The sequence below is a fragment of the Salvia splendens genome, chromosome 15, assembly GCF_004379255.2.
Source record: "Salvia splendens isolate huo1 chromosome 15, SspV2, whole genome shotgun sequence".
Lineage (NCBI taxonomy): Eukaryota > Viridiplantae > Streptophyta > Magnoliopsida > Lamiales > Lamiaceae > Salvia > Salvia splendens.
Window position 1 is genome coordinate 22,664,436 of NC_056046.1, and position 72,089 is coordinate 22,736,524.

Genomic DNA, 72,089 nt, shown 5'->3' on the forward strand with positions numbered 1-72,089 from the left:
TATTATTTTCCCTTCCGCATTATTTGCTCGTATTATTGCCGTTATTATCAACGCAATTTATTTATATTATCATACTCTACTATTAGAAATTGAATTTTAAGAGTTGGAAATTTGCTGCAGATGATTTTTAATCGATGATTATACTGTCGAATAAGAGCAGCTTGGCAACAATGACAAGTAAATTTGTTTTCATAATTTTGAAATAATTCAAGATTGAATTCATATTGTCATTTACTGAGGCTAGTGGAATTCATCGATCTTTAATTAGTCAAATTCTGGGGGGTCAAGTTAGGTGGCTGAAGCTTACATTTTCTTTTCCATTTTATGATTTTTCTACCTTCTAAAAAGTGCCTTTATAGTTCACTCCAACTACCATCTTCTGAACTTCGAGATTTTGCCACTGCACCACCTAATATACAAAATTTGAAATTTAATACCATTGTATATTTGAAATATTTTCAACAAATTAACAACTTTATGATACAAATCATCCAATTGATTTTTATGGTCTAGATTCTAGTAGCTAGTAGCATTAATTATACTATGATTCTTCTTGCGATCAACAAATTTATTAGTGGCATAAATTTTTTAGTGTGACATAAATTATACCTGATCTTTTACTTTCGCACATAAATGGTACCTAATCTTTATTTTATATAGTTTTTGGTACCACATGACAAAAATAACCCTAGGTACTAAACATGTGATTTTTTGTTATGAAGTATATTTTTGGAAATTTCAATTAAATAGAACCAAATAAGTGATTTTTTTCTTCCTTTCTTATTTCTTTTATTCTTCTTTTGTTTATTCTTCTTTCTTTTTTCTTCATTTTCTTCTTTCTTTTTAGTATTTTATCTTCCTTTCTTCTTTCTTTTTTCTCCTTAGTTTATGTTTCCTCTTTTTTTCTTTTCTCTTCTTTTTCTTCTTTCTTTTTAGTGTTTTATACATACATCTAATTGCATTCATAATATAAATCAATAACAAAACACCTAATTAAATTAATTATTTAAAGTAATTAAATCAATTGAATATTTTTAATCAAATTATTTATACTCATTTTAGAGTTGAAACACCTAACTAAAAATATTCAACTCTTTATCATTATGAATACAATTCACAATTTTAAATTTTGATTAAGACTATATTGATTAGTTATTAATTTAATATAAAATAATAATAATTATTTATTAATTACTACTAGTTTTTACTATTATAACAATAATATTATTGTAATAATTAAATATAATTATAACTATAATTATGATTAAGTATATTTAAATGATATTAAAAATAAATTAATTAATAATTTATAACATCAAAATAATAATATTAATATTAATTAATAATAATAGTATAAAGAGTGAGGAGAATGAGAAAAGATATTATAATATCACTTTTGGAACTAGTTTTGTCGATGCCCAAAATATTCTTTATGACACAAATGGAAAAATGAATTTGTTTAGACGGTATTTTGGGGTGAAAATTGTATCAGGTACCAAAAATGTGATTTATATGTAAAAAACGATATAAAATAAAAATCAGGTACCATTTATGTGCGAAAATGAAAGATCATGTATCATTTATATAGTTCACTCAATTTTTTATTGTATGATTTGAATTGGAAAAAAGGAAAAAAGAATTAAAAATAAAATCCGAATGAGGGAAATATTTTAATTTCAAAGTTATAAATTAAAATTTAACTTAAGATTCCCAATATTTGTTTTAATAGACTACAAAATGGCGTACGCATAAGTATACACTCAATTTCATTGCTTCACATTATTGACTAATATTGCTCTACACTTAGATTGCCACGCATAGCATTTATGTAGTTGAAATCTCCACCAAAAAGTGTGAATTTGGTGCTATACAATTTCAAATTTCAACAGAACTGCGTTTTATATAGCAACTAGTTTTACCACCCATGCTATGCACGGACCATAAAACTTGTAATAAATTCTAAGATAAATGAACTTAAAAAAAAGTAGATGATAAACTTTCTATAATTATGCTTGCAAACAGAGAATTCGTTGTTTGTAAAAAAGCACATCGTAAATATCCACACAAATACATAAGTGTCTATTTATACATAACAAAAAATGTTATGAATTTGAAACGCAGATATGAGGGGAACAAATAAAATATAATACAGAATAAAGATGAGATAATGATACTTATATACATACATTATACGTAAGACAATAGTAAAATAAGTTCATTAAAAAATGCAATATTCATAAATAGGAACTTACGCAAACATCAAAAATCCAAAAGTTCATAAGTTTTGAAGAACTTCTTTATAAACAATGTTAACAGTAGAATCACCATTGCCTTCACCTTGTTCATCTTTACACACCAAAATCTTCAAACCTTCACGACTTGTGACTCTTGATATAGCAACATACAGCTGTTGTCCATGATTGAAACAGGTTTTCTCAAAAACAATCCAACATGAGAGAGTGATTGACCCTGACTCTTGCTAATGGTCATTGCGTACGACACAGTCAAAGGAAACTGTCTTCTTTGGAACTTGAAAGGCAATCTCGGATCAGATGGTATTAAGGACATTCGAGGAATCAACACTTTATGGCCAATATTATGGCCACCCAATACCCGTCCCTCTAACACATAATCACCTAATCGTGTAATTATCAATCTTGTGCCATTAGGTCTATGTTCCTCAACAACATCACATGTGTACCAACTTTCAGCAACAATGCATGGTTAGGTGTACCAGAACACTTCAAACTGTTAAAAAACTCAACAGAATGTATCTCAGCGAGACCATTTGATGTGGAATCAGATTTTGAAATACTATCAGAACTAAAGTAAACTCGGCCTTGAGACTGATCCAAAGAAATCATGAATTGGTTAACCTCATCAACTACCTCTAACGTAGGAGCAAGTATAGCACGGCCATGCAAACAACTAATCAATTCTTCAGGATTCATGTAAGAAGGATAGACGTTTGAAACAATGGTTCTAAGAGGGTCACCAGAATTTGACAAAACAATGTCAGTAGGAAGTTGAATACCCACTTCCCCATCATTTGGAACACCAACAACACCATCGCCAATAGAAGCAACCCAAGAGGAAAATTTCTTCAATTTAGAGGCTTCATCAACATTTTCCACATTCAAAAGCCTCATATTTTTTGTCAGCCTTAAAACTGTGCAACTCTTCCGAAGATAAGATGAGTTAATGGTAGCATTCACAATATCTTGACGACACCCTTTAGGAACAACAGGCAAGATCTGTCTAAAGTCACCACCAAAAACAACCGTTTTTCCACCAAACGACTTGTTCCTATTTAATTCATCACATACACGCATAATATCTCTTAAAGTTCTATCCACGGCTTCTATGCAATGTTTATGAATCATTGGAGCTTCATCCCATATAATAAGCTTAGCTCTCACAATCAACTCAGCAAGTGCACTACCTGGTTTAATATTGCACATAGAATCTTCATTCACAATAATGGGAATTTTAAACCGAGAATGAGCTGTCCTACCACCAGGAAATAATAAAGTTGCTATGCCACTTGACGCCACATTTAAAACAATATCGCCCTTTGAACGAATCCCTGCAGACAATGCTCTCCAAATGAAAGTCTTCCCAGTACCTCCATATCTGTAAACAAAAAATATTCCTCCATCATTAGAATACACATACGACATTATAGTGTCATGCACATAAAGTTGCTCATCAGTGAATTTGGAAATAAATTCCAAATATTCACTTGCTAAACCATCGCGATCATAACACAACTCATCAGTAATCAGTCTATTTTCACCTGATTCAAAATACTGATTATCAGGATACAGCAAACCATGGAAATCACGCAAAGTTTTGCCAATATTCTGCAGCAATTTCTCAATTTCTGCCAATGCAAACTTCTGAATTTCATCCTCACTCAATATACAACCTATAATAATTAAAAATACGTTACCATAATTAAACTCAAATTATCAATTGAAATTAATAACAAATAACATAATAAACATGCAAGCCAAAATAATTAAAAAAATAACTTACCAGGAAAATTTGTTAATTTTCGACGGTTATAAAGAACATCTTCGGACAAATATTTCCAACAACTTTGCCAAACAAAATTCGGGCCTGAAATAGATTCCGATATTAACAAACTCACATAGAGCAATCTCAAAGAGTGAGCTGAAGCCCAAAAAGAAGCCTCCACAATTCCATGAACATATTCCTTATCATCATCCAACAACCCTAAAGCAAAGCAAGCATCTCTAAATGTAGCATACTGAACGCCATTAACACATCTGATGTCTTCATAGGAAGAAGCTCCTTTAACAATATTTAACAAACATATGAGATAATACATATCACCAGAACCAGGAGCAACATAAAACAACCTTCCAATCGAATATCTTTGTTTCCTAGGTTCCCAGTGATTATTCTTCCATACAAATTTCGTCGAAAATTCACCATAAGTGAGGTCCCTACCTTGAGAATATATCTTATTTGCTTCCATCCAAGCCAAGAACTTACTTTCATGAATTGTCTTACGATTCAAAACAGTATCCAAGTCAGCAGCTTCATCAAATATGACATGTTGTTGATCTGGAAGATGAAAACTCAATCTTTCAACAGGAGGATCTTTGTATTGAATTTCAAATCCAAAAATTCTCCAAGCAGCTTCACAAGACGATATATACCTACAATCGCAGTACAAACTTACTTCATCAGTACATCGTTCAGCACCATCCGCACCAGATTGGAAAAAAGAAGTTGTCACACGATCATAACCCTTATTTATATACTTAAACAAATACTTAATAGATTGCGAATAATTGCACCACTCAACGTTGACATGACTGCCATACTTCATAAGAAGAAAACGATTGTGGGGAACAACATATCTATTATCTAAGGGCACACCATCCTTCATAACAACACGACCATTATCTCTACGTCTGTAAGCAGGATAGCCATCTTCATCAATGTTTGTGGCCGCGAGATATTTTTTGGGAAAATATTTGGAACAACGTCCATTGAGCATGCAAGGAGATGATTTTCGAACAACACCACACGGCCCATGCATCATGAATTCTTTCACATACTCATAATAGTGAGGATCAGTTACTTGGTCGGGAAGTTCAGCTGAAATAATCTCATCAATGCATTGAGACTTAGGCTGTTTGTCCTCATTGCTTAAAAACAACAAAATATGAGCATGGGGCAATCCACGTTTCTGAAACTCAACCGTGTACACAACTGCACAAAATAATTTAACAAAATTACTTTTTCGAAAACAACTTAAAAAATATTTTGAAAGAAAAGGTCTTTAAAAATACCTGCTTTCACAGCTCCAAATATTTTTTTACTCTTAAGATCTCTTATCAAATTATCCAACTTGACTTTAAAGATCCTACAAATAATATCAGGACGATCATCTAATTTCAAACCCTTAGATGCAAGATATCGACATATCTCTGGCCACTTGGGATTGCACGTAAAGGTAATAAACAAATTTGGGTACCCAATCCACCTATAGATCGCCATCGCATCTTGATAATTCTGAACCATATATCGAGCTCCACCAACTAAACTGGAAGGCAAGATAATTCGTTTCCCATGCCTTGAACCATCTGTCTCACCACGAAGAACAGCTTCCGCCAGACCACTATACAATTCAGCCCGCAACCTTTTTTGATTGGTTCGTACAAAAGTAAGACGTCCAGTCTCAATCATCGTATAGGCATCAACAACAAACTGTTGAAACAACAGCCTTCCAATTAAAAGAATAGAATACTCAGAAATTCTTTCATGTACGCGAAAGGCAAAAAATTCTTTAGGACTAATATTTTTTCTATGGGTCGATGAAGAAGAAGAATTTTTAGAAAATCCAATATCTTTTCTATAACCATCCTCCCCATACGGAAACAAAAGTGGATACTGAAGTGGAAGATAAGAAGGATGCAGTTCACTAATGCGCTGCAATTGCCCTGACTTCTTTACAACAACAATATCTCTGTCACCCAAAGCTTCATCAAAACCCCCAACAATAAGCACAACAACCTCAGAAACAGACGGTAGGTTATAGGTTCTTTCATCCCTACCTCTCTTACCAAGCAACCTCAAACTTACATTGGGTTGATTTTCATGTCCAATCTTTTCTTTGGCCATACGAAAAGACTTTACTAACGCATTTTTTTCATCCAACATATGTTGCAAATCACTAACAATCTCTAAATGAAAGTTATTCACAGCATCCCTTTGCCTGTAAAATAAAAATTACTATATTTATTTTTTAACAAAATAAATATATATTTAATTTGTTAGCTAATGAAAACTTAATTACCTCACGGACGTTATTCTGTAATTGATCTCATTGTCCGTATCATACACATATAACTGGGCAAACTTCGGCTCGCAACCGTCTAATGGTAGTAAACTACCAATTAAGTGGTAATTTTTCCCGTGTAAACGAAATACAGGGGGACAACCAGCGGTGTTAACACTATTGTCAACTTTACCTCCCATTGAGGTAAATCCAAACATCGAATTATACGAACGAATATTTTTCAAAGAGTGAATACTTTTGGCGTCATTAGAGAACATTAATTGGTGCAAAATGTCAGGTGGAGAAGTCAACTTAGGAATCTCAATATTTCCATTCATACAACAACCCGAATATCTTGGATTAGTGCCTTATTGGGTTTGCCAAGACGTTCCTCATACCAAAATAATGCTCCACAATGTGAACACATATACGAAGGATCACCAATATCCCAAAATTCTATAAAAAAAAGTTAGTAAAGCATAAATAAAAAACTTATACAATTTGAAATATATAATCAGGAAAATACGAATTTAGAAAATAAAGAAAGTAACCAAGATACGATAAAAAAATACCTCCATCCTGATTAAAATTAGATGAACCGAAATATCTCTCATTAACAATAGACCGATTGCGTTCATCAAGCACATCATCACTTATAACAATAGGACTTTCAAATGATCCACACACATCAGCTACAAAATATAAAGCAAAATTTGAATAAAATTAGTACACAATATATAATTTGAGTATTACTATCCAAATTAAAAGAAATACAATAGATTGTTAATAAATTTTAAAGATTAAGTTTACCAAAAGTTTACTTTCATAATTTAAACAATATTACAAATTAACATCTTTGCACAACAAATAAATAATGGCCTAAAATTGGAAATATGCTTCCACTTCAGAAAATGTAAACAATTATTTTTATGAAAGTTGTTAAACTTAAAATTACAGTAATGCGTTACAACTGCCCTGGCTTCTTTAGATAGAAAACCTACAACTTTATTTTTGTCTATATAACAATTTCCCATAATTATACCTATATTTTTTAACTAAAAATAAAAAGTCTAATAAAGGGCAGAATAATATTGCCAACTAAAAATATAATAAAATATAGAAAAGAATAACTCAATACTTGCATAACTGTTATATAACTGACGTAATCGTATACCTTTGTTGCCTCAAAACTCGATTCTGTTATGAAATAATAACACATCTACAAAAGAAAAATCTTATGTAGCTGCGCATAAGGTATGAGATTTTATAAGGATTAATAATAATTACATTTTGTAATAATTATAAGGTATAAGATTTTGTAATAATTATTTTAGAATAACAAATTATAAACATTTTGTCAAGGATTAATAATTATTACAATAACAAATTCTATTATCGAACTCGATTCCTTGACAAAATCGGAGCGAATGATTATAAAATCCTTTCTAGATTTTCGAGTTCTATAATAGAGTGAAAAGGAGTGAAGGAACAAATTTCACAAACCGAGCAATCAAATTCCCATATTGCAAAACTAAATAATCACAATTGGAATTGTTCCTTCACTATTTTTCACTCTTTTATAGAACTCGAAGATTTTGTAATAATTATTTTATAAAAAACAATTAAATTTTTTTTGTCAAGGATTAATGATTATTACAACAACAAATTCTATTATAGAACTCGATTCCTTGACAAAATGGGCGCGAATTATAAATAAAATCCTTTCTAAATTTGGAAATAAATTATTTGATTGTTACATAACTTCATTCATTTGTCATAATTATTTTTGATTTAGCCCAAGTTTCTAAATTTCAAGCAATGTTTATGAAATATTAATCCATCTAATCAATGTTAATTTAATCCAATCCATCACTACCACTTTCTATTTCAGGGCCCAAACACCCCTAATATTTAAAACAAAAATTTGGTCCCTTAACATTTAAAACAAAAGCCCAAATCAATTAGCCCAAAATATTGAGGCACAATAATAATGCCTAAGCATCTAGGGTTAGAGAATCAAGAGACTGCCTACTTCCCGATGAAACTGCCGACCAATCCATCTCCCTCTTACTCCACCTACATCGCTGCCTCCGAACGGCGAATCGACTCCGTCTCCGGCGAAGCGACGCCATACCCGGCTAATTCGAATGGTCTATACTCTGCTTACCGTCCAATCGTAGTCTATTTCTCACTCGGCCTCCCCTAAACCCTAAGCATCTCCCCCTCAATCGATTCCAGAATCAAATACCTCAAAACCCTAACCCACAGAGCGCGACAAAATGGAAGCCTCAAACTCGAAACTTAATTATGTTCGAGAGTGTCTACCAAATCGAAGATAGCATCATTTGAAGAATGGACTTGAAGGGAATCACAGTTTCTTCACCAAAACCGAGCAATCAAATTCTCAGAGGTAACACAAATTTCACAAACTATGTAATCTTATATTTCCATTCAATGTATGTTGCTTGATTAGGTTAGAAGCTCACTGCAAATGCATGTTTACAACCTACCAAAGAACCCTATATCTGAATGTAAATGCATGCTTAGAAGCTATCAAAGAACCCCACATCCGAATGGAAATTTAGGCTTAGATGATGTCACTGATTGTTTGACACAAAGGGCAAATCACATCTGTAATCGTTTGACACAAACGATTAGGTGACACAATGGGCAAATAATTAAACCTGGTGAATCAGCATAGCCAATAAATTTCAAAGTTTTTTTTTAGCTATTACAAATAAACACATTTTCTTGATTTGGCTACTGGATCCAACTCCTAACAATAAAAGTCAAGAATCTGTTTTTGCATAATGTTTCCCAAATCATTGCATAGCAAAGGCTTGCCATATTTTTATACAGCTGGAAAAATCATAGATGTAATACAAAAGGTACATGTACTAAATGATTTTTAACAAAAAAATCATAGAGCTTTAGGGAAAATTTCAGAAGAGTAAGAGTTACATAGTTTACCTGATGTTGGAGGTGTTAACTGTTGATGAGCAGAACTTTTAAGTATAGCCGAGCTTTTTAACTTCTTCATTCAATAAGAATCTCAACTTGAATGACAGAGCAGGTAATAACAACTTATCTTTGCCTTAAAAGGAAAAAAAATTCAGAGTATAGTGAGGATATACTAATCTCTGCAGAACTGCATATTTAAAGGAATAAAAATTTCACAAATACCAAGAAGACCTTTCAGATTATCCCACAAAACAGATTATTTAAATTGTTATTTCAGAAATTAAAAGGATGAAGTCCAGAAAAGTTTTCACTAAGAAAAAATATGGAGTAGAAGATTAGGACATTAAGAAAGAATCTGAAGTAGAAGATTAGGAATTTAATAAAAAAATATGGAGTAGAAGATTAGATCAAGTTAAACACTTTATCAGACAACTTTTATGACAAATGCTCTATAATGGGCCAATAATTATGCTTGCATTTCCAAATATAGAATTTGCTTAGAATTAGCACTCTGACTTTACATATATCAAGATTAATCTATCAGTTTTATAGCATTAATGTTGACTGCAGTGTGTAAAATATCAGTCTCCTTTCTTTTTCCAATTAATTATAATATCAGTCTGCTTTCTCTTTTCATTGTGTTTGATTATTCCACAAAAAATCCAAGATAAAAGATCATGTTCCTTTGAGATATATCTGCTAGTGAAAGTTTTTAAACTAAATAAACTCAGCTTCTACAATTAATGACATCAATTTGATGAATCCTTCTTAAAGTAAACTCAACCTTTATTCACTGTTTAATATTAATTTTTTGTCCGTAGGAACACAGAGATAGAAAAGGGGATGACCTTGAAGCTTCTGTTAGAGTAGTTGGAGGGAATCTTTACTTACACTAATTTATTTTTCTGCACAAATTTAATTAAACTGTTATATTTTCTGTTCACCTTTGGTTAAACAGTTATATTCACTTTTTAAATACTACAATGTTGTTCCAATTATATGGCAGAAACACCTTCTGCATGAAATGAGAAGGTGCTGGACCTTCTTGGTTATATGTTTTCAGTTTGAAGGGGGAAAAGAATCTAGGTTTGTCCTACCTTGTATTACATAAATTACTTTTCTTCAACCTCTCCACATTATATTATCTAACATACTATTGTGTTTTCAAATGCAAGTCATGTTCAGTCTATCTCCTTTTTGCTACCTATGCTGTGTCAAATAACCAAGAAGACCTTTCAGACTATCCCACAAAACTTCCAAGTGTTATACAGGTTAGATTATGAATGAGTTATATATTTATTTTTACTCCATCAATTTAAATATTTGTTCATCAGAAATTAACTTGTACAAAATTCTATAACTAAAATGAATCAGAATAAATTGCCTCTAAGATAAATGAATCAAGTTAAATATTTATCTACTGAATCAGAATAATTGCCTTTATATTTATTTTATCAGCTTATATATTGTAATGCATGAAAAAAAATTGCATGTGAGTTTATTAAATTATTAAAACTCTTTTACTGAGCTTTATGATATATTTCAAATTTAAACATTGTCAAACATTAATAACAGAACAATAACTCTAAACCCTAAACCATAATAAGGGGAAAAACAGAACAATAACTTAAAAACTTGAATATAAAATGATGGGATAGCTCAACATGCAAAATTCTTGATGAAGATCTCATATTAATAACTTCACTACATGAAAAACATAAACATGCCCTAACAGCATCAAAAAATTGTCAATTTCAGTGATAAAATCCATAACCAACACACAAAAACAGAGGATGACAATTCTTTCAAAATGCTAAGTAAAAAAAAAAACAGCAAAACATAGACACCAAGGATGCCTGCCATCTAATTAGAACCAACAATTTTCTCTTTCTTCTTAATCTGAACTTCATCAACATCATCACAACGGTCAAAATCTAAATCCAAGCAACGCTTTGCAGAGCCTTCAACACCCCATCCATGAATTTTCTCATTAGAAAACAGTGGAGTGATCAGGTGTAACAAACACTTTCTGAGAACCCTATATTAATAGGAAAATTAAGTATAAAACATGATAAATAATTACAAAATAATCAAAATAGCTATAATATATACAAAAATACCTCAACAACTTCAACTCCAAAATTTAATTCAGAGCCTTCAACAAAAAGTTCACTGCTATTATCATTAGCAAGTATGGACAGATCAGTTGTACCATAGGGCTTCTGAGACACCTATAAGTAAAAAGAATTCAGAAAAACAATCCAAGCAACTTTTTCATGCAGAAGGTGTACAGCTAATGAATAATAATAAAATTTAAATACCTCAGCAAGATCAACTCCAAAAAGTAGATCAGATAACCTTGTATCAAAGTTAAAGATCTGTTCACCCAAGTCTTTAGGAGTATACTTGTCAACTACTTCAGGGATATTACAAACTTTGTTGACAGTAAAAGGGTTCTGTAATATTCAATATGATTTTTCAGCTGAAGTTTAAACAACACATTCTGACCCACAAGAATCTCTTCAATAAGTGAAGGAATGGAATTCTTAGGAGCAACCTGCTGAAATATAATTGAAATTAGAATTAGAACTCTCCATGATAGAAAAAATACCAAATTTCAGTGTTTAAACATACAAACCTGACCACCATTTCCTAAAAAATCAGTCACATTTCTCCCTAACAATTGGCTGCCTTCCCTACCCCACAATAACAAAGATGCATTGCTAGTATGATCAACAACATTCACCACAAACTTGAACCTGAATAAGACAAAATTATTGATATAAATTACTTAATTACATTAGAGTTCAAAGACAAAGTATCAAACCTTTTAACAGCATAAGTATGAGTTTTTGTACATCCAGAACAATTAAACTTATTATCCACCTCTCTGACCTTCTTAACACAAGTCTTACAAGCCAAAAAATACCATTCACCATAGTGGCACTCAACTGAATCAATTTTACCGAATACCCAACATGAACCTTCCTGTGAATCACAAAACGAAATAAACTATTGAAATGTTACACATAAAACTCAAGAAAAATAAGAACACTAAAAGACACAGATGTGAAACTTATTCAATATCTCTAGGCAAGATAAATCGTCAAGGGACTTCAATTGTAGATCATCATATTCACCCCAAGCCTTTGTCCTCCTTGAATGACAGAAACTTGCTGAACAAATCTGCTATCCTCTCTTATTCTAAAAACAATAAATAAAATTTTTGATAAATTGAGTTATTTGTAAATAGATATGAGTAATAAGAAATAAATAATATAACAAACATTTGACTTGAAAATCAAGTACATAATAATGAATACTTCATCCTAAAATCTTTAACTTCTTTAACATCAGCATTTATCACAACCTTAGAAGCTTGAAAATGTGTAGAAATGTGAATTTCACCTAAAACACAAACACTTAAAGATTACCACACCGAATGACAAGTAAAAAACAGTAAGAAAGCATGAAATATAAAGAACCTCTAAATAGATTGCGCTTGCAAAACTGAATAATCACAATTGGAATTGTTCCTTCACTCTTTTTCAGTTGATCCAGATATAAGTCCACATTTGATTCCCATATTGTACAAAATAGTTTGTTATGGCTGTTAAGGAAGATATACAATTAGTTTAACATATGTATAGTATAAAATGTGAATGCCAAAACAGTAATGCACTTACTTCTCATCAGAAATCTCAATCTCAATCAATCTATACTTAGATTGAGAGATAACTCTACCAGGTCCAGTTATCACACCAATGGCATCTAACAAACACAAATGACAAATATGTAAACTGAATCAACTTTTCTTGTAACTTGCAGATTTGAGGATAAATCAACTACAGAGAATCAAGAAAAATTTTCAGAATTACAGTCAATCCACTACAGAGGATCAAGAGTATTAACTTTCAGGAAGCATAAAACAATAAGGTATCAACTTTTCTGAAACTAAGATCAATATACAGTTGCAATTTGATTGAAAACTAAGTAGATTGAAACTCAATTCAATAATCAGTTGCAAGAAAATTGAAGAAGTACACTAAAGTAAATGTAAACAACAAAAAAACATACCAAAGAAGGATGAATCATCAACATTTTCATATTGTGATATTTCAGCAAAGGGCTTGAAGTCAAACATTTCTCTCAAAAACCTATGATCATTAACCTCAACCATCTCTGTCTTGACATTCATTAGCAATCTAAACTGGTGATTTGATGCTTTGTTTCTGAGTGTATTAGGTCTGACAAAGAAATTTTTAATACAAAAAATCCCTCCTTCCCTGAGTTTATTTCCAAAGTTTATTTCCAAAGTTCTGGACCAAACTATTTGGAAATGTAGCTTGAATTCTAGTACCCTGAAAATAATACCAAGATATATGTTATAAAGAATACCATTAGTTCTTAATTGTAGTTCAAATAATAGATGATGTTAGCTTGCATATTCTGCAGATATTGTCTACCTTGGAGTCATGAAACACACATTCTAAGCTTTTATCATCCTTATCTTCAGGGAAACCTTGATAAGCCCGAACACACCACACTTTGATTGTTGAATTGGTGATTGCCTTGCTGAGATTGTTAACACATGTAATGAATGGAGCCATTATTTCAGAAGTGATCCTGTAAAAATACAAAAAATTGCTTCAAGTACAGACATATATAATTACTTAAACAACTCATACAATGCTATTATTTAACTCTCTTCTCCACTGATCTGCAGGTATCTATTAATGTATCAACAATGCATGATTGAGATCCTAAAATGAAAGATACAAAGAAAGGTAATGAGACCCTCTATTCATTATAAACCATCTAGTAATATCTACTGCCAAAAAGTGTATAAAAGAGTAGTGAGACCCTCTATTCATTACAAAACCATCTAGTAATATCTACTTGCAACAAATGATGAACACATATCACACTTTTTATGTTTATATAAATTTTCTGTCTGAAAACTCATTCACTTTGTTTTGACAGCTTATAAGGTGTGAATGAAGGCCCATTTAAGTGACAAAAAGGATGGTACAAAAGCAATAAACAGAGGTTAGAACTCTTTCAGCATATATAAGACAACATATGCTAATAAATGAGTGACAGTTTCCATTTCAAACCAGAAACAATAAATGTATAAAAAGAGTTTATGTAAGCTATTAACTATGAATGGACAGAACTTGAGAAATTGCAGCTTGAAATCTTTGAGAGCTACCTAAAAACCGAATAAGCAGAAATGATGAAGTGAATGGAATGGCTTGAAGGGTTTTCAACAGGAATGGGTATTTATAGACATATGTTAGGCAGCACTGGCGTGCAAAAAGAAGCCTACTTCCAAAAAAGACATAATGATGAGAAAAACCCTTCACATGTAAAAATAGGAAATAACAAATATCAATTTTAATATTGTTTTCATAAAATATTTAAAAATTACCTATTTAGAGATATTTTAAAGAGATCAAATTAAGACATGGACTACCTAGAAAAAGCTGCAAATCCCCAAAAACGACTCCTTATTAATTGAAAAATAAGGAAACCTTAAAACATAAATGCAATTGGATATTCAATACATGGGCACAATCAACTCCAATATTAAATAGCTTATTTTTGAATTCTGCATTATTTAACAACAGCATTAATTGCAGGAATACCAATGGGTTTATATAAAACCCTAAAGAGAGGAGCCGCCTCTACTATAGCAGAAAAAGGAGAGAGAAATATTATTGTATAAAGGAGGTTACAACACAATCGTTTTATACACCTGCCGAGGACTGCTTCAAGCATGAGACCTATTAGAGTCTACAACAGAACCTCAAAATAGGAAGAAAATAGGAAAACGCCGGACAAAAGGTATGCCATATATTCAATTTATTATCTCTACAAATACTTTGATATGGATTTAAATATGAATTCATAAGGTATATATTCAACATAAGTTTATAATACATACTTGATTATAAATATTATGTACATACTAATGAAACAGAACTCTACATGTTTGTTTAAAGATGATGAAAATGCTAAAGAAAGAGAACCTGTCCAAATCTACACACCAACATAACTGAAGGAAGAAGAAAAAGAATATATTTCAACAGGTACGAAAAAAATGCATATCTACAGATTTCAGTTATCTATACCTTAATAATGCATTTGTAGATACATATAGCATAAATGATATTAACCTTTTCTGTCAGATGTCATCATATATAATTTAATCTAATGACTTGAGGTAACTAAAACTTAATAAGTCTAGTTGATTCTGAAACTTGTCATACATCTTTTTTAATAAATTCAATAGATAGATACAAATAGCCACCAAACATATACACATTTATACACATGATAAGTAGAGAACTAACATATTCAAGTATAGATTTTAATAAGCATAATGCACATTTAAAATGCTGTATAGAATGATTTGAAGTTGAATTTGAATTCCATCAAACTCAACTTTAATTATTAATATTATTTTTATTTTAAATGTTGTTTTAGTAATACTATTCCATAACTCCTTAAACTTTGCTTTGATATTAACTCATACTGCATTTAATGTAAGTTGGATTGCAAAAATTTTGCTGCATTTAAGTGATCACAAAAATCGAAATTAACAAACTTCGATTTGCTTAGGGTAGTAGTGATACTATATATGAAAATTTGCTTAGATTTGCTTAGATTTTAACTAATTATCCTGGTAATTCGCTTAGGGTAGTAGTGATACTATATATGAAAATTTGCTTAGATTTTAACTAATGATGTATTTCATTTTTCATGTATGGATTGCAACAGTGAGATTAATTTTCAGTAGGGATTCTATTAAACCCTTTTATTCTTTATTAGGATTTATTTTGTTATATTTTATATTTATATGTAATAGTAAATATTGTAAGAGGTGAGTGACTACAAAGTAGGCCTTCAAGATGGCAGCTATAGGTCTGTCTTTACACAACTTTTCACAAAAACCTACAATTACTCTATTAAACAGATAAAAAATGATAAAAAAAATTAAAAGTACAGCAGTTATTATGGCCAAATTCCCGCCAAAAAGGGCAAAATTGACATTTTAAAAAGTTCCAAAAAAACTGTCCCTTTAGATATTGATAGATTAGAATGAAAGAAAGGAAAACAATTAAGTAGAGTATAAAATATAACGTGACAAATTTGAAAAATTGCAATACATTGAATCAATCAACTTTTGTGATTATTAACAATTATGGTAAATCCCATATATCAGTCGGTTCCAAACTATTTACGCATAATGCCAAGAGACGAGACAATTTTAGAACACGAGGCTTTAATTTTAATATCGTATTATCCAATTAATTCATATTTCATTTTGAATAAATTTACATATTGTGCAAATATATTTGATATGCTGACTTTAGAAATGACCTATTTAATGTGAGTTATCAATAGTTATAATGTCATGTGACCAATAAATAAACAGAGTCTGTAAATTCCTCTATAATAAAATATATTCATATTATAACTCCATTTTTGAGTTTATTGTTATGTGATTGATATAGAACATTAATAATACTAAAGAATTGGACTCGCTAGCTAGGCCCCACCTCCTCACCCTAACCAAATAAATAAATAAATAAATAAATTAAATATCTAGCACTTGCCCTCGATTTGAAAAAAAAGAAGAACAACGGTTGTCTTCCTCGACTCTAAAAAAGAACCAGATCTGAACTTTTCTGCCTCCGCGCTTCCCCATATTCCTCCTCTATTCTTCACAACGATTTTTCTTATTCCTCACTTGTTTACCTTCAAATACTGAAGGATTCGGAGGGGGTGGACCTTCCGTGGGGTCGGAGGTCAAAGGTCGATTATTTAAGTTTTCCGGCAATGCTCGGTGGCTGGCGGTGGGGTCCGTCAGCGATTATAGTCCGAGTAGAATGGAGAGTCAACCTGCACCGAGAAGCCTCTCGCTAAACCTCCGCCGCCGTTCCTCTCAACAGCCACCGCGTCTTCAGGTAATCAGTTTGTATTTTCTTTTTCTTTCTTTGTATAGTTTAGGTCAATTTGTTCATCATTTTGGGGTTTTTGTTTTAAAAGGATTGATTATGTTTTTTGCTTAGATTACATGGTTGAGGCCAGTGTGGCTGAGGCCTGCTGAATCCATCACCTAATTTAGTATTGTTACATTGTGCATTTAGAGTTGATTTTCAGAAGAAGAAAGGTTGAGTTTGACCAATGAACACAACAAGATCCCCTCTTCTACTTGAAATTACTAAAATAAGGGGAGCATCTTTATCTAGATGAGTAGGGCTGTACCTACTAGTGCTGCCTTGAGCATTTTCTTTTTTTGTTGGATAAAGAAAATGATTTTGTGCGCTAATTTGTTAATCCTTGTTCGAATGAGTCTGGCTAGTGGCTAAATTTGCCTAGTTTCTTTCTCAGCTCTTAGAGTGTGATCTGTTCGATTAGAAAACGGTCTGTGCTTCTCCTTGGTGAAATCTGATTTTTTTTTCACCATCTTTCTGCATCGATAGAGGTTTAGGCCAATCTGATCAAATTCTGGAATGTTTAATTGCATAGCCAGTGAAATAACCACACCAGCCGGTGAATATGGATTACAAGACCTATTAATTCACCAGCCAGTGAAAAGGTTGTGAAAATGAATTTATACTGCTTCTAAACAAGACCAAGTGCATTTCTTATATTTCCGTCTTTTACTCTCTCTCTCTCTGATCTGTTTCTGGAAGAAAAGTTAATTAAGGCTTTCTTGTGACTTTTGTTTCACTGGTAGGTTTCATGATTTAGTTTAAATAAATTTGGAAGCCTTTATCACGACTAAAGAAATACATAGGCCATGCATGTTTCCGTGTCATGTCATTGATGCTTACGCACTTTTAACCAACTGGATGATGAAGTTCCTTCCTACGTATACTAAGTGGGTCCTAAATGGTAAGGCCAGATGATTTACAGTGTGAAGCGTTACAATGGTCTCTTGACATTTTCTCTGTGCTGAACGTGGATTCTGTTGATGTTTTTTCGGTTGAGTGGGATTTACTTATTAGAGCAATAATACTAGCAAATAACCGATAAAAATTTGTTCAAAGTGTTGTGTTAATTTAGTCCACTGTGTATGGGTTTGGAATTCATATTGTTTGTATTTTGTCCTTGTTACATTGTAACTTTGTTTACATGCAGTCCAAACGATTGATGGGAAACAGATAAACAAATTTCTGTTTAGAGAAAGCACAGAGACAGTATTGTGCCACTTTTTCTTATGCTAGCCTTTATGCACAAGGTCAAATGAGCTCTTTGTGCTAAGCCAGGCCACTTATCACATTCACAATGAGTTTATGAGGTGATTCTTTGACAAATTCTAGTACATCTAGTTGATTCACGTGGCCAGATATATAGTCTCTAGTTCATCTTTGTGATCTTTATTTGTATCTCATTTAATTTTGTCATTTTATTTGCAATATTTTTCTGTTTTCTAGGCCAGAATTGGTCCGCTTCTCCCCCCGCTTAGTGAGGAGGTGGATTTTCCAGGATATTTGCATCTCTATTTCTGACCAAATAAGTGGTAGCATTTACTCATCTGGCCTTGTTAGCATTGGAATTGGTGCTATGCCCCAGACACTGGAAATTGGCGCTGACAATATAGAACCAGTTAGATCCCAGATTCCCATACAAGGTTTGTTTAGTTTATGGTTTCTTTTGATTTTCATATCATTTATTAATTATTAGCTGTTGTTTTCCTATGAGTAAACCCTGCGAGCAACAAAAACAAAAAGTAATCAAATTAGTAAAATTATGGTAATCGTTTTCAGTTCCTTCATCTTACATTTCAATTGGCGATGGTCCACAAACTCTGAAAACGACAGCATTCCTTCAGTCTCTCGTGCTTTGGCCAGCTACTGATGGAACCTTCCAGTTATGCAAAAGTGAGTACATTCTGTTACATATCAGCCATTTTTTACCTGTGCACTTTATTAATGTAGGAACCTGGAAATGCTGCACATCCTACTAATGCAGCTCTGTCTTCCGAGCATCCTGGGACAAAAGCCACTTATAACCTTGATGCATTAGATATGTACCATACCATCTCAGAGAAGGTATATATACTATGTGCCATAACTCTTTAAATGTCAGTTTCTTAAATCTAGTGCCCAAAACATTGCCTCGCTTATGGTTGGACGGAGGGAGTACAAAATTACAAACTATAGCTATAAGTTTATTTTACTATTGGTATCCTCCAATATGTTGATGTCAACTTATTATGTGGAATTTTTTTTTTCTTCTAAAATGACATGGTGGATTGAGCCTAAAACTTTTAGAATGCTGACTTTTCCAACTCTTGATATGATCATACGTTTTACCTAGACTTCAATTGAAGAATCCACATCAACATGGTATGAATGTTAGATAATGAGTTAATTACTTGTCTAAAGCTGCATTAGTTTGCATCATGGGCATTAGACTCCTATGTAGGTGAATTACTACTTATATAACTGTTTGCAAAGAACAGAGCTTAAGCAGATTGTTCTTGCTTTGCTCAAAGTACGCACCAATTCTCCAATGATGCATTGTATAATTTCATATGATGGCCTTGGTTTAGATGTGGGAATGATGTCAATCCTACATTGTATGTAAAATTAATGTTCAAAATGTATTTATTATTTTGTTAAGATTTATATGTTTTTCCTTGTTATTAGAATGAGTTGTTTGGATGATAAACCTCATTTTCATATATTTCTACATGTGTGCCTGCATTAGATAATGAAGCACTAGTATGAATGAAGAACTAGTATGAATAGCAGCTGCCAAAAAGGTTACAAATGTTACAAATTCTGTTGGATTCTTTATCTAGAACTTGCTGTCCAACATATTAGGTTGTATTTAAGCTGATACTTTTGAATATGCACTTATTTGTTTCATTTCTTTATTTTTATTTATCAGCTGATTTATATAATTGAATTTGTTTGTTTTGTATTTGTTGTGTAGGAATTGAGGAGGAGCTAACTCCTAAATGGGTTATTAGTGTAGACTTCATTTTTCTCATGGGTTGATCTGCAAACTTAGTTGTTGCTTACTAACTTCTGGAGTCCTTGGTTTCCCATGCTTCAAAATAAGTGATAACAGTGTTCTTTGTTGTCCGATTTCTTGAGCTAAGGAGAGAGAGCTATTCCGGTTTTGAAAAATTAATTGAAAAAGTCATAGGGCCGATCGACTGAATGAGAGCTTTATGAGTTGCAATCTTGTTGATATTGGTGCATAAAAATGATTTAGGCAATAGGAATAAAAGCCTCATATCCAAATTATCACATGCCTGACCCTGCATAAACCCCTAGTGAGCCAGGTTGAGCCCAAAAGCCTAATTTCTTTGTTGAAAATTTTGAAGTCACTATATCAGCTTACCTATTATATCCATTTGTTGGCCTATATTTTCTTCCCTAGTCACCAAAATTAAAGTGCTAGCACATCCTTGGGAGGGTATTATGGTGGCAAGGTAAAGATGGAAGTTTTGGACCATTCATTAGGTGGTATTCATTTGTACTAAGATACAAAGTGAGTGAAAAGCTGTCACTTCAAACAAAAATAGAATAAAAAGGCAGCCTTTCGTGTTTAAAAAAAAGCCAAGGCTAGAAAAAAAAAGAAAAAAAGGCAGCCTTTCATGAGTAAAAAAAGCCAAGGCTAGAAAAAAATATATAAAAAGGCAGCCTTTCATGTGTAAAAAATAGCCAAGGCTAGAAAAAAGTATATAAAAAGGTAGCCTTTCTTGAGTAAAAAAAAAGCCAAGGCTAGAAAAAAAATAAATAAAAAGGCAGCCTTCTTGAGTAAAAAAAGCCAAGGCTCGAAAAAAATATCGAGCGAAAAATAGAAATGATAAAAGAATGCTCAAAAGAATAAGTTGACTTGGTTAGATGGTCGAAAAATCTCATGTTTGGGGTGTTGAGCTGTGAGAAATTTGTACGCATTGACTGAGATGTGAAAGATGTTGTGATGGATGTGCTAGTATTTTAAGAATGGTGGTAAACTACTTAACCATATATTATCCCACCTTTACCAAAAGCCCCATTACATCCTAATGAATAAGACCTTTTGATTTATGCATCATATTGACTTGTGAGCGATGAATTTTGCTTGAATTTGGGAGAAAGATCTTATGTGCTTAAAATAAAGAATAGCCGGAAGAACTTCTCTTTAGGAATTAGTGACGATGGTTTGAGACTCCCAAGACACAACTCGAACTTATGTTGAAGCATGGGATGCCTAGGTCTTAGGGAATTAGTTCGTGTACAATTCTTGTTTGAAAGTTTTACCCGCGAGTGAATTCACGGTCGACCTAATTTCCCTACTGATTCGTTGGCGTGACTTGAAGGAGAGGATTATCTAATATCTTCTGACTGTGCTTTATTGTCTAACTTGCTCGAGGGCTAGCAAGACTTAAGTTATGGGGGTGTTTGATGTGAGTGGGTAATTGTCTAACTTGTTCCTCGGAGTATGCAATGGAATGGAGGGTAGCGTATTACTGCTCCAAGTCAGTTTTGACCACTTCGATATTAAGTGTCTCTCAGTTCATACTAAACCCATCAATGAAGAACTACTGCAAAATCTTTCTGATGCTCTACATTTTTCGCTACTTGATAAAATTGGAGTTGGTCTTGCTGTGTCCAAAATCTGAAGATCACGAGACCAGGATGTGTGGTTAGTCATTCTCTTCACAGTACATACATTTAGATATAATTTTTTGTTTAGTTGTAGGAAGTGGAATGCATACAACAATTTATTATTTTTATTTCCTTGGATTCTTTCTACATGTTCCACTAAACATGTAACCCTTTTCTTGTCTGTATGTAGGAAAGAATTTCTGTTTGAGTCAGATTGAAGAGTTGTGTGCCAATCCTATTGTATTTGAGGCCACTGAGATCATTTCTAGAGCAGTCATTTCAGCTGGTAACTAATGATAATATCCTTTGCATCAATGTCTTGATTTCCATAATAACTACTAAAACAAAAGAAGTGAAGAGATAAAGACTTGTTTGCATCAACGAAATTAATTGGTTTTAATTAGAAATAACATGTGACCTTGCAGGAATCACAAACAGAGTTGACACCGATGAATGGAATCCATCCACTGATACACATCTTCCTCGATTGATAACCTCTCTGGAAATGTTGTGATACACCCAAAATTTTAACTATTATTCCAGCAGTTGTGTTTGTCTATGACAGTTTGATCAACTAGCACGGGACCAAGTTTTCTATAGATTGCAAACTTGAGTTTGCTCGTACTGCTTGCTCATCTAAATTCTGCTGCTGGGCTGCGCTGCAAGCAAAACTCGTTCCTTTGTTGAGAGCTCACTTTACTGTTGATCAAGTTCCAGAGATGTCCATTGTTCTTCAATAGTTAGGTGTTATAAGTCGTAGGATTTTTCTGCTAGTACACTTTGAGCACACACATATTTAGGGACTAACACCAGAGTTTTCCAGGTTCTCGCTTCCGGTATAGGGGTGTGATCCTGGCGCCACCCCTCACTTGCTTTCTGTGCAAACAAGTGAGTATTCTATCTCCCTTTACATTTCTTGTCCTTCACATTAAGGGTAATGAGCTAATTACTTGTCTAATGCTGCATTGGTTTGCATCATGGACATTAGATTCCTATGTAGGTAAATTATTGCTGTTTGCAAAGAACCGAGCTTAAGCAGATTGTTCTTGAGTTGCTCAAAATATACACTAATTCTCATTACAATATTTCCGATGATGCACTATATAATTTCATAGGCTAGGCTTGGTCTAGAAGTGGGAATGATGTCAATCCTACATGGTATGTAAAATTAATGTGCGAAATATATTATTATGTTGTGTAGATTGATAATGTTTTTCCTTGATATTAGAATGAGTTGTTTTGATGATACAATCTCACTTTTATATGTTTAAAGATATGTGTACCTGCTTTAGATAATGAAGCACAAGTCTGAATAACAGCTGCCGAAAAGGTTACAAATTCTGTCGGATTCTTTGTCTTGCTGTCCAGCATATTAGGTAAGTATTTGTTGCATATGTTGTGCTTAATTTCTTTATTTATATTCTCAAGCTGACTTGTATAATCAATTTTGTTTGTTTCTGTGTTTGTATTATAGGAGCTATGGAAGAGCTAACTTCTAAATGAGGCAAGATGAGAGAAGAAATACCTAACCCCCATCACCTAACTTCCAAAGCAAACAAGGGAGTATTTTGTTTCCGCTCACATTTTCTCGTCCTTCACATAAAGGGAAATGTTAATATTAAGATTTTGGGTTAGGGTCTTTGTGTGCATTTTGATTATGTGGTTGTAAATATTTTGATTAATTTCTCTTCGATTCGTTGATTCTGAAGTTTCCCTTTTCAGCAATGTATATAACAATGCGAATACTGAAGAAGTTATGTGTTTTTAAATGGCAGGACTATGCCACGGAGCCTGATGAGAAGCTTATACGAAATGCAGCACATTTGATGGTAGCAAGGTTGGTAGGAAATCTTGGTAATGTTGTAAGATATAGATAACCTTTGCTTTCTTACTTTATCGTGGAATAAATGTTTATGATCTTGTGAATTGTCAGAACACCACTTTATATACCTTGTGTGCTGATTGAAAGGGCCTTTACATCACATTTAGGAACGTTTATGTGGTTCAATATCAAGCCAACTTAGAAGGTGACTAATGATAATCTCGTTTCCATCAACGCGCCTTGATTTCAATAATAACTATTAAAATAAAACAAGACATGCGATTAAAGACTTGTTAGAATTAACCAAACTAATTTGGTTTTAATTAGAAATACCATAGACTTAGCAGGAATCACAATCAGAGTTGACACCGATGAATGGAATCCATCCACTGATACACATCTTCCTCGATTGATAATCGTTCTGGAAATGTTGTGATACACTCCAAATTTTAAATATTATTCCAGCATTTGTGTTTGTCTACTACAGTTAGATCAACTATAGGGAGACCAAATTTGCTTTAGATTGCAAACTTGAGAGTTTGCTCGTACTGCTCATCTAAAATTTTCTATTGTTCATTCCAGGTTGAGTCTAAGGCTGCGTAGCAAGCATAACTCGGTCACGTGTTGAGAGAGCTACTTCAGTGTTGATAAGTTGTAGAGATCTCCCCTGTTCTTTAACAGTAAAGTGTTATAGCTGTACCACTACTCGTAGGAATTTTATGCTAGTACACTTTGATCAATCACTTTTGTAGGGACTAATCACGGAGTTGTCCAGGTTCTCGCTTCCGGTACAGGGGTGTGATCATGGCACGACTGCTTACTTGCTTTTTACCCAAACATGTAAGTATTTGATTTGCCTTAACATTTTCTTGTCCTTCACATTGAGGTGTGGGTGTATGCGTGCATTCTTCTTTTTGTGGTTATAATTTATCCTATTTGTGTGTGCATGCAAGGTTTTCTCTCTATTGATTGTTACCCGATACAGTTTTTATGGGTTATTTGTGTGCACTTAGTTTCTCTCAAGAGTTGGAGAACTAAGATTCCCTAATTTCAAACACCTAACTTAGTAGTATTTTAATAATATGTGAAAATGAACAATACATGCTGCTGAACAAGACCAAGTACATATCTTATATTTTCTATGGTGTCTTGATATATTCTTTGTGGTGAGCATGGAGTATGTTGATGTTTTCACCGATGAATGAGATTTACTTATTAAAGCAATAATACTAGCAAATAACCAATACTCCCTCCGTCCCGCACTACTCGCACGTTTCATTTTCGGCACGGAGATTAAGGAATGAGTGTATAGCAAAGTCAAATATTACGGCTGTAGGTGAAATTTTTTACTAAAAATGGAAATAGTGAAAATAACTTGGGACGCCCAGAAAGGAAATAAGTGCAAGTAGTCCGGGACGGAGGGAGTATTAAAAATATGGTAAAGGCTTGTGTTAATTTAGTACATTGTGTATGGGTTTAGAATTCATATTGCTTGTAGTTTCTCCTTGTTTCTTTTTTAACCTTGTTTATATGCAGTCCAAACCAGTAATGTGGAAATAGATCATCAATTTTCTACTAGGGGTGACACTTTTTTTTTATGCTAGCCTTTATGTGCCAGGTCAAATGAGACCTTTGTCCTAAGCTAGGACACCTGTCACATTCACAACCTTGCATATGTTGTGCTTAATTTCTTTATTTATATTCACCAGCTTATTTGTATAACTGATTTTGTTTGTTTCTGTGTTTGTATTGTAGGAGCTAACTTCTAAATGAGGCAAGACGAGAGAAGAAATAACTAACCCCCATCACCTAACTTCTAAAGCAAACAAGGGAGTATTTTGTGTCCGCTCACATTTTCTCGTCCTTCACATAAAGGGCAATGTTAATATTAAGATTTGGGGTTAGGGTCTTTGTGTGCATTTTGATTATGTGGCTGTAAATAATTTGATTAATTTCTCTTTGATTTGTTGATTCTGAATTTTCCTTTTTCAGCAGTGTATATAACAATGTGAATACTAAAGAAGTTATGTGTTTTTAAGTGGCAGGACTATGCCACGAAGCCTGATGTGAATTGATTCTGAAGTTTCCTTTTTCAGCAGTGTATATAACAATGTGAATACTAAAGAAGTTATGTGTTTTTAAGTGGCAGGACTATGCCACAGAGCCTGATGAGAAACTTATACGAAATGCAACACATTTGATGGTAGCAAGGTTGGCAGGAAGTCTTGGTAATGTAACCTGTAAGGTATAGATGACCTTTGTGTTATTACTTTAAATGTTAATGATCTTGTGAATTGTCAGAACATCACTTTTTATAACTTGTGTACTGATTGAAAAGGCCTTTACATCACATTTAGGAACCTTTCCGTGGTTGAATATCAAGCCAACTCAGAAGGTCACTTCAGGGCTTGGCCATAGCAAGTGATTTTCTAGAGCAGCCATTTCAACTGGTGGTTAATGATAATCTCCTTTCCATCAATTCGTCTTGATTTCCATAATAACTATTAAAAATAAAACAAGAGATACGGATAAAGACTTGTTAGAATCAACCAAACTAATTGGTTTTAATTAGAAATACCATACGACTTAGCGGGAATCACGATCAGAGTTGACACCGATGAATGGAATCCATCCACTGATACAAATCTTCCTCGATTGATAACCGCTCTAGAAATGTTGTGATACACTTAAATTTTTAAATATTATTCCAACATTTGTGTTTTTCTACAACAGTTAGATAAGCTATCGAGGGACCAAATTTGCTTTGGATTGTGAAGTTTAGTTTGCTCGTACTGCTCATCTAATTTCTGCTTATGTTCATTCCAGGTTGAGTGTAAGGCTGCGTAGCAAGCAGAACTCGGTCCCGTGTTGATAGCTCTACTTCAGTGTTGATCAAGTTCCAGAGATGTCCCCTGATCTTCAGCAGTGAGGTGTTATAGCTGTAACCACTACTCGTAGGATTTTTATGCTAGTGCACTTTGAGCACACAGTTTTGTAGGGACTAACCCGGAGTTGTCCTGGTTCTCACTTCTGGTATAGGGGGGCACCACCCCTTACTTGCTTTCTACGTAAACAAGGAAGTATTCTATCTCCCTTTACATTTTCTTGTCCTTCACATTTAAGCTAATGTTTAGAATAGTTTTGAGGTGTGGTTGTTTGCGTGCATTCTTCTTTTTGTGGTTGTAATTTATCATATTTGTGTATGTATGCAAGGTTTTCTCTATTGATTTTCACCATAAATACTTTTTATGGGTTATTAGTGTCGACTAGTTTATCTCAAGGGTTGGAGAACTAAGATTCCATAATTTAAAACACCTAACTTAGTAGTATTTTAATAATATGTGAAAATGAACAATACAGCTGAACAAGACATGCTGCCGAACAAGACCAAGTACATATCTTATAGTATTTTCTATGGTCTCTAGATATTTTCTCTCTGGTGAACGTGGAGTCTGTTGATGTTTTTTCTGATTAATGGGATTTACTTTTAAAAGCAATAATACTAGCAAATAACTGATATAAAAAATTTGGTAAAAGATTGTGTTAATTTAATCCATTGTGTAATATTGTTTCTATTTTGCCCTTGTTGCATTTAAACCTTGTATACATGCAGTCCAAACCATAGATGGGAAACAGATCAACAACTTTTTTTTAGGAGATAGAGAGTGTTGTGCAACTATTTTTTATGCTAGCCTTTATGTACTAGGTCAAATGAGCCCTTTGTCCTAAGCTAGACCACCCGTCACATTCACAACAACGAGTTTATGAGGTTATTCTCTGACAAATTCTAGGACATCTAAGTTGATTCAGGTGGTCAGGTACATATTACCTATTTTCATCTTTGTGATCTTTATTTGTGTCTCATTTCATTTTTTTTCATTTTAGTTGTATCATTTTGCTCGTTTTCCAGGCAAGAATCGATCCATCCAGAGCTCAAATGCATTTCCAGTTTGACCCTCCGCTTCATCAGTAGGTGGATTTTCCTATCAATTTGTATCGCTACTTCTGACGAAATGAGTGTTAGCACTGGAATTGGTGCTATGCCTCACACACCCGAAATTGGCTCTGACGAGATAGAACTTGTTGGATCCCCGATACCTCCAAGGTTTGTTTAGTTTATGGTTTCTTTTGATTTTATTATCATTTCTTAATCATTAGTAGTTGTTTTCGTATGAGTAAACCCTGCGAGCAACAAAAACAAAATTAAATCAAATTAGTAAAATTATGGTGATCGTTTTCTGTTCCTTCATCTCACATTCAATTGGCGATGGTCCACAAACTCCTGAAAATGATATCATTCCTTCATTCCCTCCTGCTTTGGCCAGTTATTGATGGAACCTTTCAGTTATGCAAACGTGAGTACATTCTGTTTATATATCAACAATTATTTGCTTGTGCACTTTTTGACCTGTGCATATTAATGCAGGAACCTGGAAATGCTGCACATCATACTAATGCAACTCTGTCTGCCGAGCATCCTGGGACAAATGTACCATACTATCTCAGAGAAGGTATGTATACTATGCGCCTTAACTCTTTAAATGTCAGTTTCTTAAATCTAGTGCCAAAAAAATTGCCTCGCTTATGGTTGGACGGAGGGAGTGCAAAATTACAAACTATAGCTATAAGTTTATTTTAATAATATCTTAGTTGGTATCCTCCAATATATTGATGTCAACATATCATGTTGTTTTCCTTTTTCTTAAAGACATGGTGGATTGAGCATAAAACTTTTAGAAAGCTGACTTTTCCAACTCTTGATTTGATCATGCGTTTTATCTAGACTTCAATTGTAGAATCCACATCCAACAAAGTATGAATGATATGTAATGAGCTAATTACTTGTCTAATGTTGCATTGGTTTGCATCATGGACATTAGATTCCTATGTAGGTAATACAAAGAACTGAGCTTAAGCAGATTGTTCTTGAGTTGCTCAAAATATGCACTTATTCTCAGGACAATATTTCCGATGATGCACCATATAATTTCACAGGCTGGATTTGGTCTAGAAGTGGGGATGATGTCAATCCTACATGGTATGTAAAATTTATGTGCAAAATATATTTATTATGTTGTTTAGATTGATAATGTTTTTCCTTAGATATTAGAATGAGTTGTTTTGATGATACAATCTCATTTTTATATGTTTAAACATATGTTTGCCTGCTTTAGATAATGAAGCACAAGTCCAGCATATTTGGTTGTTTTTAAGTTGATACTTTTGAATATGCACTTTAAGTATTTGTTGCATTTATTGTACTTAATTTATTTATTAATATTCACAAGCTGATTTGTATAACTGATTTTGTTTGTTTCTGTGTTTATATTGTAGGAGCTAAGGAGGAGTTAACTTCTAAATGAGGCAAGATAAGAGAAGAAATACCTAACCCCCATCACCTAACTTCAAACGCAAACAAGGGAGTATTTTGTTTTCGCTCACATTCATTTTCTTGTCTTTCACAAAAAGGACAATGTTAAGATTAAGATTTTGGGGTGAGGGTGTTTGTGTGCATGCTTGATTATGTAGTTGTAAATAATTTGATTAATTTCTCTCCGATTCGTTAATTCTGAAGTTTCCATTTTCAGTAGTGTATATGAGAATGTGAATACTGAAGAAATTATGTGTTTTTAAACGGCAGGACTATGCCACAGATCCTGATGAGAAACTTATACGAAATGCAACACATTTGATGGTAGCAAGGTTGACAGGAAATCTTGGTAATGTAACCTGTAAGGTATTATTGATAACCTTTGCATTATTAGTTTCTTATATAATAAATATTAGCAAGTGATCTTCTAGACAACGGGTGACTAATGATAATCTCCTTTCCATCAATGCGTCTTGATTTCCATAATAACTACTAAAAATAAAACAAGAGATTCGAATAATGACTTGTTTGAATCAACCAAATTAATTGGTTTTAATTAGAAATACCATACTGCTTTGTAGGAATCACAATCGGAGTTGATACTGATGAATGGAATCCATCCACTGATACACATCTTCCTCGATTGATAACCTCTCTGGAAATGTTGTGTTACACTAAAATTTTAAATATTATTCCACCATTTGTGTTTTTCTACGACAGTTAGATCAGCTATCGAAGGACCAAATTTGCTTTGGATTGTGATCTTGAGTTTGGTCCTACTGCTTATCTAATTTCTGCTTATGTTCATTCTACGTTGAGTGTAAGGCTGTGTAGCAAGCAGAACTCGGTCCAGTGTTGAGAGCTCTACTTCAGTGTTGATCAAGTTCTAGAGATGTCCCCTGTTCTTCAGCAGGGAGGTGTTATAGCTGTAACCACTGCTCGTAGGGTTTTTACGCAAAGGTTTTGGCTCATTGATTTTCACAAGAAACACTTTTTTATAGGTTATTAGTGTTGACTTAGTTTCACCATAAACACTAAGATTTCCAAATTTAAAACACCTAACTTATTAGTATTTTAGTAATATGTGAAAATGAATTTTGTTGATAAAATTTTATTTTAAATGTTTCTACATGTATGCCTGCTTTAGATAATGAAGCACAATTGTGAATAGTAGCTGCCGAAAAGGTAACAAATTTGGTTGGATTCTTGATCAAGAACTTGCTATCCTGCATATTAGGTTATTAGGCTGTATTTATGTTGATACTGCTGAATATGCACCTTTAAGTATTTTTTTACTTATGTTGTATTTCATGTGTTGATTTACATAGTTTATTCTATTTTGTAGGAGTCAATGTGGAGTTAACTTCTTTGGAGCCAAGATGAGAAAAGAAATACCTAACCCCTACAACCTAACTTCCCACACAAACAGGAGAGATTTCGCTTATCACATAAAGGGAAATGTTAAGTTTCATTTTGGGGGTGTGGGTGTTTGTGTTTGTGTTTGTACCATGTGTCCTTTGTATTTTGTGTATAGTAATAGTGTAGTGTGTTAGTGTAGAGTGTTCATTGTTTGTATTTTTTATAGTCTATGAACCGTGTGTATTTTGTGATTTTGTGTGTATGTGTATGTGTTTGTAGTTCATGTAATTTTAAATTTTATGTGTGTGGGTGGGTAGGTGTGTGGTGTATGTTGCGTGGATTGTGTTTATATTGTAGTTCAATTTGCCATGATATACCGCCATTGCTTCGTTGTGGCAACTATTTGACAACATTGGTGTTTGGTGTGATTATTTTGTGTCCAAGTACGGTGTGTATTTTAATTAGAGTGTGGTGTGTATTTTGATTAGAGTGTGTGCAGTTTGTGTGTTTTGAGTATGTGTTTGTATTTTTTGTATATTGAGTGCGTTGTGTAATGTCGATGTTGTGTATATTATATGTACCACGCTTATTGTGTAGTTGTGTGTATATTGCGCGTAGTATGTATTTTGTGTATAATTTGTATATTGTGTATAGTTTATATAATTTGTGTATATTTTATTTATAATGTGTGTATTTCTTTTATGTTTATTTTTTTTGTATGTGTGCAGTGCGTGTATTTTGTGCTTAATGTTTGTTCTATATATGTGTGTGTTAGCTACCTCTCATTTTGTTCTAGGATTTTTAATTTTTTTAATACCACGTAGTGTGTAGTTGTGTGTATACTTCGCGTAGTATGTATTTTGTGTATAATTTGTATATTGTATATAGTTTATATAATTTGTGTATGTTTTATTTATAATGTGTGTATTTTTTTATAGTGTGTTTAGTGCGGTGTTTGTATTTTATGTATAGTATAGGTATTTTGTGTATATTGTATTTGTAGTGCAGTGTTTGTTTCTTGAGTATAGTGTGTGTAATGTATGTAAGTGTGAAGTGTGTAGTGAGTGTTTGTATGTTTTTGCAGTGCATGTATTTTGCGTATGTGTTTGCGCATGTGTGTTTTTTGTGTAGTATGTGCCAAGTGTGTATATTGTATAATGTGTGTGTTGTGTTTTTATTTTTCCTATTTATTTGTATTTTGTGTATCCTTTGTGTTTTCTTTTTACAATGTATTTGTTTGTATAATGTGTGCAGTTTGTTGTGTATTTATTTTTCCTATGTGTATCATTTGTGTTTTCGTTTACATTGTATACTTTGTATTTTTTTATAGTATGTGTGTTTGTATAGTGTGTACACTGTATGGAAACATTGTGTGCAAAAGCGTGTGTGTACGTATTGTGTGTAGAGTGTTTATATTATGTGTAGTGTATTTATTTTTCCTATATGTATATCCTTTGTGTTTTCATTTACATTGTATAGTTTGTATTTTTTTTATAGTGTTGAGTGTTTGTATAGTGTGTACACTTTGTATAGTGTGTACACTGTATGGAAACATTGTGTGCAACAACGTTTGTGTACGTATTGTGTGTAGAGTGTTTATATTATGTTTGTTATATACTTTCTTGTATTTTGTGGCGTGTGCAATATTTGTGTTTTGTGTATAAGTGATTATTTTGTGTATTTAGTGTGTAACGGAGCATATGTATTTTTTGTTGTTGTGTGCAACATATGTAGAGTATGTAGTGTATATGTGATTATTTTGTGTATTGAGTGTGTGTAACGCAGTATATGTATTTTTTGTGCGTGTGTGCAACGTATGTAGAGTATGTAGTATGTGTACGTTGTGTATGTGTGTGCTCAATGTATATTTTGTGTATGTTTGTGCATCGCATGTATTTTGTGCGTAAAGTGAATATAATGTGTATAATGTGTGTACTTTGTGTATAATTTTGTGTAATGTATGCTTTTTTGTGTAGCTTGTTTTTAGCATAGTGTTCTGCACTTTGTATTGTGTGAATTGTGTGGGTGAAGCACAATGTTTATATTTTGTGTGGTAGGGTGTGTTTATGCATTTGCGGTGAATGTATTTTGTGTATATGTGTGTGCGCGTGTGTAATGTGTGTATTTTGTGTATAATATGTGTAGATTGTGTAATAATGTATTTTGTGCAGTATGGTAAGAGTGTGTACGTTTTGAGTATATTGGGTGTAAAGTGTGTATACGTTGTGTTTTGTGGTTAGTGTGTAGTGTGAGTGTATGCATAGTGTGTTCTTTGTGTAAAGTGTTTATTTTTTTCATAATGTATTTAGCACAATGTTTGTATTTGAATATAATTTGTATTGTGTGTAATGTATATAGTATATATAGTGTGTATAGTGCATGAATATGTATTTTATGTGTTGTGTAGTGTGTAGCATATGTATTTGGCGTGTAGTATGTGCAGAGCGTGTATACTACTAATGTGTGTTGTACGTATTGTTTGTGTAGTGTGTAATATATATATTTGGTCTGTAGCATTTGTATTATTTTTTGGGTAGTGTGTAGCAATGTATATATTGTGTGCAATGTGAACGCGTTTTGCTCTATGTATTTTGTAAATGTACTTTTGCGTATATTTTGTGTATTTTATTTATATTGTGTATAACGTGTAGAGTGTGTTTTGTGTGTGTAGTGTATATTTTGTGTATGAGTGTGTAGTGTGTGTATTTTGTGCATCACATGCATTTTGTGTGTAAAGTGTATGTATTGTGTATAATGTGTGTATTTTGCGTATAGTTATGCGTAATGTTTATATTTTTTGTGTAGAAAGTACATTTTGTACGCATTGTGTTTATTTTGTTTGTGTTTATTTTGTATATACACAACTGCATTGAGTATACTTTTGTGTATTATGTGTTTGGGTGCAGTGTGCGCATTCTATGCCCGTAGTATGTATTTTATTTGTACTTTATGTTTGGTGCGATTAGTGTGTGTTTCGGGAAGTGTTTATACTTCGTGTATGTGTTATGTGTATTGTGTGTGTAATGCAATATTTATATTTTATTTATAGTGTGTGTTGTGTGGTAGTGTGTGTTTATGCATTTTGCGTTGTATGTATTTTGTTTATATGTGTGTGCGTGCGTGTGTATATATTCCATGTATAGTATGTGTAGAGTGTGTATTCTTATAATGTGTAAAGTTTGTGTTTTGTAAGCGTAGTGTGTGCGTTGTGAGTGTACTTTCCCTATTTGTGTTTATTTTGTGTACGTAATTTTTGTTGTGCAATGTGCAGCATATGTATTTTTCGTTATAGTGTGTGTATTGTATGCGTAATTTTTGTTGTGCAATGTGTAGTGTATGTATTTTGCAGTGCAGTGTAAAAGCGTGTGCCAGGTGTAGTGTGAGTAGTATGTGTGCGTGTGTATATTTTGTACATGCGTGTCTGAAGTGTGTATTTTGTTTATGGTGTGCGGAATGTATGTATAGTGTCTATGATGTGAATTATGTAATGTATGTAGTGTGTGTAGTGTGTAGATGTGCAATGTCTGTGGTTCGTTCTTTGTGTAGCATATAAAGTTGTGTCTATGTGTAGTATGAGCAGTTCATGTATTTAAGTACATGAGTGTAGCTTAGTATGTGTGTGTATTTTGTGTACATGTGTGTAGGGTGTTTATTTTGTGTAAAGTGTGTGCATTTTTTTTATATTGTGCGGGTAAGTAATTTGTGTATATTGTTTTTGTGTGAGAAGTGTGTGTATTTTCGATACGTGTGTTTGGAGTATATGTGTTTAGCATGTAGTGTATGAATTTTATGTAAATTGTTTGTATTGTGTGCAATATATGTTGTGTGTACTTCTATAAACGTGCATCATGTACACATACTACACAAAAAATACACATGTTGAACCAAATATATATTACACACTACACACACAATACGTACAACACACATTAGTAGTACACACTCTGCACATACACTATACACAAAATATATGCACGCACACTGAAAGGACCCAGGGGTGCGTAGGTGTCGTTCAAGCAAGGATATATCCTACTGGTCAGGATAGAGATCCTAACTAAGCCTAGACCCTGGTTTCAAAGAATCCTCAACCCTCTTCTACTGGGTAGTATAGTGAAGGTAGGGGTCGAATCCCACAGAGATGGTGCGTTTAAACTACCGTGGTGATATTTGGAAAGGTTGGTTAGCTACCACGCTTGGGTTGAGTCTCTACCTAGACGGGAAATTAAGATGGTGTCCTACTGACTCGGAAGGGTGAATGGTGGTCGACATGTAGTGGTGTACGTGGAATTATGGTGGATGCGGTGTAATAGAAAATATGCGGAAAGTACTAGGTTTCTATAAAAGGCTAAACAGAAAAGCAGAGAATAAGTGGTAGTTGTGGTGACTAGGCTGACAGATCTGCAGGGTGTACTAAAGGTGAAGGACAAAAAGCAAAAAGCATCTAAAAAGCAAAGTGGTCCCAAACTTGGATATGGACATCATCTTCTTCAACAAACACAAACTAAAATCAGAAAACAAACTAGATTCAGCGCCATAAAAACACAGATTAATAACTCTCGAACACAGATCTACAATCAAAAATTCCAAATCGAAAATCAAACATCGAAACTGAAATCCCGCCTACTGATTAGCATGGAAGAAGACAAGAAACACATAACTGCACCTTGCATGAAACAAACCTCTATGAAACAAAAGTAAACAGATTATGCTAACTCGAAGAAATAAACCTAGCGGTAAAGGGTGCTGGATACCGCGTCCATCCTGGAGGTCTCGAGTTCGAACCCTAGGTGGCGTAATTTGTCTTTCCTCCTTGTTATAGGAGTTGATTTGTAATTTCCTCCTTCATATATATGATATAAATATATGAAGTTAATTTAAAAAAAAAAAAAAAACTACTAACTAGAAAAAAACACGATTCGATACTCAAAACGACCAGAAACTCTAGATCTAACTAACTAGGCAGAAAAGAAAGAAAGCAGCTTGACAAACTGAACAGAAATCAACTTCATAGCATTAAACATTGTTCGGATCTTCAACAAAATACTTCAAAGCAGTGAAATTCAAAAGCAACAAAGATCCAACGTAAGGAAAATGCAAGTCAATTAAACTACGAAAGCTAAATAAAAGTGTTTTGCCACTCCGGGCGATGGAACTCCTAAACTATGATCTTGCTGGCTGGAATAAGGATGACTGATCTTGCTGCCTGGAATAAGGATGCCTTCTTATACACCTTTCTGGCCAGTAAGCTTTATTCGCTTCATGCCTTGCACACACACAGTCCCAGTGGCTAGGGGTATTTATCTGGGTATAAAGAGTTAGAAAAGAGGTTCTAAAGGTGGTTTTTTTTTTGGGGGGGGGGTTCCTACCGCCTTCAGTGTTGCTACACGCAGTCACTTCACCCTAGGCAATTTGTGGCAGTCGCTCTTTTGTTTTCTAAACATGTGGAAAGTGGTTCCACTTAAAGCTTATAACTCACATTTTAAGAGGGTTTTCGTGTTTGGCTCTAAGTACGGGCTTTTCTCTCATACTCACATCATCTATCCTGGCTAGGAGGTACTAAGGGGGGTGGTTTCTGTTTTCCAGCATGTCTTATTTTCCTCAATTCCCCTCACCGTCAGCTCAGGACAGTTGAGTTTTAAGCCCAATCAACATACAAAAGAAAAAAAACTAGACCTAAAAAGACACTAACACAAGCACAAACACAAACCACACATATACACATACATCATATTGGCCATTGCGTCCCCCCTCCCACTTCACAAGTGTCTGCCCTCAGATAAGGCTGTGAAGTGGAAAAGGTAATGGCCAGTACGGTGGACACACAAACATGACAAACAAAACGACATGCTAAAAACTAAAACTTCTCACACTTAGACTATAAAGTAGGCTAAGTGGGAGAGTTTAAAACCTAAGCAGAATCCAACAATTACAAAACACATATATACAAAACTCCTCACACTTAGGCCATGCAATGGGCTAAGTGTGAGCCAACATGCTTACGAAAAAGAAAACAGAAAACACAAACACATGCGCCAAAAAGACAAACCCTTAACTTCGCACACTTAGACAATAAAATAGGCTAAGTGTTCTGAATGGGGTTTGCGCACAAACAGAAATTATACTACCTAAAAAAACAAAACACAAACAGAAATACGGAAAACTAAAAACATAAAAAAAAAACTAACTGGTCAGTAGGTGTGGTGGTCACTTGTTCATCCTGCTCCTTCGCGGGGCAGGTTGTGGTGCAGGTGGTTCTACCGGTTTCTCCCCCTCATTCTCGGATTGCTTGTTCCCAGATTCTGCCGACTCTTCGGCATCTCCTTCCTCTTGTTTCGCCTCTAGTTTCTGCACTGTTTCTTTTGTCTCGGTTAATACCTCCTCTGATACTCGTGGTTCATTAGCTCGGCCTCCATGGCCACTTGGTTCAACAGCTTCCTCTTGGCCTCGTTGTGTTAACTCCATCAATATCTCGTCTATCACGGACGCCATCCTGGCCATTTCTGTTATCAACCGGTGGTTTTCCTCTCCTAGCCTGGTAACAATCGTCTCCAAAGCTTCTTGCTTCTGACTCTACCTCGTCTGTCCTGCAGACTCCTTCAACATTCGTTCCATTACCGATGCCAATCGCACCACCTCCGCTTTCAACTGCTGATTCTCTTCTTTCACTTCTTCCATCGCTTTCTCCATCCTTTCGCGACGCTGCTCTTGTTCTGAAACTTCCTGGGCTGCTGCTACCCTTCCGGTAGGCAAAGCTTCCTCCCCCATTGCATAGAAGCGGGGCACACCCTGACTCAAATAGACCGTGTTCGTGCGGATGAACAACGGTGTGTCAAACATTCCCGGGGCGTCCACCATGCTTAACGGGGAGAGGTCTTCAGCCTCTCTGACGATGATATTGTTCTTCACGAACATTCCCATGATGTGGCAGAGGGAAAGATTCCGTGCGGGATGGGTAGCTATTTGGTGGCACTGGTATGCCGTCTATAATCCCAAGTGCAATTTCCTGCCCTTCTTGGCACACCACAAGATGTACAACTCCGTCATTGATGTTCTCACAGCCGAATTCGACTTCCCCCAAAGGTTGAAATCCAGGTAAAGCTGTACAAGACGCAGAATTGGGTTGTTGAAATGAACGGAGCGGGAAATAGTGGACTGGAATTGCCCTGCATCAGGGTGAGTAAGTTCCTCCCAGGCTTCCTGGGGCTCAAATTCCACATGTCTGCGGGGAATTCCCCGCTCCCTACTTCTCCACTCAGGCCCTATGGCCTCCTCTAAACTGCACATTCCCAGACGCACGGTCCACTCAATCAAGCTCATCTGTATCTCTCCGCCAAACAGCCTAAAACTGATACATTCCTCATCTAGATCAGTGGTGACCTTAAACCTAAAGGTCGTGAAAAACTCCTTCGCTAATCTAACCGGGACACTCGGATCCCCATTCTCCAACAACCATTCGAATCCTAACGCGTGCAAATAAGATAAAAACTGCTCGCGGGCACCTAACTCATCTAAAGAAGGAATGTGAAGTACCTTTCCGCTCTTCACCTGCTTACTCCCTTCAATCTTGCTATCGAAAGCTTTCTGTAGCTCCTTCTAGTCGAAAAGCTTCATCTCCTCCACCAGATCATCAGTAAGGTCCACTGTCCAGCGCCGGTACCTCAGTCTCTCTGCCGGTGGGTGGACTAACTCTCGATGATCATTCTGAAGCTGTTGTTCTGCGTACTCCTCATCCTCCAAAGAGATATCGCTGTCGGAGGCTGATTCCTCGCTGGCAGTGTATTCGCTATCACTTCGCTCCCTCCGGTGTTCCTGGACTCGCTGAACTGACTCAGTAATGACTATGCCAGTGTTTACTGTACGTGGCTTCTTGTTGCTGGGCTTCTTCTTCATAGGGGCCTTCCCCTTTCGTTTTCTATCTTCACGGTATCTAACTTCCTCTCCGTCATCTATGTCTTTCTCTTCGTCGGGTTCCTTCTCAGCTTGTGTTGAAAGTGGATCCTGGATAGTAGGACTGGTCTCCTTGTGGCCTACTGACCTTGATGCGAGGTCCAGACCCTCAGCCATCCCGTCAGCCTCTTCACCTTGGCCACTCAGTGTTGGAGATACCGCTCCGGTTTCCATTGCAGTATCCTCTAGGTCGGTAACAGGTAAAGGCTCCTCCCCAGGTTTTGTGGGAGTGGTCCTTTCTTCTTCACTCAAGATCTCCACGGGATCTGCCTCTGTGTTCGGCTTCGCCTTACTAGCTGTCCACTTACCCAAACAACGTTGCGATATCCTCCGCGGTTTGGCCGGCTCTGCCTTGGAGTCTGTCTTCACTACCAGTTTCCGTCTGATGGGAATCGGCTTTACTACCTAAGGTGCCACTAGGGTGGATGCTTCTACCTCTGGTTCTGCTGTCTCTGTTCCTGTTTCCTTGGCTTCCGTAATCGTATTGTCCTCCTCTTCTTCCAGCTGGTATGCCGGGCTTTCTGGTTCACTTACTCCCTTTGTTTCCTCGCTCATGCATACTGCCTTCGAAGCGAGGTCTAGACCCTCAGCCTCCAAGGCAGTAGCTTCCGCTGCTTGGCCTACTTGGTTCAAGATGGAATCAAACTCCTCATCTGTCATCAACGACCGCTTCTGGGCTAATTCGTTCAGATGTATGTCCTCCCTTTCCACTTCATAAGACACCGGCTCCTCCTCGGGCGTCCTCTCCATTTTGCCACTCCCCTCATGGGTTCTCTTCTTGGCTGGCCCTTTTCTTACGCTCCTCAGGGTCGGAGTCGTAATGGGCGGCGACAGCGTCGAGCTCCGCCGAATCTGGTACCGAGGTCTCCGATGGCGCGGTCGCCGAGGGAGATCCCTCCTCCGATTGTACTTCTGCTTGACTGACCGGTGCAGGTGGAATTTCACTGGGTGCGGTTCCTACGCCCCCCATTTGACCGAAACCAGCCAATGCCGCCGTCCAGTCCCGAGTAGGGTCCTGTTGACGAAGAAATGCCATCATGGCATCCATGGAAATCATAGGTGGTGGCTGAGCGGTCGGTGCTGGTGGTGGTGGATTTTGCTGTGGTTGTGCCTCCTGGGTTTCTTGGCAGCGCGGTTTGATTTTCTTGGCGAACGCTTTCTTCCCCATGATCAGAAATCTGCGATTTAGTGGTGGAAAGTAGGGTTTGATATCTTGGAGAGAGTTGGGGTTGAGAATGATGTTTCCGTGAGAGAGATGGACAAGAATTTCTTGAAAGCGAATTTGAAAATGAGGGTTTGTAACCGGTTATCAGGGGTTGCCGGTCGCGACGCTTCAGAAGGGAGGCGGTTGAGATTGCTGGCCTCTGATTGGTCAATGTGTCCCTTCTCTCTGTTCACGCGCCACTGCCAGCCGCTGCCACCCTGCAAAAGCTGCACCAACTTTAATTCAAATTTTCGTCCTCTCCATAATTCCCCATATACTTACCTAATAAGGAAAATAATTCAAATGGGCCCTTAAATAAAATCTGAAATAGCACCAGATAAGTAATCCCTTAGTCAATGTGTACTCCAAATTAAAATTAAGGCCCGAAAATATTTTTGGATTTTTAGAAATTATCTTGCATGTAAAGATTAACTACGTATTTACAATATTTACATCTTCCTTAGGCAATTTGGAATTCTACTTGGTCAGTATATGCAAACTATTTTCAAAAGAAACTAGCCACGTGGAACTCCAAATTCCTATCTTACTGAAAGAAACTAGCCACGTGGAATTTCATCCACTACACCCACCTCGCTATTATCCCTGAATATTTTCAACCTATGTCCATTTACTATGAAAGGTTCAGAGTTAGAAAAACTCCCTGAAATTTCCACTGCCCCATTAGATCGGAGTGCAGTTATGATGTAAGGTCCTGTCCATTTGGACTTGAGCTTCCCTGGCATCAGCTTCAATCTTGACTGGAAGAGTAGTACTTTCTGGCCAACATGGAGCTCCTTAGTTCTCAGATTTCGATCATGCCACAATTTAGTTCGCTCTTTGTACCACATGGCTGAGTCGAATGACTCCAATCTAAGTTCCTCAAGCTCCTGCAGTTGCAACTTCCTTTCCTCTTCACAGGCTGTAGCATCCATATTCACTTTCTGTACTGCCCAGTATGCTCGATGCTCGATCCCAACCGGTAAGTGGCACATCTTCCCAAAAACAATCCGGTAAGGGGACATGCCTATGGGGGTTTTGTAGGCTGTTCGATACGCCCAGAGAGCATCCTCTAACCTTACACTCCAATCCTTCCTAGAAGTGTTCACAGTCTTCTCCAAAATTTTCTTTATCTCGCGGTTAGAAATCTCCGCTTGACCATTTGCTTGCGGATGGTAAGGGCTGGATAGTCTATGGTGCACACCGTACTTTTTCATCAAGGACTCAATTGTACGGTTACAGAAGTGCGTACCTTGATCGGATATGATCGCCCTGGGCACACCGAATCAGCTGAAAATATGACTCTTTAAGAACTTGGCCACCTCCTTGGCTTCACACGTGCTTGTGGCCTTGGCTTCTATCCATTCCCCATATGTCGACTAGCTCGCAAACTATTATAGGTACCTGCGGCATTTCATCCCGGGCAGATATTCCACCGGTCAGTTGGCAATGCTCACAGCTCCTGCAGAACTCGTACGCATCTTTGTTGAGCGTTGGCCAGTAAAAGCCGCTATCCAGAATCTTCCTTGCCGTCTTCTTGGACCTGAAGTGCCCTCCACATGCTAACGAATGGCAGTGGGTTAAAACATCCCTTTGCTCCCAGTCAGGAACGCACCTCCTTATCACTTGATCGGACCCTACTCTCCACAGATAGGGGTCGTCCCAAAAGTAGTATTTTGCTTCACTCTTGATCTTCATTCTTTGTGCTTTGGTAACACTCGGTACTTCTGGAAGCTCTCCAGTCACTAGGTAGTTGGCCAGGTCCGCATACCATGGTTCCTGCCCTACCTTCTCTTTTCCTTTCGCTGCATCATTCTGACCAGTAAGTTTGAACACTTCTTCCCAATCAATTTTTCTGGGCGCAAAAATCACCTCACACAAATGTTCCTCTGGAAATTTATCATGCACTTCGTCACCGTTTCCATCTTGCATTATTCTGCTCAAATGGTCTGCCACCTTGTTCTCGACTCCTCTCTTATCTTCCACCTCCCAATCAAATTCTTGTAACAAGAGTACCCATCGGATCAAGCGTGGTTTGGATTCCTTCTTGGCAATCAGATACTTAATCGCTGCATGGTCAGTATACACTATGACTTTGAATCCCAGCAAATATGGCCGGAACTTCTCGAAAGAATACACCACTGCCAGCATCTCTTTTTCAGTGGTATCGTAATTCCGCTGGGCTTGATTCAGAGTCTTGGACGCATAAAAAATTACGATCCTCTTCCCATCGATCTTCTGACCCAGCACGGCTCCTACCGCAAAATCACTGGCGTCGCACATTACTTCGAAAGGATGGTTCCAGTCAGGAGCCCTTATGATAGGTGCGGATATTAGCTTTTCCTTGAGAAGGTTGAAAGCAGCCTTGCATTGCTCATCAAAAATGAACTCCACGTCATTCTGAAGTAATCTGGTAAGGGGCTGGGCGATCTTGGAGAAATCCTTGATAAATCTTCGATAAAATCCGGCGTGCCCCAGAAAACCCCTTATTCCCTTCTGAGCAGTAGGGAATGGTAATTTGGATATAACATCTACCTTGGCTCAATCCACTTGGATACCTCTTTCTGAGACCACGTGTCCTAAAACTATCCCTTCGGTGACCATAAAATGACACTTCTCAAAGTTCAAAACCAAACTCTTTGCTTGACACCTTTCCAAAACTATATCCAAATGGTGAAGGCAAGAGTCGAACGAGTCTCCGTAAACCGTGAAGTCATCCATGAATATCTCTATGCAATCCTCAATCAAATTGGAAAATATGCTCATCATACATCGTTGAAACGTACCTGGAGCGTTGCATAGGCCGAAAGGCATGCGACGGTATGCATAGGTTCCAAACGGGCAAGTGAAAGTGGTCTTGTCCTGGTCCTCAGGATCTACGTAAATTTGGAAATACCCGTTGTACCCATCTAGAAAGCAGAAAAACTTCTTCCCAGCTAATCTCTCCAATATTTGGTCGATGAACGGCAGGGGAAAATGGTCCTTCCTGGTCGCATTGTTCAGCTTACGGTAATCGATGCACATTCGCCAACCCGTGACTAGCCTCGTTGGGATCAGCTCATTCCTCTCATTCTGAACTACTTGGATGCCCGACTTCTTTGGGACCATGTGGATCGGACTGACCCACTCACTGTCCGGTACTGAATAGATAATCCCTAGCGACAACAACTTCAAGATTTCCTTCAATATCTCTTCTCGCATGTTAGGGTTTACCTTCCTCTGAGCATCTCGATGTGCCTTCGCTCCTTCCTCCAACCTAATGTGGTGCATGCAGACGTCGGGGCTAATTCCAACTAAATCTGTAAGACTTCATCCAATCGCCTTCTTGTTCTTGCTCAGCACGGTCAGCAGCCTAGCCTCTTGTTCCTTCGCAAGGCTGCTACTGATGATCACTGGATATGAGTTCTCCTCTCCAAGGAAGGCATACTTCAAATTCGGTGGCAACTTCTTCAGCTCAACTTGGGGTGGAAGTGTGTCTTCGGGTAGAGGTTTTTTCTCAGTCTCTCCTTCTTTTTCTAAATCTCCCTCTGATGGCTCTTCTATACTGACTGGTAGCTGAGCCCCTGCGGTTCCAATGAACTCCGATTTCTGACAAAATTCCTTGATCGCTACTTCTATTTCTTCATCAGTCAACTCTTGGCTACTGATCAGATCACACCATGCAGCAGCCTCTATGTCAGCCTGTTCATAAACATCTAAAGCCTGGAGTTTCTCCTGCAATAGTTCGGTCTCAAGAAAATCTTGGACTAGGGGGTCAATCACATCAACATAGCATAGATTTTCAGAATCGATGGGTTTCTTCATGGCATCATTTATATCGAAGGTAAACTTCTCCCCATGAAAATCAATGCAAATAGTCCCCTCAGCCATATCCACTATTGTCTTGGCCGTTCTCAGAAAAGGTCTTCCTAACAAGACTCCACTAGACTCCCTCGCTTCATGCTCACTCATTTTGATCACATAAAAATCAGCAGGGTATGTAAAATCATGCACTCTTACTAACACATTTTCTAAAACTCCCTCAGGACTTATGCACGACCTATCAGCCAGTTGGATCAACACCCTAGTATTTGACAGCCTTACTCCTTTCAACCGGTTATAGATAGACAGTGGCATGACATTTATAGATGCCCCCAAATCACACATTGCATGTTCGACCTTCACATCTCCTACAGTTATGGGTAGGGTGAACATACCTGGGTCGGCTCTCTTGGGTGGTAACTTCTCTTGCACTATTGCTGACGCTATCCCTTCCACCATAATCTTGTCATCCTTCTGGGCTCTCCCGGCTACGAAGTCCTTTATGAATTTCCCGAGAGGGGGTAACTTCACGGCTTGGAGGAATGGTATGGTGACATCCAACTTCCCAAAAATCGACAAGTAGTCAACCGGGTTCTCTTTCTTCCTCTTTGTAACAAATCGGAATGGGAATGGTTTCTCCCCTTTTTTTTCCTCTACTGGTCCCTCAGCAACCTTCTTGGAGTCTTTCTTGGGTAGTTCCTGGGTCTGGGCCTCCATTCTGGGCTCTTCCTCTTGAGGAGGTTCCTTCCTGGTCAGTAGGTTGTCGGGTTCACCTCTTACACTTGGTGTATCATCCAAGAAGAATGGATCCTGCATCCGAGGCATAGGTCTCCCTAATTCTTCCGCTGAAATGGTATCGCCTCCTATCTTCGTTCCATTGGATCCTCCACTAGGTCGTTTCGGTTGAGGCGCGTCATAAGTAGTTCCTGACCTCAACGTAACCTTACTCACATTTGCCTTTTCGGGCATTTGGACTGTAGATGGGAGTTTCCCCGCATTTCCCTTCAAATCACCCACCGAACTGGCCAGTTGAGCTAACTGCCTATTCATCATATCCATGTTCGCCTTATGTTCCTTCTGGGCATTTTGCATCCCCTGCACGACCTCATTATGGGATTGCAATTCTCCTTTGATGCTCTGTTGTGACGCTAACATTTCACCCATCATGTCCTCAACGGATCTCCTTGGCATGTTCGAATTTTGGAAATGACTCGGCCCCTGGTGTTGATAGTTCTGGGAGTTTTGCTGGCCTTGATTAGGCGGGTATTGGTTATACTGGGCAGGAGGGGTGTACTGATCTTGAGGATATTGATTCTGGTGCTGGCCTTGGAATTGATTTTGGTTCTGATGGTGTTGGGGTCCTGGGTTCGGCTGATTTTGGAAATTTTGGAAGTTTCTCTGGTGGGGCGGCACATAGACAGGGTTCGGGTTCTGGTTTTGTGGGTTTTGGTTTTGGGATTGTTGGTTTCTTCCTGACCAGTTAGGCTGGTAGTCTGGGTTTGCTGGTCCAAGGTTAGGGTTTTGGTTCGGATGGGGGTTATACTGGTTCTGACCTTGGTTCTGATTTTGGCTTCCGTCACCCCATCGGAAGTTTGGATGATCCCTCCATGGTGCATCCCGTTGTCTACCTTGAATCCAATGCCCACTAGAATTGAAGTACCCCGCAGCATTAACTTGCTCCATATTCCCGAAGTCATTAGGCTGATCATAGTTCGGTCCTTGATTTCCCTGCTCTGCACCCTTGTAATTCCCAGCTGGGGGAGGTGGTGGAGTGCTCTTCTCGATCGCACTCAGAAGTGACTTCTTCAGCTCATCTATTTTCAAATCCATTTTCTGCTCCAGCTTATTTTCCTGATCAGTAAACGAGGCAACAGCAGCCCGCTCTCGGTTGTATCCTTCCCTTGAATGGTCATACTCTTTCTTTGCATTCAGTAGCTTCCTTAGGACTCTCTTCGCTTCGCTGACCCGTAATTGCGTGAAGCTTCCTCCTGACGATGAATTTGTCAGGTCCTTGGTTACCGCGTTCATACCTTCGTAGAAAGTATGATGTACTTCAATGTCCGCCATGCGATGGTTGGGACATGATTCCATAAGACCCATGTATCTTGCCCAATAATCACTCAAGGGTTCATCATACCCTTGCTTCACATTAGTTATTTCCCTCTTCAACGCGCTTGTCTTGGATGACGGAAAAAACTCGCCCAGAAATGCTGACTTGAAATCGGCCCAAGTCTCAATAGAGTTGGGGGGCAGGTGCATGAACCACGTGTTAGCTTCCCCCTTGAGCACAAATGGCCAAGCCTTCAGCCTATAATCATCCTCAGTCGCTCCTGCTGGTCTCCTCTGCGCCCTACAAATTTTACAAAACTCATGAAGAAACTCATACGGCCCTTCATAGCTCTTCCCACAGTATGTAGGCAGGATCGCGATCACATGAGGCTTCACATCGCAAGCGGTTTGCCCTGGAATAACGACTATGGCTTGCGGGGGCTCTCCTTCAGTATGTGCGTTCAGCGTCCCGATTTCCGGGTCTTCATCTCCCTGGTTGGCCATTTCCCTTGGGTTGCCTTCCAACAGTGGTTTCTCTTCTGGTATTGGTCCCTCTATGGTGCCCTTCTCTTCGTCACTACTCGTGCCTAGGTCAGACAAGGTGGTCGACAGGCCAGAACGAGTGGTTATGAGTATAGTTCCTCGCTTGAGTATTTTTGGCCTCCACTGATCAGGAGGAGACGAGCTACAGCTCATAAACTGAAATGAAAAGAAAAAGGAAAATTATACACAATATATACACCAAAGTATCACACACAATAGCAACTCAAAAACGCCATCCATCCCCGGCAACGGCGCCATTTGAAAGGACCCAGGAGTGCGTAGGTGTCGTTCAAGCAAGGATATATCCTACTGGTCAGGATAGAGATCCTAACTAAGCCTAGACCTTGGTTTCAAAGAATCCTCAACCCTCTTCTACTGGGTAGTATAGTGAAGGTAGGGGTCGAATCCCACAGAGATGGTGCGTTTAAACTACCGCGGTGATATTTGGAAAGGTTGGTTAGCTACCACGCTTGGGTTGAGTCTCTACCTAGACGGGAAATTAAGATGGTGTCCTACTGACTCGGAAGGGTGAATGGTGGTCGACATGTAGTGGTGTACGTGGAATTATGGTGGATGCGGTGTAACAGAAAATATGCGGAAAGTACTAGGTTTCTATAAAAGGCTAAACAGAAAAGCAGAGAATAAGTGGTAGTTGTGGTGACTAGGCTGACAGATCTGTAGGGTGTACTAAAGGTGAAGGACAAAAAGCAAAAACATCTAAAAAGCAAAGTGGTCCCAAACTTGGATATGGACATCATCTTATTCAACAAACACAAACTAAAATCAGAAAACAAACCAGATTCAGCGCCATAAAAACACAGATTAATAACTCTCGAACACAGATCTACAATCAAAAATTCCAAATCGAAAATCAAACATCGAAACTGAAATCCCGCCTACTGATCAGCATGGAAGAAGACAAGAAACACATAACTGCACCTTGCATGAAACAAACCTCTATGAAACAAAAGTAAACAGATTATGCTAACTCGAAGAAATAAACTACTAACTGGAAAACACACGATTCGATACTCAAAACGACCAGAAACTCTAGATCTAACTAACTAGGCAGAAAAAAAGAAAGCAGCTCGACAAACTGAACAAAAATCAACTTCATAGCATTAAACATTGTTCGGATCTTCAACAAAATACTTCAAAGCAGTGAAATTCAAAAGCAGCAAAGATCCAACGTAAGGAAAATGCAAGTCAATTAAACTACGAAAGAGAAATAAAAGTGTTTTGCCACTTCGGGCGTTGGAACTCCTAAACTATGATCTTGCTGGCTGGAATAAGGATGACTGGTACTCCGGGAACATCTGGGCGTCAGGTGACCATGGCTGCGGCGAGGCAAGAAGCGGGACACGGCTGAAAGACTGGTATTACCGAGAGAACTCTCTATCTAAAGATGGTGGTGAATGAGTGAATGTGTATATCTTCTCTCTCATTCTTGGCTTCCTTTTATAGGGAGGCTTATCCTTGATTTTAGGGTAAATCCTCATTGCAAGTTGACTTCTTTGCCCTCAATTGTGGGTAATCCGTCCCAGCTATCCGTCTTCTCTATCTCAAGCCGTTTCAGCACGAATACTGATCAGTATGAGATCATGCTGGCGCCCTTTTTCACCTGAACATTCCGAAACTTCCCTACTGGCTAGAACACTTAACCTGCACACTTTGAGCAACTGTTTTGCAGATATAATCAATTTTGCACATCATACTGACCAGTAACCAAGACCTAGAATACGACTTATCACACACATATATAATAAATGCAAACCTATTACACAATGTACACATACTACACGCCAAATACATATGCTACACACACTACACAACACATGAAAATACACACTTCATACACACTATACACACTATATATACTATATACATTTACACAATACAATTATATTCAAATACAAACATTGTGCTAAATACATTAAAAAAAATAAACACTTTACACAAAGAACACACTATATATACACTCACACTATACACAAACCACAAAACACAACGTATACACACATTACACCCATTATACTCTAAACGTACACACTCTTACCATACTGCACAAAATACATTATCACACAATCTACACATTATACACACATTACACACGTGCACACACAATATACACAATACGACCAAACTCAAGTTCACAATCCAAAGCAAATTTGGTCCCTCATAGTTGATCCAACTGTTGTAGAAAAACACAAATGTTGGAATAATATTTAAAAATTTTAGTGTATCACAACATTTCCAGAGCGGTTATCAATTGAGGAAGATTTGTATCAGTGGATGGATTCCATTCATCGGTGTCAACTCTGATCGTAATTTGTATCAGTAAATCTGACTTGGAGATAAAAAAAAATTAATTCGATATCTTTTCTTCTACTGTGTCATTGTTGATAATTCATTTCATTGTATATAAAAACGTGTGTCATTGTTGATAATTCATTTCATTCTATATAAAAACAGATTAATTTTAGCGTTATTGTTTGAAACGTTTTATTTAAAATAAAACAAAAACATTTGTACATCATATACAATATAATTTTAAATATGAGCATAATTAGAAATCATAAATATATATCCAACCGTACAAGGCTTTATGTGTAATAAAAAATTCGAAAACAACAAATTTTATATTTAATTATACATTATTTAGAAACATAAATAATAGTAGATGATTAATATTCAATCATATGCAACAAAAGTAAAACAACTGGACATAAATAATACTCCATCTGTCCTTCATTCATTATCCACTTTAGTTCTGACACGGATTTTAAAAAATGTAAAGGAAATGGGTTAAAATGTTAGTGGAATATGTGGTCCACTTTTATTTATTGATTTTATAATAAAATGTGAGTGTAATAAGTTAGTGGAATAATGAGTCTATTTACTATTTATGGTAAAAATGAAAGTGGAAAATTAATGGGGGACGGACAAAAATGGCAAAAGTGGACAATTAAAGATTAACAAAAAACGCTCCAGTCAGAATTCGACCTCGGGTGCTAAACATTTTAGTCCGTCCCACTAGAATATGCATTTTCCAATTTTAGAAATTATTTTTTCTCTATTGAGGTGCGACCCATTCTCCACTAACAATACTTTAATTACTTTTTCTCTCTACCTCTCTCTTGATTTATCAATTTTGCATTAAAACACGTGCAGACCCCAAAGTGCATATTCTTTGAGGACGGAGGGAGTATATATAAGCGAGCATTTTACCACTAGGATATTCACACTTTTGGGGGTATAATCGTACCCCTTGTTCTTAATTGCGTCTACCACCAGGTACGAGGCATAATATTAAAGAATAGATAAAGTACTCCCTCCGGCTACAAATACAACGAGAAATTGACAAAAAGTAGATAATGTAGTCTACGAGGCATAATATTAAAAAGCATTGAATTTATCTGCACGTTGTTGTTGACAAAATTTGAGGTTCTATAAAAATATCTATAAAAAAATTAACATATAATACTCCCTCCGTCTACTAATACAACGGGAAGTTTTGACCCAGCACGAGTTTTAAAAAATATAATGAAAAGTTGGTTGAAAATGTTAGTAGAAGGTGGATCCTACTTTTATATACTCCATTCTTCCGTGAAATATTGTCCAGTTTTGCCATTTCGATCCGTCTGTGAAATGTTGTCCACTTTGTTTTTTTTCCATTTTAGTAAATGGACCTTACTTTGCACCAACTCATTACACTCACATTCTATTATAAAACTAATATATAAATGTGGGGCCTATATTCCATAACCTTTTTCACTCATTTTTTTTCACAATTCTTAAAATCCGCACCTAATCAAATATGGATAACATTTTGCGGACAGATAATAAACTTTGAGTGAGATAAAGTTTGTAAACAATAAAATCGTTTCGGTGCGATGTAGATCTACATGTGTATAAATGAGATGACGATGCAGCAATTATGTCGCAAGAGGTGTGGTGGAAGATTGTTGAAGCATTCTTTATTAGTGTGCACATTTCCATCATCTTGAATTAGTGGAAGTGAGAGTGCATGACTAACAATTAAATTTTAAAAAATCTTATATTTTTGTATATCTGATTTTCACAACCCAATAATAAATCATCTTCACTTCATTAGTAAGATTCAAGGTAATTGATGGCTTCACCTCGTGAAATGGTGATTTAATGTTGATGGTACTTTCTTTTGAGACTTGGTTCAAATTGATATAATCAGATTTTGCACCGCTTTTATTCGGTCCATTTTGATCGTTAAAGTTGCAATACATGTACATTACTTATATATTTTGTCTATTTTGATATTTTGACATATTTTGTAAAAAAAATGTGCAAATCAGAGCCTAAAAAGATAGGTAAAAGTCGAAGTTTGAAGTTTGGAGCATTCGGTCAGCCAGTGGTCTGCTGAACCATATGGTCGTTGGCGGCCATTGACACGCTCAGATTTTGCACTGTTTTAAGATCATTATTTGGTCCGTTTTGAATGTCAAAGTTGCATTACATGTCAATTATTTGCATATTTTATCCATCTTTGTATTTTGACGTGTTTTGTGAGAAATATGCAAAGTAGAGCTGTAAAAGGGCATAAAAAGGTCAAAATCTGGAAGCTATAGTAGAAGCGCAACCCAGCGGGCCGCTGGCACACGCCTGCGGTCGCTGAAAGCTGTCCAGAGAGCGGGAAAACTTCCCAGCGGCCGCAGGCTCTGTTCGTGCGTAGCAGCCTCAGTTTAAACCCATTTTTTTGGAGATTATGAAGTCCGATCAGGGCGTTCTACATGCCATTCTCTTTGAAAGAGCTTCGCGATGGTACCTTGAACTTCTCAATCGAAGTTCTGTGGGGAAAGTTATGACCATTCTACGAATGTCGCGCAATGCTGTCAAGTGCTGGCGGAAATTTAAGAAAGGAAAGAAGATATTAACTTGTGAAACTAAATCTTTTACTTAACCCAATTCATAATATTCACTATTCTTGACCAATTTATAGCCTCCCTTTGGGAAGCCTCCAAGGCTCCCCCCTCTCTACCCTATAATTTAATTCTTTCACCATTTTTGGATATTGAAGCAAGGCAAGAGGAGCATGAAGACTTCAAGATTCAACCTTGGACATGTCTCGTATTTTAATTATTGTTTTAGTTCATCTATCTATAGATTACTAAACAATAGAATTTTGATTTTTATGTTTAATGTTCAGAACTCATTGCACTTAATTTTTCGTGAGCTTTTGTTCGACTAATTGGCCGTTACCTTGATTATTGTCAATCTCTGATCGGTGATAGCTTTGATTGGTTTATCTTATGTGTTCATACAATAATTGTGACATGAATATTGATGCATGATAGGGAGAAATCGTTGTAAAATTTCAGTCGGATGAATGTAGAACTAATTAGAATAACTAAAGAGTTAGTGAAATCTTTATCCTTGAAATTCCTCTATTTGTTCGATTCTATCTTATTTGCTTTTATTGTTTTATTTTATCTATTTATGTCTAGTTTTGTAAATTTCAAACCCAAAACTCTGTTTCTCTAGATAGTATATGACGCCTAGTATATGATAGCCAGTTGCAATTTTATTCCTTATGTTCAATATCCCGGTACTTACTTTATCTTCTCTTTTACTTTACTCTCTCTACACTTATCTTTACCACATCGATTTCTTAAATCCCGTGCCCAAAAGAAATGCCTCAACTACCTTGGGACGGGGGAGTATTATAATATGAAATGCATTAAAGTTGAAGTATGTAATACTATCTTAAAATTGATGGAGCAATTGATTATGTTCTCTAGCAAGGGACTGTCTTTTTTGTTAAAGAAAAAGATTAGTAACTCTATTTTTAATCTGACTTGACTCTCTTATGAAATAGAGATAACATTATGTTCTAATTACATTGATAGATTAGTAACTCTAATGTAAATTACATTGGATTCAGTTTCTGTAAACTAATCAATTCTATAAACTTATGAAATATGTCTTTACAAAGTGGTAAGTGTAATTTAAATCTTTCATGATTATAATGATTCAACAACTAATTTATATTTAGTCTCTGATAACTATGACTAATTAAGATTTAAAATTTAAACTATAATGTGTGTAAGTTTTTCTGTGGCTTTGTTTCACTCATAGTAGACTGCTTTTACCGTCTTTTTCAATCCTAATTATATCTGAAATACAGTCATATCATTTTATTTTGTGTTTAAGATAACTTATAAATATTCCATCTTTATATGGTGGTACAATCAGTTTAAAATGATAAATCAAACAATGTGTTGTTTTATTTTTTGTTGAATTTCTAAGGTTAGTGGAAGTTTAAAAGGTGTGTTTGGAACTTCTGCTACTCTTGCCTCTTAATATTGTTTTATTTTTATCTTTCTTTGTCTTAGGGATCTTCTCAAACCTTATACTCCATCCGTCCCAGCTCAAGTGATTGATTTCTTTTTGGCCATTATTTTGAGAACATGATAATATATAATTAAAGTGGAGAGAAAGTAAAGTAAAAGAGAGATTAATGTAGAAGAGAGTTTCATCTACATTATTTTCTCTCTTATTTTACTTTCTATCAGCTTTAATTATTTATTAGTATCATTTTTCTCAAACACGTGCCAAAAAACAGCTCTTAAGATGTGACAGAGGGACTTTACTTTCTCTCAGCTTTAACTATTTATTAGTATAATTTTTCTCAACCACGTGTCAAAAAGCAGCTCTTGAGATGGGACAGAGGGAGTATATGGCAGTGGTCTTCTCATAGTGAACTGCAGTGTTCTCAAACCTTATTTAGTTTAGGTGTGTTCTCCAAGTGAGCTGCATTGGACTTTCTTACGGATCCTGTTACGTATTCCAGGTGCGTTTTTATTCCTTTTTTGTTAGTTTTATTCGATACGTTAGTTTTGCTATTCTCGGTACTTTGGACCGTTAGAAAATATCAACAGTTGACAAAATACACCTAATTATTTGTAGTTTCAAACAAAGACTCTGGCCGTCGACTCAGTGGTCTTGCACTCCACCTCCCTCAGCACCGTCATCAGCCCTTGCCCAACCCGGTTCTCACTCTCCTTTGCATATGACACCTTGTACCGTTTCTCAACATCTAATCCCCAACAACAATAAAACAAGCCCAAACTTTTTCATCATATCATATTCAAGGGGATAGTAAGATTCCGTTCATAATTTACAAATACTACAAATTATTTTCACTTCAATTCATCCCATAAAATATTATACACTTTCTATTAAAAAAACATTTTTCTTGTCTACCATTTCTCAAAATCTAATCACCAACAAAAGTAAAACAAGGCAACCTAACTTCCATCATAATGGCATAGATATAAACTACTCTCATTTTAATTCATCCCTTACAATTGTGCACTTCTATTTTAAGAAAAATTTTACTGTCAAATGAGACTACTAAGAGCATCCACAATAGCGCTTAGCGCACCGCCTAGCCGAGCGCCGGCGCTAGGCGGTGCGCTAGGCGAACTATTGCAACCGCCTAGCCGATTTCGCGTAAAAAAACCGCCTAGCGCGAATTTTTAAATTTTTTTTTATTACGAAACACTATATATACGTGAAGTGGTGGTCCTCTCACTCGACTCTAATGTCGAATGACTGAACTCAGGAGTAAGCAAGTGTGCACATATGAGAATTAATGCAAAGCTCGGTCCAGACACAACGCTCCTTAAATCCACTGGGTCACTGGGTCCAGGAACTCAAGAGAACTACAGTGTTTTTGTCGTTGGACACACTCGACTCCCCTTCAAAAATAAATCCCTCAACCCGAATACTATGAATTAGTATAGGGAAGTGGGGTCGATCCCACAGAGATGGATTCGCAAAGTAGTGCTAAGAGACTATGGAAACAAACGGCTGCTGCCACGCAAAGGAGTTGAGATTTTAACTATCACTAGATCTAGGCAAGAAATGTAAACGCTAGACCTAGGACACAGAAAACTTACTGGAATCAGACATCAAATCCGAAAGACACAATTACTCCCTAGACTAAGTAAACAATTACCTAATCTAGCTAAACAGAAAGCAACTAACAGTGGGGACCATGTTTCCAGAAATAGCAAGTACGGTAAAAGCTGCAGACAACCAACCCATGCAATTTCCTAACCAACTCAGACGCGTAAATGCAGAAAACAGAGCATACTCCTGGATTCGAACAGAATATAGAAATTTGGACGCCGGAAACTTGCTACGAATCGGAAATACACCAGATCTACGTAAACTAGGCGAAATGAAATGAAAACACGTAAGCGCGGCATAAAATTAAACACTCCTGCTCAGAATCACGTCGGACGCTTAATCCACTCCGGATCCAAGCAATCCAAACTCAACAATCAGCAAAATCAACTCCATAACTCCGATTCTAACAGATCTGCTCAGATCACCGCCAAATTCCAACAATCACGAACAACTCCACAACATTAACCAGACAAAACCCCGATTCATTCACAAACCAGCTCCATTCTCCCAGATTCAACCATTAACCTGCAATAATCCAGAAATCAACCAACTCCAACAATCCAACTCCAGAATTCAAGTAAACACAAACAAGAACCATCACGATCGACGTAAACAAAAACGAAACTTGCATAAAAGTAAGAAATATCCAGAAACAAAAGAGGTCCGAGCTTCGAACAACGAAGCTCGGCGAATTCAGCAGAAACGAAAGCAGAAAATAAATTGTTTCTTCGCCCTAAAGAAGGACGGTGTTACAACCAGATCGAAAATGTATGAAAGCTAGAGGTGAACCCCCTAGTGTGCCCTGAATTTCCCACCGAAAGAACCCAAGAGTGTGAAGAGAATGGACTAAGCTACAGGCTGTTAGCAAGGTCTCCCCCGAGAAGATCCCTCCAGCTTGCATGCTTCTTCCTTTTATAGATGCGGACATAGCCTTCTAGAGTCTTCGTAGAAATCCCTATTCTACCCTTCAACTCCGATGCTTCCTCCGTCAAGCAATTTCCTTCATAATGTCCACTTTTTCGCCAGTTTCCTAGGACCATGCAAGCGTCCTCTTCTTTTCCTGGATCTAGCGAAAACCTTCACACACCTGGCTTAAATCGTGCGTTAGACCCAGTAATTTCACGAAATAAAACCCCTAGACCGATGCATGAAATTAGCCTTATCAAACTGCTCACACTTAAACCATGCTTGTCCTCAAGTATGAAAGACAAGAAAATAGGAATAAGGCGAATTTCAATGCATGGTTACCAAGTAAAATCCTAAAAATGAAAACAAACTCCTAGACCTAAGCAACTACGGAATTGAAAAAGAAAACAACACAAAGAACAGAAACACAACAAAACAAACAAGCATGAACTAGTTTCGAATTTTAAGCTACTATCCCCACAAGTTTAAGTTCAATCTGATCGATTACAGTCTTCAAATCTTCCCCCTTCCTTCGTCTGCCTAAACGGTCCGTCAGTTTGTCAAGATAGCCTATCGATTTCCCATCTGTTAGGTTCGCTCGATCACTCATTCCTCACCAGGGATGCTAGGATCAAAACGCTCCACAGTTAAGGTTATACCACTGATGCATCGGGTTATGAGAGTTTTTCCCTTCTTACTTCTCCTTTCCTATGAATTTCCCTGGGTCAGGCTACGATTTTTCTGCCCTTAAGGATTATAATTTTTTTTTTCTCATTTTTCTGTATTATGACCCCTTTTCCCCTGGACTTCGTCCAGCTTATACCTCCGAATTTTTTTTTTTTTTTTCAAACCTCCCCTGGACTTCGTCCAGCTTATACCTCCTTTTTCTGGACTTCGTCCAGCTTATACCTCCGGTTTTCTGGACTTTGTCCAGCTTATACCTTCTTAACCCATTTATTTTCTCCTTCATACTCTACTCCCTAAGCATCGAGTGGCAGCCCAATTTACATGTTAGCACAAAAGGTGTTTAGGCTTATAACTCACTTTATAGTAGGGCTGCACATCTAGGTTATCTAAGGCATTTTCTATCGTCCTAACTTCATTCAGATCGCATTCGGCTTATTAAGGAAGAAGGTGTCAAAGTTGATCTGCTTTCTTTCTTCAATCACTCTTACTAAGGGAAACCTGCCTTATTATCTCGCTAGCTCATGCGAAACACACATCCTAAAGACTCTAAAACAGAAAAAAAAACAGACACATACTTACTCCCCCCTCCCACTTCACTCAAGCTTGTCCCCAAGCTATCCTAGTGAAGGGGGGAAAAGGAAGTAAGAACAGCAGACAACAAACAAAACATATGAACAAAACAAACTTCTCATACTTAGACCGAACATCGGGCTAAGTGGGAGAAGGCGCAACATACCAAACCAAGACATGCAAAACAAAAGCCCCTTCTCACACTTAGACCAAAAAATGGGCTAAGTGTGGGAAGGTATAACACATATATACAAACGAAGCATGCTGGCACATAAAAACACAAACGAAAGAAAAACGAAAAGTAAAAGACAGAAAAAAAATAAGAATTACTTGGTTTTGGGGGATTTTAATTCGGGGTATGGCCCCCGCGAGGGCCAGACTTTCGTGGCACTGTCTGCTGGGTCACCTTAGCTTTCTTTCGTGCCGGTGACTCCGGCGTCTCCTTCTGATCTTCTGTGGGTCGGGGTACGGTTTTCTTCAAAATCACGGGCTTGGAGGAAGACGAGGTGGTCTGCGGCCTTTGGGCTTGTGGCGGCTTCTGCACAGCTAGACTCCCTTAACCCGGCGTCTTGGAACCGCCGCTAGGTTCAGGAAGTCCCTTCGGTGTCTCGGGGAACTTCGCTTGAAGCCACTTCATCATCTTCATCATCAGTGCGACGCCCTCCGTCATCCGCTCAGTACATCTGGACGATGATACCACTAGATCAGAAATGCGCCCCTTGAGGGCCACCATTTCCTCCCGAACCTTCCCAACTTCCGTCCTTATTTCTTCCAGTTCTGTTCGTACTCCAGCGACTTCTTTCCTGACACTCTCAGCCTCAGCACTATTCTTCCCTTCTCCCCGCAGGGCCACAATCCTCTCCAAAACCATTTTCATTTCTGACCTCATCCAACCAACCTCCTTTCGCACTTCCTCTACTTCTATCCTGGCTCCTGCTTCCATGTCAGCAGTATCCTTCACTTCCACCACATCGGGTTCCTGTTTCACCTGAGTCTCTGACTGCCCAACCTCGTAAAAGCATACTTCCCTTCCGCGTGCGATCAGCAACCCTTTATTGAAAAAATAATCCATGTTAAAAACCTCAGGGGGCGAGCATGTCTTTACCTCTCGGCATGCCTTATGGAACTTCATGATCACATTCCTCTGCAGATAAGCCCCGAGTAGGTGGCATGTGTATAGGTGCCAAGAAGGATTTGCAGTCACTTGATGGCAGGCTTGGGCTAACCAGTAGCCTAAGTGAACTCTTACCCCCGTAGCCATGCACCATGTAAAGTACAGATCGGCGGTAGTCAGAGCGTTGTTGGCTGTGCCCATTAAATTGTAACTAATAAAAGTCTGGGCAAATCGCAGGACCCTGTCCTCAATATGGTGTGCCTTCGAACAGCTTGTTTTAAACTGACCCACCCTCGGGTGAGTCAAAAACTCCCATGCGCTTTGCGCTTTGAATCCCGGTGTCATTTTCGGCGGACCCACCATTCTTGTATTCCACAGGCCCTCATCGTCCTCCGTTCGTGTCAGCAAACCCATCCGCAAGGTCCATTCCCGGATGCTCATCGTATGTTCCTCATTGAGAAGTCTGAAATTAATTGAGTCAGCATCCAAATCGGTAGTGGACTTAAATCGGAAGGTGGAAAAGAATTCTCGGGCCAGGTCAATCGGAACCTCGACAGTACTGTGCTTGAGCAACCAATCGAAGCCTATGGCGTCGATATAAGTCCTGAATTCACCGTTGCAAGCCATCTTCTTGAGCTCCGATGAGCTATACATCTTTCCAGACTTAGCGACCTTCCCCTCAGTACTCTTCTCTTTATAAATGGCCATGCGTTTTGGGTCGTCAAACTTCCTCATTTCATCTAGCAAGCTGTTTGTTATCCACACTTCGGCTGGCTCAAAGTTGAGTTCCTCTTCTTGTTCTTCTTCCGAGTCGCTGGCCTCAGAGGGGCTCTCGGTTTCTGCGGCATATGGAACCTTAGCTGCCGGCGGAAGTGTGGATTCAGGAGACTTCCCTCTTGCCTTCTTGGTCGAGGAATGAGCAATTTGTTTCCCCTTCCTTTTCTTCTCAGCCGCTTGGCGGCGTTTCTCCTCATCACTCTCCCCCCTGCCAGGTCTGGGAGAGTTCTCTTGTTCAGATGCTGCGGTCTCTAGACCTAGCAATTCTTCCTCCGTCGGCTCCACTGTTTCATCAATCTCATCAAGGAGGCTCCGGCGAGCCCGCCTCCTAGCATCTCTGGGATTTACCGGTGAGTCGGTCTCCTCTGTGATCTCGGTCAGATCCACAATCAAATCCACCCCAGCGTCTGCGGGTTCCTGGCCAACTTCAGAATCGAGGGCTTCTCCCTCCGTGGACAACAATGGGGTTGCCCCCGAAATATAAACAGGGGTCTCTACCCCCTCAAATCCTTCTCCGACGTGGGCCTCAGTACCTACCGGTTTCTCGGGGGTATCCCCCTCCACATTTTGTTCAAAATTTAGGGCCTCGTCGCCCTCATCTTTACCAACTATAGGGGCCTCCCCCCCCCACAGACTCTTTCAAAACAGGGGTTTCCCCCTCAGAAATACTAACATCAACAACAAAATCTTTGACTTCTCCAGACGGTTTCAGAACATCTCTCTCAACACATTCCTCACTGGCGAGTACGGGATTCACCCCCTCGGAAACACTAATCGAAATAAGGGCTTCCCCCTCAGTTGCAGAGTCTAACCTTGGTTCGTTCACAGCCAACAATTCTAACCCTGTGACCAGATCTGAGTCGTCTTCACGATCCCCTGTTGTGGGTGGTTCCGGACTGATGGTCGTGGATTCTGGAACGTCCTCCGGTTGTGTGGTGGTCTCTAGAACAGCTGTCTCCTCTAGTACGGGAGTGGGTTCTGGAATGGCGATGACTTCTTGAACGATTTCAGGTTCGGCGACGGGTTCTGAAACTGCCTCCGGTTGTGGTACACTAGAAGTCGGAGCAGCCTGTACGGATTTACCCATTGCGGTTGCAAACATGGCGAATGCCTCCATCGCCTTCTCCGCACCCCCGAATTTCTGGAATAGCTCGGCCATAAACGTTGCCGCACTTGAATCGGCGGATCCTGAGGTGTTCCCGGCACTTTGCTTGTTATCCATGGAGAACTCTGCAAAATTTTTTACACAGACTTGGACGGAAATTACTTTGATTAGGGTTAGAAAAGAGAAAGCCTAGAGAGAATTTGGGGAATTTCGGATGTAGAGAGAGAGAGAGAGAGTGAATAAGTAAAATAAAAGGAGAACACGGTTATTATCCGATAGGTATGGGCGAGGACGGTTTTTGTTGCAGGTGGTTTGCAGGCATGACGCTAGCGACCGTACGCCTCCCCATAAAGGTGTCTTTTGAAATCCGAGCCGGTGCCTACTCCCTCCAAAATTTTACTCCTCAATTCCCTGCCCAAGTAACTTCCTTCTGCAAAATCACACTTGGAGAAAAACATTAAACTAAAAATTGAAACGCCAGACTCCCCAGGTCTAGGGTATGACAGTATCAAAAACATTCCTAAAGGAGCCTGGTATTTCAAAAATAATTTTGGAAGATTGTTTGTTTTCTGATTTGTTTGGGTTTTCTTGATTTACTAAAAGTGACTAAATATTTATAATTTATGTTCCAGTGTTCTCAAGATTCCCTAGACCAGGCCATGATAAAACTTCTTCGATACTGGACCTAGGAAATCTCCAAGAACACTCACTTCCCAGAATGATCAGGCGATATTAGGGAGTACGCGTAGTGGAACTTCGTCCACTACACACATCTCCGAGTTATCCCTAAATACCTTTACCCTATGGCCATTGACAAGAAATGGAGTAGAGTTTGAAAAACTTCCCTGGATTTCTACCGCTCCGTTCGCACGCAGACTCACAACAGTGTATGGTCCAGTCCATTTGGACTTCAGCTTACCGGGCATTAACTTGAGTCGGGACTGGAACAGGAGAACCTTCTGCCCCACTTGCAGTTCCTTGGTCCGGAGATTCTTATCATGCCACAACTTGGTCTTTTCCTTGTACCACATTGCTGACTCATAGGATTCAAGTCGCAATTCTTCCAACTCCTGGAGTTGCAGTTTCCTCTCTTCCTCACAAGCTTGAGGATTCATATTAATCTCCTTGACCGCCCAGTACGCCTTGTGCTCAATTCCCACCGGCAAGTGACACATCTTACCGAATACTAACCTGTAAGGAGACATTCCAATGGGCGTTTTATACGCTGTTCTGTATGCCCATAATGCATCATCAATTCTCTTGCTCCAGTCTTTCCTCGACGGATTCACCGTTTTTTCCAGGATCGCTTTGATTTCTCTGTTTGATATTTCTGCCTGGCCGTTAGATTGAGGATGATAAGGTGTAGACAATCTGTGGTGGACGCCATACTTTCTCATCAAAGCTTCAATAGTCCGGTTGCGGAAATGCGTCCCATTGTCAGATATTATAACTCTGGGCACTCCGTACCGATTGAAGACATTAGCTCTAAGAAACTTCAATACCGCCTTAGCTTCGCAAGATGTGGTCGCCTTGGCTTCTATCCATTTCGAAACATAATCCACTGCCACTAGTATGTATGTATTCCCGTATGAAGATGGAAATGGACCCATGAAGTCCATTCCCCAAACATCGAAAATTTCACAAACGATCACCGGGACTTGTGGCATTTCATCTCTTCTGGAGATTCCCCCAGTCTGTTGACACCTCTCACAATTCTGACAAAACTCGAACGCATCCTTATGCAATGTAGGCCAGTAAAAACCACTATCTAACACCTTCCTTGCGGTCTTCCTAGGTCCAAAGTGACCTCCACATGCTAGAGCATGGCAATGATTCAGCACATCCCTCTGTTCCCACTCCGGAATACACCTCCGGATTACTTGGTCGGCTCCCATTCACCACAAATACGGGTCATCCCAGAAATAGTACTTGGCCTCGCTCTTCAATTTCATCTTCTGGGCCCGGGAAATTACTTGCGAACTGGGCACCTCTCCAGTGACTAAGTAATTTGCCAGGTCAGCGAACCATGGCTCAGCGTTTTGATGACATTTCCCTTTTTCGGCATCCCCTGGACCTGTTAACACCATAATCTCTTCCCAGCTGATAGGTCGAGGAAATTTTTTCACGTAGTACAAATGTTCCTCTGGGAATGCATCCGGTATTGCTTCCTCGGTCTCCCCTTGAAATATCCTGCTCAGATGATCGGCTACTTTATTTTCTGTTCCCTTTTTATCTCTGACTTCCCAATCGAATTCCTGCAAAAGCAACACCCATCGGATTAATCTCGGCTTGGATTCTTTCTTTGCCAACAGGTACTTTATAGCCGCGTGGTCGGTGAAGACTATCACCCTCGACCCAAGCAAGTACGGGCGAAATTTCTCAAATGAGTATACTACCGCCAGCATTTCTTTTTCAGTAGTGTCATAATTTCTCTGAGCTTGATTCAGCGTTTTTGAAGCATAAAAGATCACATAGCTTTTCCCATCAACTATTTGACCTAGTACCGCTCCCACCGCATAATCGCTTGCGTCACACATAATCTCAAAGGGTAGATTCCAGTCGGGCGCTCTAATAATAGGCGCAGATACTAGCCTGTCTTTTAACAACTGAAAAGCCTTTTTGCATTCCTCATCAAAGACAAAATCAACATCGTTATGAAACAAGTGGGTGAGTGGCTGAGCAATTTTTGCGAAATCTTATGAACCTCCTATAGAATTCGGCATGCCCTAGGAATCCTCTCACCTCCTTCTGATTCGTCGGGTAAGGCAGTTTTGAGATCACCTCAATCTTTGCCTGGTCTACCTGTATACCTCTTTCCGAGACTACGTGCCCTAGGACAATTCCCTCAGGGACCATAAAGTGGCATTTCTCGAAGTTTAAAACCAAATGTTTTTCCTGGCACCTTCTCAATACTATATCCAAACTAGCCAAACATGAGTCAAATGAATTCCCGTACACAGTGAAGTCATTCATAAAAATCTCGATGCAGTCCTCCAAGAGATCCGAGAAGATACTCATCATACACCGCTGAAAAGTGCCTGGCGCATTGCACAGGCCAAACGGCATCCTCCTGTAAGCATACGTGCCGAAAGGACACGTGAAAGTTGTCTTCTCCTTGTCCTCGGGATCCACATAGATTTGAAAATATCCACTATACCCGTCTAGGAAACAGAAGTATTGCTTGCCCGCTAGCCTCTCCAGCATCTGGTCAATGAAAGGTAGAGGGAAATGGTCTTTCTTGGTCGCTTCATTTAACTTCCTATAATCGATGCACATCCTCCACCCAGTGACTAGTCTGGTGGGCACCAATTCATTCTTGTCTTTCTTGACCACCTGTATTCCTGACTTCTTGGGTACCATATGGACTGGACTCACCCATTCACTGTCTGGTATGGAATAAATGATTACTAGGGAGAATAGTTTCAATACTTCCTTCAGCACTTCCTCCCTCATGTTAGGATTCAATTTGCGTTGAGGATCTCTGCAGGCTTTTGCTCCTTCCTCCAAGCGGATGTGATGCATGCACAAATCTGGACTAATTCCTACCAGGTCAGAGAGTGTCCACCCAATAGCCTTCTTGTTTCTTCGGATTACCTTCAGCAGTTCCTCTTCCTGTCCCTCGGTCAAGCTGCTGTTGATAATCACAGGGAAAGTTTCATTTTCCTCTAAATAAGCATACTTTAGGTCTGGTGGAAGTGTTGTCAACTCTTTCTTGGGAACGTCTTTTTCCTGGGGCAAGGGATTTTTCTCTGTTGTTTCGGTTGTCATTCCCTTCCTCGACCCAGCAGAACCTTCCACACTCGCCACATAAGGTGTATTCCTTGACCTAGCTAGCTCCGGATTTGCACAGAATTCCATAATTGCTTCAGCTAACTCCTCATCAGATAACTCACTTGTGTTCATGGCTTGACACCAACTGGCCACTTCTCTATCAATGGCATGACTCATCTCGGAGTTCTCAATCTGTTCCTGCATTAATTCCGTCTCAAGGTATTCTTGGACCAAAGGGTTAATAACATCTATAGCATGCAAATTTTCAACGTCAAGAGGTTTCTTCATTGCCTCATCAATGCTGAATGTTTATTTCTCCCCATTATAATCAAGGCAAATTGTTCCATCAAAAACATCAATGATAGTCTTAGCGGTACGTAGGAAGGGTCTCCCTAAAAGTACTCCGCCCGACTCTGCAGACTCATTATCACTCATCTCAATTACATGGAAATCAGCAGGGTACAAGAAGTCATGTACCTTGACTATCACATTCTCAAGCACCCCTTCAGGACAGATGCATGACCTGTCCGCCAGTTGAATCACTACCTTCGTGTCTACCATGCCTACCCCCACTAATTTCTTATATATGGAAAGTGGTAACACATTTATCGACGCACCCAAATCACACATAGCATGCTCGATTTTCACGTCACCAATAGAGATGGGTAAGGTGAACATACCTGGGTCATTGCATTTTGAAGGCATCTTCCTCTTCTGAATCACTGCGGAGACGTTCTCGCCTATCAGAATTTTCCCACTGGGTCTAGCCTTCCCAGCTATAAATTCCTTGATAAACTTGCTAAAGACTGGCATCTTCAGGGCCTGTAAGAATGGCAGATTGATCTCCAACTTCCCAAAAATGTCCATGAAGTCCACCGGCTCTTCCTTTTGCTTCTTGGCTTCCCCTCGGCTTGGAAAGGGTTTCGGTCGCTTTCCTGCTCCGGTAGAACTTTCAGCTGATAACTCTCCAGTTTCTTTTCCCACTGCCTCATCTTCCAACTCCGGCTCTGGATCGAGGAAGAATGATTCAGTTGATCTAGGCAAATGTTTCTCTAAATCTCCTGTCTTAAGGTCATCCTTGACCAAGGGAATACTCCCCCCCAAGTGTCTTGGCCTAGGAATTGTATCCTCTTCTTCCCTGTCTTCTTTGGGATCTGTCACCTCCTTTGTTCTTACCACTGGCCCATCATACCCTTTCCCGGATCTCAAGGTAATCTGACTTATATTAGCTCTATCAGGTGGCCTTACTGAGGCAGGAATTTTGCCCTCGTTTCCCCGCATATCACTCAAGGAAGTAGCTATTTGTGACAGTTGCTTTGCCATCATATCCATCGCTGCCTTCTGTTCCTGTTGAGCATCTTGAAGCTTGTGCACTACGTCATTGTTCAATTGCAGGTTGTTTTGCATATGTTGCTGAGAACTGACGAGGTCGTGCACCATATCATCGATACTCTTTGGTGGTTTCGGGGGTTGACTGGGCCCTGGCCCTATACTCAGAGTTGGTCCACTTGCTTGATTCTGACGAGCGTTTCCTTGACCGCCTGAAGAGTTATTGTATTGATTTCCTTGGCCCTGGTAATTGTTCTAAAAATTCCTTTGGTGTGGGGGTACATAAGAGTTCCCCTGATTGCTCTGATTCCTGTTTCTCCAGCTCGAGTGGTCTCCTTGGTTCCGATTAATCCAGTTGCCCTGCCCCTCTTGATTCCTTCCTGACCAGTTACCTTGTCTTTCGGGCTGAGGTGCAAACTGCTGACTTTGTTGTGGTGCCGGCTGATTCTGTTCATTGTCAGTCCATCTGAAATTTGGATGGTTTCTCCAAGGCGCATCTCTCTGTCTCCCCGGATTCCAGCTCCCATCGGGATTCCAACTTCCCATTGCATTGACCTGGGCCTGATAATCTCCTTCCTGGATCCCGTAATATTGTTGCATTTGATTATCTCCTGGACCAGGAGATTTCTCCTTCCCTTGTGAAGCCAGTGGAATCGTCTTTTCAATCGCGTTCAAAAGAGCCTTCTCGAGCCTATCAATCCTTGCTTCGACTTTGTCATCTTCTTGTTCTCTCACAGCATGCACCGATCCTCTTTTCACTGCATTCATAGGGTTATCGTACGCCTTCTTAGCGTCAATCAACTTCCCTAGGATCTCTCTTGCCTCACTTCCCCTTTTTCTTGTGAAATTTCCCCCACTCGAGGAGTTCATTAAGTCCTTTGACTCGGGAGTTGCTCCTTCGTAAAACAGAGAGTAGGTCTCTGCCTCTATCATTCGGTGATTCGGGCATGCATCCAACAACCCCTTAAATCTCGACCAATACTGACTCAATGATTCATCGTAATCTTGCTTACACTCTAGTATTTCTTTCTTAAGTGCATTCGTCTTGTTGGATGGGAAGAAATAATCTAAGAATTCTAACTTGAAGTCCCTCCACGTGCGGATAGAATCCGGAGGCAACCTCAATAGCCACGTATTAGCTTCCCCCTTCAAGGTAAACGGAATCGCTCGTAGGCGATAATCCTCCTCTGTTGCATCATTCGGCCTCTTCTGAATACCACATAACTTACTGAATTCATTTAAGAACTCATACGGACACTCATTTCTACGCCCAGAGAACGTCGGCAAGATGCCGAGTACGTTTGTCTTGATCTCGATAGTTCTCTGGCGTGGATTCATCACTATAGCTTGAGCTGGTTCTCCATCTAAATGGGCAGTGAGAGAGCCGATTTCTGGATCTGGGTCTACCACCTGCGCCATGACTACTTCCTCTGCTTCCCCTGTTTCTGACTCTGTTTCTGATTCGGGTGGTGATTCTGGATCTTCGCGTCCTGATGACGTCAAAGATTCGTCGCTAGTAAATTCACTCAGAAACGGATCTCCCGTGGTGAACCCTGATCTGGTGGTCACAGTAGAGACTGTATCCTTAACCCGCCAATCAAACTGGCCGTGTTTCCACCCAGATGAGTTGCTCCAGTAGGTAGATCTTGAGCCTCTGCTCATAAACTGCAAACAAAAGAGAAGGAAAACAAATCAAAACTATTTACACCACATATGAGAATTAATGCAAAGCTCGGTCCAAACACAACGCTCCTTAAATCCACTGGGTCACTGGGTCCAGGAACTCAAGAGAACTACAGTGTTTTTGTCGTTGGACACACTCGACTCCCCTTCAAAAATAAATCCCTCAACCCGAATACTATGAATTAGTATAGGGAAGTGGGGTCGATCCCACAGAGATGGATTCGCAAAGTAGTGCTAAGAGACTATGGAAACAAACGGCTGCTGCCACGCAAAGAGGTTGAGATTTTAACTATCACTAGATCTAGGCAAGAAATGTAAACGCTAGACCTAGGACACAGAAAACTTACTGGAATCAGACATCAAATCCGAAAGACACAATTACTCCCTAGACTAAGTAAACAATTACCTAATCTAGCTAAACAGAAAGCAACCCATGCAATTTCCTAACCAACTCAGACGCGTAAATGCAGAAAACAGAGCATACTCCTGGATTCGAACAGAATATAGAAATTTGGACGCCGGAAACTTGCTACGAATCGGAAATACACCAGATCTACGTAAACTAGGCGAAATGAAATGAAAACACGTAAGCGCGGCATAAAATTAAAAACTCCTGCTCAGAATCACGTCGGACGCTTAATCCACTCCGGATCCAAGCAATCCAAACTCAACAATCAGCAAAATCAACTCCATAACTCCGATTCTAACAGATCTGCTCCGATCACCGCCAAATTCCAACAATCACGAACAACTCCACAACATTAACCAGACAAAACCCCGATTCATTCACAAACCAGCTCCATTCTCCCAGATTCAACCATTAACCTGCAATAATCCAGAAATCAACCAACTCCAACAATCCAACTCCAGAATTCAAGTAAACACAATCAAACAACAGGAACCATCACGATCGACGTAAACAAAAACAAAACTTGCATAAAAGTAAGAAATATCCAGAAACAAAAGAGGTCCGAGCTTCGAACAGCGAAGCTCGGTGAATTTAGCAGAAACGAAAGCGGAAAATAAATTGTTTCTTCGCCCTAAAGAAGGACGGTGTTACAACCAGATCGAAAATGTATGAAAGCTAGAGGTGAACCCCCTAGTGTGCCCTGAATTTCCCACCGAAAGAACCCAAGAGTGTGAAGAGAATGGACTAAGCTACAGGCTGTTAGCAAGGTCTCCCCCGAGAAGATCCCTCCAGCTTGCATGCTTCTTCCTTTTATAGATGCGGACATAGCCTTCTAGAGTCTTCGTAGAAATCCCTATTCTACCCTTCAACTCCGAGGCTTCCTCCGTCAAGCAATTTCCTTCATAATGTCCACTTTTTCGCCAGTTTCCTAGGACCATGCAAGCGTCCTCTTCTTTTCCTGGATCTAGCGAAAACCTTCACACACCTGGCTTAAATCGTGCGTTAGACCCAGTAATTTCACGAAATAAAACCCCTAGACCGATGCATGAAATTAGCCTTATCAATACGCGACTTGCCTGTCATTTTCATTCGCACCACTTGTATTAACGAGTACTCTCTCTATCTAAATTTCTGTACAAGATTAACAACGGTAAATGGATCTCAACAACGAGCCTACTTCAGGGAGTAGCGGATCTCAAACTCCCCCGATCCCCGTGGGAGGTGGATGGAGTCAGATGCACCCATACTACAACATGTACCCGTGGCAGCAGATGATGCCCGGGATACCAGCGGGGGTGAGTCCGCCGGGGGCGTTTCCGGCGATGTCGGGGTGGGCACCCAGTGTCCAGATGCCGGGGTTGGCACCCGGAATGCAGATGATGCCCGGGGGGGTACCGGCGACACAGGGGACGCCGGGGGACGTCTATCGCCCCAGTGTTGATTTTTCGACTGGTTCGTCACACACATCGACGCCAACGGAGGCTGCGCCTCCGGCCCAGTTTGACACTTTCTCCTTCGATGACTTGGGGATAGATCTTTCCGGTATTCCGGATGCTCCCGTTCAAACGGGGGGCGCAGGGCGGGGTCGGGGCTCCCCAAAGAAGAAAGGCAAGGGGAAAAGGGTGAGGACGACAACGCGGTACGGAGGAGGTGGACAGATGCGGAGAACGTCGCGCTGTCCAAGGCGTGGGTGAGTGTTTGCGACGATCCTCTCGTTTCGAACAACCAGAGGATCGTCAACTTGTGGGGCAAGATAGCAGCAGCCTACCAGAGGTTTTGCCCGGAGGGGAGGCCACGCAATGGGGAGGATTGCCGGAAGGCGTGGGACAGAATCAGGGTTGCGGTCTCCCGATTTGTGGGCTTGTACACCAACGCCCTCCGCATGATGAGCAGTGGGCAAACTGAGGACGACTGCAGGAGGATAGCAGAGAAAGCCTTCCCCCTGAAGGGGGTGTACAAGGACTTCACCTACTGGAACTGCTATCTTGTGCTGAACGACTCCGAGAAGTTCCGAGTAGGTGTCGACTCTGGCTGGCCGAAGAAGCAACGGCTGAACTATTCCGGTGATTTCAGCGGCAGTAGCGGTGGTTCCCACGACCTCCCTGAGACTGCCCAGGAGGTCCCGACCCCTCGTTCGTTTGCTCGCCGTACTCGCCCGGTTGGGCACAGGCGGGCTCAACGGGAGGCGATGGGGGTCGCCGGGGATTCACAGGAGGTCCAGTCGGCATCCCCCCTTGGCCAATCCACAGCGGATCTCAAATTCTTCGCGCGTCAACAAACGCGCGCTTAGATGGTCAAGACGATGGCCAAATGGCGGGCGGCGGTGGACCCCGTGGAGAAGAGTTTGCTTCAAACATTGCTCCTGAGCATGCAGGAGGATTTGGAGGCGGCACGGAGGGAAGCTGCCGGGAGTAGAGGCGATGGTGGCGACAGCGACGGAGGAGACGACGACGACGACGAGGAGTGAATTATTGTACTTTTTTTTAATTATTGTACTTTTTTTAATTATTGTAATATTTTTAAATTATTGTACTTTTTAAATTTTTAATAGTATTATTAATATTTCCCGTATATGTCTCGTAAATTAAATTTCGTATATTGTGTGATTGTTAATTATGTCATTTTATATAATTGTTATAAGTGATGTGGCTATTGATGTGGCTGGGCTATTTATGATGTGGCTAGGCTATGACTGGGCTATTTATGATGTGGCACGAGGATTTTTAGTGCTGATGATGTGGTAGTGGCTAGGCTATGGCTAGGCTATTGTTGGGCTATTCCTATTGTGGATGGCCTAAGAATACCTACAACCACTTTCTTTCTTTCTATCTTTAGTAATTTACTAATTATACATTAAAATTAAAATTCGCGCACATTTCAAAAAAAAAATATTTTTAAGAGACAGAGATTATAATATTTTTAGCATGGGCGAGGACAGGTTGTCATAGAGCTGGCCGTCGCACGTGAGGGCCATCATGACTTGTGGTATGCCGACCTGCCAAAAGTGGAAGACCTTGCCGTAGGTCTTGGCCACTGTTAAGGATGAACTCCTTAACCTCGCACAAATTCCTCCGTGAGGTCGCGGGAACGTTTGCCCGTCGATCGCACACGACAAGAACTAGGATCAATTCCTCCGTGAAGTCGCGGGAACGCTTGCCCGTCGATCAAGCACGACAAGAATTAGGGTTTGATATTGAAAAAGATAAAAGTTGCGTGAAGTTATTCTATTCCATATGAATGATGATTATGCAATATTCCCACATATTTATAATGTGGAATCCTCAAATAAATAAATCTAGTCTAATCTTAACCAACTAAGCAAAATATACGGTAAAGATATTCATTAATTTAATCATCAATAAAATTTATGTTATTTTGCCCACAAAGAAAGACTTACTACAAACCCTAGTTTGCCGCTGCCCGACGGAGAGCCTCCGCACACAGCCACCACTAGAATCACCGCCGATCCTGTTGCAGGACGTCGGGAGTGTCTTTGATCGCCGAGCCATCTAGCCGCCGATCACCGTGGAGGAATTGAGTCCCTAACATCTGGTGCTTTCATCCAGTACTCATGAAGCGTTTCGACAACAACGGCAAGGCCGTTTGGGGCGCAGGACGCCACGACGCCTACCCGACGTACAGGTTCGGGTGTCGTCCGCCGAGGGCGGGCCGCCGCGATGTTGGTGGGTTCCATAGAAACCATACGTACGACGGCGATGGGGAGACACGCCAACCGGAGGAGTCACGCCGGGAGGAAACCGGTCCCCCTACTCTAGATCGCGTGATGGAGAGATTGGAAAGGTTGGAGAAATTAGGGACATGGAGAGACGACGATGACCGCCGAGTTGAAAATCTTGACCATTCTTGGTCGCGTGAACAGGAGCCTCCTACAGATTGTGATGACAGCGACGAATGGGAGTACGAGGAGGCGCGTCGGCAGAAGTCCGGAGAGCAAACATGGCGCGGGAGAAACCCTAATGGGGGTTTTCGCAGGCCGCAGCAGGAGTCGAGGCCCCGACGAGATGGCGGGGGTCGTAACGGACCCGGATGGACCACGCAAGGTTTCAGCAGCCAGTGGCATCCGTATGGGGGGTTCGATCAGCGTTTTGATCGTCCGACGACGTGTTGGGACCCACCTTAGAAATATCATGGTTCCGCACTGGGTTTCGACAGACATCCGGGGGTAAAGATGGACCCACCGCGATTCAATGGGTCAGACGCGGCGAATTGGATTTCTAGAGTCCAATTTTATTTCAATCACCTTATGATGCCCGAGGCCCAACGACTACATTACGCGGTGATGCTATTTGATCAACCTGCAGCTGAATGGGTCTTTAATTACTGTGCGAATAACGAGTTCGTTACTTGGAACGAGTTTATGGGGGATGTTCGCCATCGTTTCGATAGGAGGAGCTTTCAAAACTATTTTGGGCTGTTGGCCAAGCTCACGCAAACAGGACCGCTGTTGGAATACCACAATACGTTTGAAAAATATTTGAATTGGGTCCAAGGGGTACCGGAATCGGAGTTGTTCACTTTGTTTGTAGCAGGTCTCAAACCGGACATTCAGGAGCGCGTGAAGTGGCACAGACCTGAGTCGTTGGCAGCCGCGATGGCCTTGATTTTGGAGTGGACGGAAGATACGCATGACCGAGGACCGCAACCCGCCTTTTCAGCCGTACCGCGTCGCCCCTGGCAGAACCGCGATGGCCGAGGGCAGTCAAATACCACCATAGCACCAACATCGGCAACGGGCACAGCTGCCGCGGGACAGACCACGAGTTTAGGGGGTCGCAGTGAGGAACGGCCGCGGGCAGGCATAATTCGGGTATCCCAGGCTGAGAGGGCGGAACGAGCCCGTCTGGGTTTGTGTTACTATTGCCCCGAGAAGTGGATTGTCACGTGTGCAAACAGAGACTCCTATGCTACGCGGAAGAGGACGAAGGGACTGATGATGAGTCGGAGGGATTCCCGGCTGATGAAACTTTGACGACGGATGTGTCGCATATTCACGCGATGGATGGGGGCCGTCGTTCTCGGCCGATGAAGGTCGTGGGGAGTATACAGGATCGCGAAGTGTGTATCCTAATTGACACAGGTAGCGACCGAGATTTTCTCCACCCGAAGATTGCGGAATCATTGCACTTACCGCTCTCGCCTGTTCGACCGTTCAAGGTGATTGTAGGTAACGGGGCGGCTCTACTTTGCACACATGTTTCCAGACAGACACCATTGGAGGTGCAGGGATCAGTTTTCACGGTAGATCTCCATATTATTCCTATTCACGGTCCGGATGTGATTCTGGGGATGGATTGGCTCGTATCGTTGGGTAAGGTGACTGCAGATTTCCCAGGAAAAATATTGAAATTTGTTCACCTTCGGGAGGTTTAGAAGTTTTTATGATCATGCTCTTGGAATCTGAAACAACCATTACCACACCCGATGGCCGAGAAGAATTCCCAGTAGATCTAAGCAGGCCATAACGGCGGTTTTGGAGACTTTCAGACCGGTTTTCAGCATACCGTCCGGGATGCCACCATCACGCCCTTATGATCACCGAATACATCTGTTGCCGGGCACGAAACCGATCAACGTCAGACCGTACCGCTATCCCTATTTTCAAAAAAACGAGATCGAGCGGCAGGTCAAAGACATGCTGGAGCAGGGGATTATTCAGAGAAGCAACAGTCCGTTCTCGTCACCATTGCTACTGATTCGTAAGAAAGATGGATCGTTTCGCTTCTGCATTGATTATCGTGCGCTGAACACCGCCACGGTACCAGACCACTTTCCTA

At 39.0% G+C, this 72,089-nt stretch overlaps 1 protein-coding gene and 1 pseudogene across 2 annotated transcripts; one reads left to right on the top strand and one right to left on the bottom strand.

Annotated features, from left to right (window-relative positions):
• Positions 1–2,275: 2,275 nt before the first annotated feature.
• Positions 2,276–6,516, bottom strand: LOC121766880 (annotated as a pseudogene).
• A 10,401-nt stretch (positions 6,517–16,917) lies between these two features.
• LOC121767543 lies at positions 16,918–30,643 on the top strand. Of its 2 annotated transcripts, XR_006043131.1 has the most exons (12): positions 23,722–23,754; positions 24,305–24,402; positions 24,498–24,562; positions 25,478–25,967; positions 26,549–27,540; positions 27,633–27,827; positions 28,048–28,077; positions 28,149–28,233; positions 28,681–28,760; positions 29,057–29,459; positions 29,675–30,053; positions 30,439–30,643. XR_006043131.1 is itself a non-coding variant. In XM_042163831.1 (7 exons), the coding sequence occupies exons 2-6, from the start codon at positions 18,586–18,588 to the stop codon at positions 22,412–22,414; spliced, it is 501 nt and encodes a 166-aa protein (XP_042019765.1). In that variant the 5' UTR covers positions 16,918–17,250; positions 18,431–18,585; the 3' UTR covers positions 22,415–22,639; positions 22,724–23,160. The 2 variants fall into 2 exon arrangements, 1 of the variants encoding a protein (XP_042019765.1); XM_042163831.1 differs by lacking the exons at positions 23,722–23,754; positions 24,305–24,402; positions 24,498–24,562; ... (7 more) ...; positions 29,675–30,053; positions 30,439–30,643 and adding exons at positions 16,918–17,250; positions 18,431–18,590; positions 18,727–18,923; ... (2 more) ...; positions 22,326–22,639; positions 22,724–23,160.
• Positions 30,644–72,089: the final 41,446 nt, after the last annotated feature.

Coding starts and splice junctions, on each gene's coding strand:
- LOC121767543 (XM_042163831.1), top strand. Junction 18,924..19,059: donor ATCCCAGATTCCCATACAAG/GTTTGTTTAGTT, acceptor AATCGTTTTCAG/TTCCTTCATCTTACATTTCA. Junction 22,187..22,325: donor TAGAGCAGTCATTTCAGCTG/GTAACTAATGAT, acceptor GTGACCTTGCAG/GAATCACAAACAGAGTTGAC.